The 72089-nt window shown below is 30.3% G+C and overlaps 2 protein-coding genes across 3 annotated transcripts; both read left to right on the forward strand.

Annotated features, from left to right (window-relative positions):
- Positions 1–37586: 37586 nt before the first annotated feature.
- Positions 37587–42417, forward strand: LOC110646582 (serine/threonine-protein kinase AFC1). Of its 2 annotated transcripts, XM_021800062.2 has the most exons (12): positions 37587–37956; positions 38194–38371; positions 39330–39356; positions 39598–39751; positions 39838–39886; positions 40003–40117; positions 40341–40432; positions 40684–40840; positions 40918–40982; positions 41363–41460; positions 41550–41655; positions 42130–42417. In XM_021800062.2, the coding sequence occupies exons 1-12, from the start codon at positions 37846–37848 to the stop codon at positions 42286–42288; spliced, it is 1311 nt and encodes a 436-aa protein (XP_021655754.2). In that variant the 5' UTR covers positions 37587–37845; the 3' UTR covers positions 42289–42417. The 2 variants fall into 2 exon arrangements, with proteins under 2 accessions (XP_021655754.2, XP_021655755.1); XM_021800063.2 differs by lacking the exons at positions 37587–37956; positions 38194–38371; positions 39838–39886; positions 40003–40117.
- Positions 42418–48887: 6470 nt separating this feature from the next.
- LOC110646584 (uncharacterized) lies at positions 48888–49671 on the forward strand. The gene is made up of 3 exons (XM_021800064.2): positions 48888–49097; positions 49207–49312; positions 49414–49671. Exons 1-3 carry the CDS (start codon positions 49065–49067, stop codon positions 49563–49565), a joined length of 291 nt encoding a protein of 96 aa, XP_021655756.2. The 5' UTR covers positions 48888–49064; the 3' UTR covers positions 49566–49671.
- Positions 49672–72089: the final 22418 nt, after the last annotated feature.

Here is a 72089-nt window from a genome sequence, read left to right on the forward strand (position 1 = left end):
TTAAAAATAAGTGGTATTAAATTTTTAAAATCCCATAAAAATGAAATTAAAAATGAAGTGCAATTAAAAGAGGAATGGGGGAATTGATTTCAATTATGAAACTTTGGATTATAATAAGGTTTAATATGAATTAGTGGAGCATTAATGGACATATAAAAGCATAAATGGGATAGAATTTTTCCACTAATCTTCATCTTCTCCACTCACCCTTTTCCATGGCCGAATTAAGTTCCTTGTTCTTCCATGGAAGCCGTTTCATGCAAAGCTTCATCTACCCCTTTTCATGCCATTTTCATTATAATTTCCTTCATTAAAAATGATCCTCACACTATGGGCAACATATAAGCAGCAAAAAAGAGAAAAAAATCTAAAGGTTTAGCAAGCTCCAAATAAAAGTTAGTGCTAGTTTTCATCCCTAGCTTCATTAAACTTTGTATTAAGGTTGAGGTGAGTTGATTTGCTAAGAAAAATTGAGGATTTTATGAGCATGGACAAGGCCCCAAATTCGGCAACCATGGATATTGAAGAAGTTTGAGTTATTGTTGCATGGAATTTGATGGGTAATGAAGTTAATTAGGCCAATTACATGTATTAGTAATTTAATTTCAAGTGTATGCTTAAATTGAGTAAGGTTGTGAAATGTATATGGAAGATTGAAGCAAATGTACAATTGGGCAGTTTTGATGTATGTAAGAGAGCTTTAATTTCATGTATATTAATGTTGATTATGAGTTAATGGAATGTACATCAGTGATTTTGATCAATGGATTAGGGTTTGAAGGTTTGTATAAGAGTTGGATGTTGATTTCATTGAATTGAGTGTAATGGATATTTACTTAAATAGAATAGCTACTGGATGTTTAAGTGAATTGAGTATTGTTGGACATTTTATTTCATTGAACTGAGTTGTTGCTGGACAAATTACCAAATTGAGTTATTATTGGTCATTTTACCAAATTGAGTTGTTGTTGGTCATTTGACCAAATTGAATTGTGAATGGTAAACATTAGAAGTGCCAATCTTCAATGCAGATTTAGGTTGTTTAAGGGTAGTATACATTTTAAGCCATAAGTGGAAAATTGTGACCCCAATTGATATGAGGCCAATTGGAAGAAAAACTAGACATAAAATAGGCCAACTTTTATGGAGAAATGTTGCCAAAATTCTATCCGAAAAGTGACATTAAAATTGACCTAATCCAGAATTGCAAACTTGGTAACCCTAAAATCTGACCATATGAACAGTAGTCAGTCTTTTGGCCATAAATTACTCAAAACAGGTCCAAATGACCTAAAATTTATACCGTTGGAAAGGTTAGACATAGGGATACATCTTTTTTGAAGATCACAGAATCCAGAAATGACATATACTAAGTCAATTTGCTTGCACAATTTCAGTCACAAAATCTGCCAGAATTAGATTGACCTAAAGTTGACCTAACTTTGCATTAAAAATGTAATCTGTCCAGCTTTAGTAAATTGACCATATCTTGGTCTATACAACTTAGAATGACTTGAAATCAGTGGAAAAAATTCAATAAGACATAGACCTACAAATTTACTCTTTTGACCAGAACCTAAAAACCAAGGGAAACAAGACATTTAGCTAGATCAATCTAGCATACAAAGCCTGGAAATTTACCATTACCATACAATAAAGCCTTAGAAAAATTGGCAATAAATGCTAACTTGTGAAAATTGTCAAATGTACTATATTGGTAACATATTGGAATTATTATGAGATGTGATACTGAAACACTATAAATTATGTGTTTCAGTTGAAAAGGATACTGAGAAGCATAAGGAACATTGAGTCAAGGCCTAAAGGCGACTCAAATTAAGTTTATGCACAGCATTTTAAATTCATTGTTTTTACTAAAAAGCTAATTGAATAAGAGTTATGAATAATTTTTTATTATTTTGGCCTTCAAAATTTTTTTTGAAAATTTGTGTGTTGCCTATGTTGTAAATAGAAATTTTGAGATAAAATGTGATTTGTGGTTTGTATGAAATATTTAAATATTGTGATTTGAAATTGTTTTTGATTCACACTTGGCATGGCAATATCACTATGTTCCTCCTCCATTTATGGGGTGAGTTTGACTATATTCCTTCCTCTCTGGCTTGCCAGTCTGAGGTGAGTTTGGATGAGTACTCATATAGCTAGCTAGCCACCTCCCTTATTAATTTCGATTAGTGGGGTGAGTTTGCATTATCGTGGTGTACAACACGGCATTGATCAAAAATTTTGTGTCATGACCTAAGTTGTGTTATTGATTGGCAACACTGTGTTTATTAAATTGTTTAATCAAATTTGTGTTAGATGAGCTTTGAAAATTGTAAAAAGAAATTGTGAAATATTTGAATTGTGGTTTGTCAATGGATGTTTATATTAAGCATTTTAAATTTTATTGTGCACCATTGAGTAATTTATACACAGCGATAGCTTCTTTTATTGTCGCAGATAGGGGCAAGGAGAAAGTAACAGAGTGAACTGCTATTGATAGGGTTGTAGTGCCTTTTGATGTAAATAGTTTAGTGTCATATGCATTAATGTAAAATTGAGCAGTTGTACAGTAAATTGTAATAATATTATCTTGTGGATTTTTATGTCTATAAATTAAAATTGAACGTACATTAAATATTTTGAATGCAATGTGTATGAATTATTTTGAAATCTTAAGATGACAATTTTGATTTGAATTGTAGATTTTGAATTGAATTATTATTGAGGATGTTGGTTTGAAAAATTTGGAGGTTGGGTTGTGATTGAAACTTATTTGGAAGTGTTTTTTTACAGTTTTAAATTTTTTATTTTTCTCAATTACAGCTGGCACTCTGTCGAAATTTTTACAAAATTTGCGGAAAATAGAAATTGTCAAACATTTTACTTAGTTTTTAAACTTCAGTTAAAAGTTTTTAATTCCTACCAAAAATGCTCGCCACCTTTAAAAAGGAATAGAATTGTTTCAAAATCCCTTGTAGTATATTTAATGGGTTATCGGTAGGCGAAGTTCGGTAATTCATTAAATATACTACGGGATCATGTTATGCCTTACAGAGGGGTAAAGTGTGACACATGAGTTTTGTTTTCAAACTTGTATGTTCCCTAAAAGCATAAGTAGCACAAATAAAATATGGATGAGAGGACAAAAAGATCACTTATAAATGTCAAGTAAAAAGGTTAACAAGAGCATGGCTCAAGTTTAGAAAAAGATCCCGGTAACTCGAATTACCTATTTAGTGCTAGCACATGTTTACAAGAATGAAGAAATAAGAAATGTGTGCTAAGCTGTTATGTTCACAAGTTAAATGTTGGACATTGAGATTGTTGTCCTTGCTTGCAAGGCCGTTATTTTTCCTTAACAAGGCTATAATAGAACTATTAGTTAACATTATTTTGTTCTAATACTTATGAATAAACTTATGTCACTAGAATAATTCTTTCATCTTTGCCATTTCATTCATATGCCTTTGAGTGGCATGGAATGAAAATTGTCACAACCTGATTTCATAGGCCAGACCAGCACTAGAACTTAGGCAATTTTAAAGCCCCCGAAGCCCGTAGTAAGCCTCAATATTCCAAAACTTATAACTAAACCCAATTTCTAGGCCCAACATAGAGAACAAAATAAAGTAAAATATTTTAAATTAATTTGGGCCAACTCAATCCAATAACCATCAGAAATCTACAAATAGGGGAGCTTAGCTCAACCCTTATAACCAATATGTATAAACCATTTAATATTTTCCTTAATTAATTCAATATCTTTGTAAAATAGTGTCATAGTGGAGTTCTAAGAATAAAATAAATAACTAAATAAACTAATAAATAAATAAAATTTTTTAATTAACAATATTGTACCCTGCAGGAAAAAGTGTAGGTTAGACTCTAAAGAAAATTACTCCTCCTGCAACCTAGGGAAAAATTTTTGAATAGGAGTAAGCGTTCAATCAGTGAGTTTAGGTGTTGATTATAGATGCAATTTCTACAACTACCTAAAACTAATGCAATTCTATCATGAAATGCACATTCAATATATATAATAAATAATTCACCCAATTTTCATGTGAAAAGATAATTTGAAGCTACTCACACACACAGTGCATCATATCAATACATAAATATGGGAGCCGATCCCCTACATAGCTCTCTCAATCCAAATCTCACCAGTAAGATACTTTTTGAGCCAGACTTTCGCTTAAAATCCAAGTATGGGAGCTAGCAAGATACCTCTCAAAGCCGTGCCTCACCCTGATCTTACCATATCTATAAGGACGGGTTCCAGCGAGACTAGCTCAAGCCACGACTACCTGTCCAATCCATATTCATCATATATCATATATATATAACACACACAGCTCTAAATTATCCTTAGTTTAGCAATTATAGACAATTAACAATAATTAAATGTGCAGCGATAAGAATGCTTCTAATTTATTTAATTATATATATATATATATAATGCATGAGCACGCCAAGAATATAAATACTATTAAAATTACAAAAATAATCAATATCTAACTCGCAGATTGATTGACTCGACTATAACTAGTCCAGTTAGAAGGAGAAGACGTCCAGCCCGATCACTTATACAGACACACTGACCCCTATCAATTGATTGATAGAATTAACCAATTAATTTAATCTACAGAAGCACGAATAAATTATAAAATCTTGCTAAAATTTTAGCAGAATCTCTCCTATAACTGGACCTAACTCCTTAGAAGAAAACTCAATAAAATGCAACACACAGGGTTTCAGGCCCACAATATCAATGACAATGCCCATTCGAGACCTTCAAGAAACCTAATTTAGGTCTAAATGTCTAAACTCAAGCTTGGGTCTCTAACTTAGCTATAGTCCAAATAATTATTTTCTGTACTTCAAAAAAATTATAAAAATATTCCTAGAGGTCTTTTATTTCTTCCTTGAATTAATTAAATTCATTTCACTTAATTTTACTAAGTCAATAATATTTTACAAATTAATCAACTAGCTTAACTAAAGTAAAAACCATACAACTTAAGTTTGGGATTACATATGCAAATTCTGCTACCTGAAAAGCTTCCGGAATATCTAGAAATGCTGGAAATGACTATAAATATGAACACCTTTCGGCATAGCCTGCCGAGGGTTTGAACCTAGCCAAAAACTCAGCCCAAGTGCTAGTGAGCTATCAACGATCTGATTATATAATTGTATTTAATTCACAGGAATAGAAAAGGCTTGAAAATCTCAATGAGTGATCTAGACCATCCAATTATTGCTTTTTTCAAATGGTGTCCAATTAGAGCGAGGTTGGTCCCATCTCAAAGTTTTCAACATGTTGAGCTTAACGGTGGTCTCTGATCGCCAATCCAACGGTCGGATCTTTCAAAAACTCATTAGAAAGTGGCAAAAAACCCATTTTCTTTCTCTTTGCTAGTGTTGAAAATGGCTACAAAATCCTACATGGTTGATCCCATTTGAAAGTACTCTTCACAAGGAGTCCATTGTAACTGGAATCACTCCGATCGAACGTCGAGATCATCGAAAATCAAGCTTCAAAGTTTCAGCCATGATTTTCTCTCTCCTTGCAAAAGTTGTCATCGCTGCCATCCAATGCCATCGCTGGGAGGCTCGCCGTCATCATCTGAGAAAGTTGAGGGTCTTGCTGAAAAAATAATAAAAAATAAAAATAGAGAAAGAGATGAGTGAGAATCAAGGGGAGAGAGAGCATTGGTTGGGGTGGGGTGGGGTCGGGTGGGGTGGGGCGCGCTTGTTGTAACTTTTCATTTTCTTTTTTTTTTTAAATTCAAATATGCAAAGTACCATCACATTAAATCAAACTTGTATTTTCTTTTTTATAATAATAATAATAATAATAATAATAATCAATTAAAGAAATATCCAATCCTACTTGTGCTATATTAATTTCTTAAATACTAATATTATAGAAATAAAATGATCAATAAAAATTTTGTTAAAATGCATATATTCTAAAATTTAAAATATAATATCTTTATTTAATATATTTAGTGCAATCCAATAATTAAACTAAGTTTTAATTTAATATAACAAGAAAGAAAAATTTAATTCAGATTTTTAAATTATAATAATATCAATAAATAATATTGGAATAATATTGAAAATTATATATTTTTTATTTAAAAAAAAAAACCTTAGATTGTTATAAAAATAATCCTTTATTGTTTCATAACAGATGTGCGATGATGTCGTTTACAAATGTAGTTTTTTTTCAATCTGCATGGTCATCTACTAGCACATTGCGCCTGGATGAAAGACATTGAGATTTAAAATAGATACGCCTCTCCTTTATTCTTGTGCATTTAGGAGCAAGTTGCTTTAAGAGGTCTTGGTTAAAAGTATACTTTTTGTTGGTGGTATTGTACCATACCATTAACATCATTTGCTTACTACTTTATGCCATTCAGTCCATATGATGATGTGATTTATGCATTCAGATATTTAGGCATTCTATGGTGCTTAAGCTAGAGCTGCTGCATGTTACTACAAGTAAAAGCGTAAATAATTCAAGAATATAATTATTCAATATGCAGGAAAATGTCAACTTTTAGATTTTGAGTGGGTGCTTAAACTGGATCTAATTGAATATTTGTGGTGTTTCACAGCAAATTTGGCCTTTGATGATGATAATAATGCGGTAATTTAGTTTTCTTTTGATTATTTAGCATATGTATAGATTTTACTTGTGCTTTTGCCTCTTAATGACATCTTTCCTTTAACGAGAGGATGAAGCAGAAAGAGGGGGAAGAGAGAAAAATGAATCAAATAAAAAAATAAAATAGTGACTTATTAAGTCACATGGCATCTTATATGATAAAAGTCAATCCTCAATTTGATATTTTGCTAATTGAATAAAATTACTTTGATTTCAAAAATTTTGATTAAATTGTCAAAAATTAAAAGATTTTAATAAAATGAACAATCAATATAAACTTTTGGATTTATTTTATCAGTAGGCGTTAAAAATATTAAAATATATGAAAATATAATCTAATAAATGTTAAAATTTTGATTTTCATTAATTTTAATTAATTAAGTTTATTTATTTATATTAATAGGTGTCATATTTAATTATTTATATATTTTTAAATAGATTGAAATCACTTATGAAAGATTTCATTGACTTGACCTTTTTATCGAATAACCTCTAAACTAAATTTAATAACATTGATTTAACCATTACCGACCAGTTTAGTGCATCAAGGATTGAGGTTTGGAATTAAAATTGGCCCATCAATTTCGATTCCTATGTTTAGTGGCCTATTTAAAAATGAAATTAGAAAATGAAATTAGAAATCAACTTATAATTTCATGATAAATAGACACAAATATATATATATATATATATATATATATATATATATATATATATATATATATATATATATATATATATATATTAGACAAATAAACGCAGATGGACATAAACTCAAGCAAATATAAATATAAATAAATAGACATAAATATAGATATAGACAAATAAAGATATAAATAGATACAAATAAATACAAATATAAATATAGATAAATAAAGATAGGGATCGAGAAACACAAATACGAAGATAATATATTGTTTCATCTTATGAACTTTGAAAATTATATTTATAATAGGCTGGTGCTATTTGCACACATTACATATTACATATAGATTTATTAGTAAATTAATAAATAAATTATTATTTTAGAAAGGAGAGAAACAATAATTTAAAATTAATGAAAAAAAATTAAAATTATTTTGGTAAATGCTATTTAGGCCTTTAAAGTTATGCTAAATAGTCACATAAGTTTTTAAAGTGTTTTGGATCGAATTAAGTTCTTCAACTTTTAAAAAAGATTAAATAAGCCTTGCAAATTTTTAAAAATATATAAAATAAACTCTTTATTTTTTAAAAATAGATTAAAAAAATTAGAATTATAATTTGTCGATAATATAAACCCAACCAAGATCGTGCATAAAGATCTTTTTATGCACATAGTCCTTGATGTTGTCACAGGAATATCCACGGGCATGAATCTACAAAACAAGAGAGCACCGGATAGGTTAGTTGACCACTGCTCCGATGTCTAAGTCAATATTGGAAACTAGAGAATGAGAGAGAGGAGTTGAGAGAATAAGGTTAGGTTTTGCATACCTGTCAATATATATATATATATATAAGCATCAGTTAGACTCCAATTGGGATTAGGAATGTTACATCATGATAAGGGTTGATCTTTGAATATCTCGGACTATTCTGTTGATGGAGTCCTTATTGGTTTAGGAGTCATCTTCATATTAGAACTCTAACTCATCAAGTGAGTATCTCGGAGTCATGTCTAGAGAGAGGAAGATCTCATGTTTCTTGGCTATATGTTCAAACGCCCTATTTTAGCTATTGGGCAATGGATGGATTGCCCACTGGGTGAACATATTTGAGGCGAAAACAATTTAGGTGAGTGCCATTCGGGCGAATAGCATCATTAGTCTCTCTACTTGTCTGAATCATTAGGTTCGAGTTGTTCTGACTTTTGAAATTAGTGGCTGTGATTGTGCCACCTCATCTTGAAAGGTGAGTAGTCGTTTTAGCAGATTAAGTGTTGCCTTTAGAACTCCAGTGGTTCTTGTCTTTTGGTCTTTCCTAAACATTTTTTCAATGTTCGATGTTATTAAATGACCACCTATATATATTGGAGGAGGAATTCCTTCCCCATTTCATTTTTCCTTTAGTTTTTGTTTTGAGAGCTCTTGTCTGATTTCCTCTTTGGCACTTGGGTTTTGCTAGAAGTTACTACTATTTCTACACTGATGACACAACATTTTAAAGTTAATTTGCTTTTTCTTATTACTTTATGGAATCTTACCAGGACTCTTAAGAGATGCCCAATAATAGTATGTGCATACCTCTTCGTGCGATGGGCTGGACTTTGACCTGAGGTGGCTGTGAGTACATCAAGGCAAACAACTAATAAAGCTGAGAGCAGTCATCCTAAGGAGGATGAACGAGAGCAAAATCTTGAAACAGGGGGCGTGTAGGGGGTTAGACGTCCAACTGGGATGAGCGGTACAAGTCGAGCAACCTCAGCTAAGTTGAATGATGATAATGGCCTTATTGCATTAATTAAGTTGAAATTAAAGAATACTACTATTTATTCAATTGTATAGAGGTATGATGTACCAAATAGGTATATGTTCCATCACGTGAGAGAGGATTTTAGGGTGCACGATCCTATTACTCACCTTAACTTTTTAGTGATATATGAGGAGACATTTAAAGTTAGCCTACGCCTTCCTCTGGACTATTTTTATGTCGAAGTGTTAGAATTCTTCAACATCTGTATTGCCCAATTGGCACCCAATAGTTAGCGAATGCTTGTAGATTTTAGAGGCCTATGTCATCAAAATAACATCAAGTGTGGGGCAAAGATCTTTGCTAGTTGTTTCTAGCTGCTAAATCGCCCAGGTCATGACTTCAAATATCTAGGACTATTCTGTTGATGGAGTCCTTATTGGTTTAGGAGTCATCTTCATATTAGAACTCTAGCTCATCAAGCGAGTATCTCGGAGTCATGTCTAGAGAGAGGAAGATCTCATGTTTTTTGGATATATGTTCAAACGCCCTATTTTAGCTATTGGGCAATGGATGGATTGCCCACTGGGTGAACATATTTAAGGCGAAAACCATTTAGGTGAGTGCCATTCGGGCAAATAGCATCATTAGTCCCTCTACTTGTTTGAATCATTAGGTTCGAGTTGTTTTAACTTTTGAAATGAGTGGCTGTGATTGTGCCACCTCACCTTGAAAGGTGAGTAGTCATTTTAGCAGATTAAGTGTTGCCTTTAGAACTCCAATGGTTCTTGTCTTTTGGTCTTTCCTAAACATTTTCTCAATGTTCGATGTTATTAAATGACCACTTATATATATTGGAGGAGGAATTCCTTCCCCATTTCATTTTTCCTTTAGTTTTTGTTTTGAGAGCTCTTGTCTGATTTCCTCTTTGGCACTTGGGTTTTGCTAGAAGTTGCTACTATTTCTACACTGATGACACAACATTTTAAAGGTAATTTGCTTTTTCTTATTACTTTATGGAATCTTACTAGGACTCTTAAGAGATGCCCAACAATAGTATGCGCATACCTCTTCGTGCGATGGGCTGGACTTTGACTTGAGGTGGCTGTGAGTACATCAAGGCAAACAACTAATAAAGCTGAGAGCAGTCATCCTAAGGAGGATGAATGAGAGCAAAATCTTGAAACAGGGGGCGTGTAGGGGATTGGACGTCCAACTAGGATGAGCGGTTCAAGTCGAGCAACCTCAGCTAAGTTGAATGATGATAATGGCCTTATTGCATTGATTAAGTTGAAATTGAAGAATACTGCTATTTATTCAATCGTATAGAGGTATGATGTACCAAATAGGTATATGTTCCATCACGTGAGAGAGGATTTTAAGGTGCACGATCCTATTACTCACCTTAACTTTTTAGTGATATATGAGGAGACATTTAAAGTTAGCCTACGCCTTTCTCTGGACTATTTTTATGTCGAAGTGTTAGAATTCTTCAACATCTATATTGCCCAATTGGCACCCAATAGTTAGCGAATGCTTGTAGATTTTAGAGGCCTATGTCATCAAAATAACATCAAGTGTGGGGCGAGGATCTTTGCCAGTTGTTTCTAGCTGCTAAATCACCCAGGTCATGACTTCAAATATTTCTAAGCTAAGAAAGATTGTCATCTCTTTAAGGGTCTTCCTTCTTCCATGAAGAGGTGGAAGAATAAGTTCTTTCTTTTTAGGCAGGGCATGGGAGTTAGCTGAAGGAATTTCCTCCTGTCCTGGTCACTAATGTGAATTCAAGGAAAGGGGAGATCAACTTATCTAAACTTGCGCAAATTGTTGTTATTGAGCTCAAAAGCTTAGCTGAGAGGGGTCGATTTCCCATAGCCCTTTTAATTGCTCGAGAGGTAGATATCTATCAAGGCATAGTGGAGAAGGGAATACCTTTGGTGTGACCAGTGGCAGAGGATGCACCTACTAGGGGAATGCCTTAAGAGTCTAGGCAAAAGGGTATATCCTTTAAACTTTGTCTTATGCCACTTGTTAACTTACTAATTCTACTTTCTTTATGCAAGTATGGCTAGATTGAGCGAGGAAAAATAAAAAGCTTTTGTTGTTTGCGTGTCATGTAAGAGGAAGGCGAGAAGAGCCTTTTTGATATCTAAGCCCTAATCCCAGAAGGCGAGGGCTAAGGGTGAGTCACCTGATACACCCGATGTGCCTTAAGCCATAGATTCGGGGTCTCACCTTCCTATTGGTGATCTCTTGGATTGCCTGATTTTGCCTCCACCTCATTTTTTTTTTTTAATTCCTCATCGCTCTCAAGGCATTAATGCTAACTTAGTAAAATTTTAAATCATCAAAGATAATTATGCTTTCACGGGTGTTTTTTCCATGAAGTTACTGCTTCTAAATGATCACCTTCATTTTGATGATGATTTGATCCTTAAGATGGTGAGCTATAACCTAAAGGCATTATCAGCCACATAGATAGTTCGGGAGAAGTTTAAGCTTTTGAAGGGAATTTATAGGGAGATGCAATCTCAACATAACTTCATTAAGATGGTGATGGAAGATTAAATCATCAAAATCAAAAGCTAAAAGGACTTCTAGAGGTTATTGAGGGGCAAATGGGTGCACTAGAAGCTAAGTTCAAGTCTATCTGAGCTACTCACACTTAGGAAGTTGACCAACTAGGGACCAGGCGAAGGCTGCCATGGATAAACTAGTAGACACATACTTAAACTTATAGACAGTAGTCATTACTGGTCTCTCCGAAAGGCAAATGGACAAGGACTTCGGTTGGGTGAAGGAATTACTTCCTAGGAGTGTTGATTTTATAGCCATGGGTAATGATAATGAAGGAGCCGATCAAAATGATAACAATGTTGGGGATGCCCAGTAACTTTCAAATGTATGGGTGATTGCCCCTCTTTTTTATTGTTTTGTGTATTTTTGTGATAAGAAATAAAAATGAACATTTTGCATTTATGATGTGTCCCTCTTGCTTTTTTTACTTTACCATTTCTTTACTTACTATTTTTGACCAGCCGAATAAGTTTTATTCATAATTAATAAGAAATTTTTCTAAGTCACAGTTGTTCGGCCTTTTAATAATCATACTTCATAATTTGATCGGTTCATAAATATCCTAAAAGGATTAAAAAAAATTAAATGATTGAATTTCCTTTGAAAAAATAAATTATGGTTACCTTTTTTGGTTTCCTTTAAGTGCTTTGATATTCACTTGTTTACGTGTTTCTAGAAAACATTATTGTCTGGTGGTCTGAGCCGTAGCTGATCTAAACATTAATTTATAGATAGATACCCCTTGATTTATTTAGCCTAACGATCTATCATTATGGATGGGCTAAGCACCCTTAAATTATTTAGCATAATAGACTATCACCGTGGATGAACTAAGCACTCTTAAATTATTTAGCCTGATGGACTATCTCGTGGTTGGGCTAAGCACCCTTGGAATTTGAAAATTTAAGAAAGAATTCATTTATTGATAATACTTACTAAGATTGCAGATATTTCAACATCAGTATTTTCCCACTTGTCTCAGCTAGCTTGTAAGTTCCTAGGCGTATAACTTTTAAAATTACATAAGGTCCTATCCAATTGCATTCTAACTTTCCTACTTTAGCTAGTCCTCCTGTGTTGTCATCTCATTTGAGAGCTAGGTCTCCAACTATGAATGCTTGGTTTTTGACCTTCTTGTTATGCATTTTAATCATTTTTTTGCTTATACTGAGTCATCCAAATGAAGGCTATTTCTCTGAGTTCTTCTGCAGTATCAAGATTAAATCTTTGATCTTCTTCTTGTGATGCTTCCTTGGGGTGTTCTATTTGGGTTGATAGAACGTTGACTTCTGTCGGTATTACAGCTTTTGAGCCATATGCCAGTGAGGATGGTGTTTCTCCTGTTACCGATCTTGGTGTAATTCGATAAGCCCATAAGACATTCGGTAGATGGATGGGCCATGCTCCCTTTGCTTCACCTAATTGTCTCTTGAGTCTATGAAGAATTGTTTGATTCGTACCTTCGGTCATTGCGTTCGTCTAAGGAAGGTAAGTTGAGGTAAAGCAAAGGTTAATCCCCCACTCAGTGCATAGTTTTTTAAATTTCTCATTGGTGAACTGTGTGCCATTGTCTATTATGATGACTTTGGGAAATCCAAACCTGCAAAAGGTATTTTCTCTGACAAAAGTGACTGCTCAATCTACTATTACATGCTGTGATGCTTTTGCTTCTACCCATTTGGTAAAGTGATCGATGGCAACGATGATGTATTTGGGAAATGGTATGAGTATATCTATGCCCCATTCATAAAACGCCCAAGGGCTATCGATGGCTAAAAGTTTCTCTACTTGCTATTGAGGAATATTGCTATGTGTTTGGCACTTTTGACATTTCTGAACCAACTCCTTAGTGTCCTGAATTGTAGTGGGCACCTAAATGCTTTATTGGCGATCGTTTGCGATCGTTCTTGCTCCTTCGTAGGTGCCACATAATTCTTTATGGATTTCATGCAAAACTGATAAACCGTCTTCTCTACTGTTACATTTTAGCCATGGTTGGAGATAAGACCGTCTGTATAGCCATCGATCAAGTATGCTGTATCTTACTGATCTTTGTACTATCTTTTTGGCTTCAAGTTAATCTTTTAGAAGTGTGCCTTGGTCGAGGTAGCAGAAGATTAGCATTATCCATTTTTCTCTTACTTTAATTGGAAAAGCTTCTTCCTCTCTGTCCATTGTTGGTATTGTTATTTCTTCTAGGGGGATCGGTTGTGAGAAGTGTTGCTCGCCTGCTATCGCTGCTTTAGCTAGACCATCAACTTCTTGATTTTCCTCTCTCGGTATTTAGAGGATATTTACTTCTTCTCCTTCTATTCGGATTTGTGCTAGTATTACTAAGATATGTAATTCATATTTTCCCAAGTTTTTGTCTTGTACTTGGAAGTTTTCCCGCAATTGATTAATGACAAGCTATGAGTCGCAATAAAGATTAATTTTTTGGGTTTTTACCTCTTTGATAATTTGGAGGGCTATGAGGATGGGTTCGTATTTGGCCATGTTATTTGTTGCTCGGAATGCTAATTTTGCTGCATACTTCAACTTTCCTTTGTGCGGTCCTTCTAATATTACTACTATTCCTACGCTAAAGGAGCCTGATGCTCCGTCTGACCATATATTCCATTATTCTCTGATTATATCTTCTACTTCAGAAACTGGAGTTAGCTTGACTATAAAATCTGCGAGTGCATATGCCTTCACTGTTGTTCTTCGCATGTATCTGATATCATTTGCTCCTAAGCTGACTGACCATGCCGCTAATCATTTAGATGTCTCTGGTGCGTGTAAGATCTTCCCTAGTGGGTAATTTGTTCAAACTTCCATGGTGTGTGCTTTGAAGTATGGCTTCAATTTAGTTACAGCTGTTAAGACTGCATAGCGAGCTTTTCCAAGATTGGATAGTTGAGCTTTGACCCTTTTAATACTTGACTGGTGTAGTATATTGGTCTTTGCACACTTTCTTCTTCTCTTACAAGGATTAAATTGATTGTCTCTTTAATAACTACAAGATAAGATAAAGAACCTCGCCTGATTTTGGAGAATCAAGTAATAGAGGTGAAGATAAAAACTGTTTAATTTTTTCAAAAGTTACTTAGCATTTGTCAACCCATTTAAAGTTTTTTCTTATTCTTAAGGCTTGGAAGAATGGTAGACACTTCTTAGCCGAGCAGCTTATGAATCTTTTAAGTGCCGTGATTCATCTGTTTTATCATTATACCTCTTTGATGTTACTTGGAGATTACATGTCGAGGATCGCTCAATTTCTTTTGGATTTGCCTCAATCCCTCGTTTAGAAATCATGAAGCCAAGGAACTTCTCTGCTTTTACTTTGAACGTGCACTTGTCCAGATTTGGCTTTATTCCTACTTTGTCTGGCACATCAAATACTTTAGCTATGTCTTTGGCATGATCTTCCACTCTTTTAGATTTTATAATCATATCATCGATGCATACCTCCACTGTTCTTCCTTCTTGTTCCATGAACATCTTGTCTATGAGCCTCTGATACGTTGCTCCAGCATTTTTTAGTCTAAATGGCATTGCTCTACAGCAGTAAACTCCTAAATTTGTCAAGAGAGCCATTTTCTCCTTATCTTATGGATCTGTCCTTATTTGGTGGTATTATAATATTGTGTCGACTAGTGATACTACAGCATGCCTTGCTTTTGTATCCACTAATTTGTCTATGCTCGATAGTGAGTAATAATCCTTTGGAAATGCTTTATTGAGGTCTATGTAGTCAATGCACATTTGCCATTTTTCGTTCGCTTTTTTCACTAAGACGACGTTGGCTATCCAGGTCGGGTACTTAACCTCTCGGATTAAACCTGCATTTAATAATTTTTTAACTTCTGTTTCAATTACCTGTTGACGTTCTGGTGCGAAATGCCTTTTCTTTTGTTGGATCAGTTTGGCTTCTGGATCGACATTCAGCCTATGGGTTATTATTAAGGGATCTACTCCCTTAATGTCCTCCACTTTCCAAGTAAATGTTGCTATTTTGTTTCATAGCATTCAAATGACTGCTTGTCACACCCTACTCCTCTGTAAGGCATAATATGATCCCATAGTACACCTAACGAATTACCGTGCTTCGCCTACCGGTAACCCATTAAATATACTACAAGAGATTTTAAAACAATTTCTGTTCATTTTTAAGCTGGTGGGTAAATTTTTCACAAATATTAAAAACTTTTAATTGACACTAAATCACAAATCAATTTTTTTTATATTTAAAACTATCACAATTTTTACAAAAATTCCTACAGAGTACTGGCTATATTTTGACAAAACAGTTCTTCAAAACCTGAAAAGAAATACACTTCCAATATTTTTGCTCAACCATAACTCCAATACAAATCATTTCCATCTCACAATCTCATACAAAAAGCTCAACTCAAAATCAACCGCAATTCGAAGCATCACATTTCAAAAAAAAAAGAATAATTTCTCATTCACAATTTACAAAAAGAATTAATTATTTACATTAATTACAAAAACTCAGAAATAAATTTGAATATTACAATAAATTACATTTTAATTACATACCCAAAATAATATTACAAAAGTTCTTGTACAACTACTCAAACAATTTACATGCATATAATTACATGCATACATCAAAATCTAATATACAAGGGTATACCTCTAATATACCCGAAGTTAATCCCAATGAGTCTTCAAGGCGCAGCTACCGGAAATCTCGCTCAGCTGCTCTATCTTTACTTTCACCTGCGACAGCATACAAAGCTATCGTTAAGTGGTGAACTCAGTGGTGCACAACCATAATTTAAAACATAATACAATATACATTGACAAAATTATAGCAATAAATTTAAAAATCTTGAAATTCAATCAAAATTCCAAAAATCCAAAATATTCGTTGCCAATAAAATAAATTATTTGTTAAAATGACTATGCTCAAGAATTTCAATTTGTCAAATCATAACTGAACATTTAAAGTAATTTCAGTAATTTATGAAAACAAATCTTAATTCCAATAAAATCAATTATGCATAAATCCCATTTGAAATCACATTTCTTACTATTCAAAACCTATATTTTATCTCACTAACTATGCAAGACTAATCCGTAAGGGCCATTTTCGAGGTGATTCTCACTCCCTATGATCGAGGAGATTGAATTGGGATTCTAACTCCCTATGGTCGGGGAGGTCGAATCATAGTGCACGGTACACAACACAATAATGAAACTTCCGAAAGGGCCAATGAAAAACTTAGATCTAACCTCTAATAAGAGGAGAATTTAAGCATGTGCACATACCATGGTATTCAAAACAAAACAAAGCTAACTCCATTGTCTCCTCAACAAATCAGAGAGACGAGTAATAACCCAGTCAAGCATCTATAGTGAGATATAAAACAATATCATAAATCTCTTTGTCCTTTTTGTAAGCATAAATCACAACACAATTCAACTCAATGTCAATTCCAATATCCAATAATTTTTTATGTTCATCACAATTCAAAACAAATTTTATTCATTTCCCATATCAAGTATATTTCAATCAAAAATTTTCTAAAGCTAACTTTATTCAATTTATGACAAATAAAATCATAACTAATTTCATTTTCTAAAACTAAACTCATTCATAACATAACGCATTTAAATAATTGTTGAAATAAATTCAATATTTGATAAACATAATACAATAAGAAATAAAATCATTTAGTCAAAAGATAAATGAAGAAACATAATCAATAAAAACACTAGTTGTGCACAAACCTCTTTGTTGACTAATTTACTCCTCCTTTTGATTTTTACTTGAAGATTCCTTTCCAGTCTCTTTTTCAACTGAAACACACAGTTTACGGTGTTTCAGTACCATATCTCATAATAAATCCATTAATTTATTTCATGCTTACTTAGTTGTAGCCATAACTTTGCTTAAATTGGTATCCTTTGAATTTTGTATTTTGGGGTTACTATTCATTGCACTATTCAAGTCGAAATATTGACTTTTTCCTACTAAATAGGTTTATTAATTCTAATTACACTCATATACTACATTTTGAGTCATGTTTTGGTTGACATTGATTGTCAAATTCAATTCAAAGTCTATTAGGGTAAAATCTCAAAATTTCAGTTTTGGGTTACTTGTTTGTACTATTCCATTGGTCTGTCTACAGTGGAATTTTGGCCAAATTTCCTTTATCAAAGTTGTTCCTTAATGTCTCTTCTTAAATTCCCTTTTTGAATCACTCTATTTGGAGTTTTGTAGCTCAAGTTATGGTCATTTTCCTAAGACTGGCCGGATTTGTATCTACCCAAAATTCTGGGCAGGTTTTTAGTTATGGTAGTTTTGGGCAACCAAATTTGGGTGGCAAAATGACTTAGTTATGGGCAGAATTTGCATTTGTATTCTTCATAAAAGTTGTAGTACTATGTCATAGCTTTCTAATAGTTTAAAAATCAGGTCATTTAGACCTGCCTAGATCAAGTTATGGCCAAATGAATAAACATTCATTTGCTCATTTTTTTACAGTGACAGTGTGCCAATTCCGGATTTAACCTAATTGTTCACTATCTTAATGTCATTTTCTAAGCATGATTTCTCAATGAAAATTGTGCCATTATGTGTCTATTTTCATCTTCAATTGGCCTCATACCAATTGGAGTGACAAAATTATAGTTTTGGTCCCTCAAAGGGACCTAGGTCAGGCTGTCCATGAATGGACTCCTACCAATCCAAATTTGGTTGCAATTCTAACCATTCAAATACATTCTAATTTGTCTCAATTGACCATTTTGAGTCTCATTTAGTTCAAAGTACATCAATTTACTAATTTCTCAATTTTCCTCCCTAAAACCCTAAGGGTCAAGAACCCTAATTTCTCTAAGTAGCATAATACATACAATTAAAGTACTCTAACTTCATCTACTAATTCATTTAGGCTTGCCTATATGTATAATACCATCCATTACTATCAAATTCACCAACCCTAATCTCCACTATGTAGGCCAAAATTCTTGGGGTTTCTTTAATTGCATCATTCTTCCAACTTATTGTATAATTTCACCTTTACAAACCTTAATCACATGAATAAAAAAAATTAAGTTAGAGAGAGTGACTCACCTTACTTGTGCTTCTTCAAATTGCCTATTTTCTTCAAGACTTTTTAAATCTCCTTACTTCTATCTTCAATTCAAGACCAATTATCAAGTTTCCAAGTGATGAACTACGGATTTAATGGAAGAAATTGCGAGAAACAAAGCTTGAGAAGCTGAATAAAAATGGAGGAGAGAAAGAGGGCAGCCGGCCAAGGTTGAAGAAAGAAGTGGACTTTTCTTTTTAATTCAATTTTTGACTTTTTATGTGTTAATTATCCTCAAAATAAATAAATTAGAAATTAAAATGATTGTTGTGTCATGCATACATCACTTAAGTGATGTCATAATGCATTTTCTAATTGAATTTCTTTTCTTTTTCTATTTCCTTTATTTTTCCTTGTTTCTTTATTTTAATTCTCTATTCTAAAATTTTTATTTCTTTGATTTTATTGGACAGTTAGGTCAGGAGTCACCTCTAGGGGTGAATTGACTAATTTGCCCCTTACCGGTCTGATCCAATTTCTAAATAATTCAGTATTTCTTTCGGAGCTCTGACCTAATTATTTGACCTACTTATTAGCTCTTTTCTGTGATTTTCTCTTTTCCACTAGGTTTGCGATAGTCCTTAGGACCGTGGCATCACAATTTCTCGTTCAAAATTAGGGTTAGGACTGACCTCGCAATCACTTCCCAGGAAGGTCACCCATTGTTGTGACCCTCGGCTCATTTAACTTTTTATGCTTATTTTCTTTATTTATATTTTTCCTTCTTATAATTGTTATTTATTTTTATCTATGACTTTTATGGATGTCACAGATATAGCTCCAGACGTCTTGACTGTCCGAGCAGACATCAGGCACCGGAACAGTAGATTGTACAGGAGTGTCCAATATGAGGGCGTTATAATTCTCCCCTCTTTAAAAAAAATTTCGTCCTCGAAATTGTGCCCACTATTTGTCCTCAAATAGTTATAAGTGTTGTTTTCTAATGTTTTTCTCACATTTCTAAGTAACTTCATAGTCTATAAATAATGGTCCATAGCACTTTAATCAATACTATTTACTCATCGATTGCTCACCTCATGTGCCAAGTTTCTTATGAGCTTCTATCATAAGTTGGATTCAAATTCATTTCAATTTTAGAGGTAAGCAAATCTGTGTGCTAATGAATCCACTTTTTCTAGGACCTCGTATGATCCTATGGGTGAGAACTTAGTTCTACTCTTTTCTCATCAAATCTCTTAGTCATTTGATGCAACCTCCAGTTTAGTTTGGAATATTTTAGTCTTTTCTTGCTGCTATTTTAGCAATTATTTTTCTTTGTAGTCTTCTTTTTTTTTTTTTTTTAGACCTCGTTGGTCATATATGAACTGCTTATCTCTTTATTAGCCATAGGTCCATAACTATTATTTTACCATCTCCATTTATGACTCAGGCCTATGTGTCACTTTGCACTATCTTATTTGCTTTTATTTAACTTATTTCTTTCTTGATAGAATAGTTCGGGATATCGTTACGCGTCTTAAGTAGGTTGTTTGCCCTGGTGACAATTCCTCAACTAGTGTTTTTCTCATTTATTACCGTCCTATTTGTTTCTTTTTTTTTTTTTTTGTCATTCCACAACTTAACTTTAATTATTTTATTCCTCAATCTTATCTTCTTCCTTAACATGATTGTCGAGTCATGGTTTAGCACCTCTTATCATTCCTAATGAATCTGCTATATCTCAATATTACTTTAATTTGGTCCTAAACAATATTTTAACTAATATTCATAACGTTTCTTTATTACATTTGCACCAACTATTCTAATTTTTACTTCTATAACTTTTTTTTTATCTATCAATATTCTATAACTTATTTTGCACTGATGTGTAATCATTACTTCATTTTATACGGAACTATAACCTTTCAATATTCTAACTTTAGAGTTTTAAATCCCAGGTTAGGATTTTCAAATTTCCTTCCAATAATAAGATTCTGTCCCGGCAGAACTTTACCAAAATAGATGCCATTTGCAATAATCCTCATCTTAGTGCACTATCGGGTAGTACGTAGCTCTACACAATAATCTCAAATTAGTACCAGCTTACAGTATAAACATCAAGAACATTGTATAGTTACTACGATACATTCCAATAAACCAAACTTTCCTATATCTTATTCTTCTCGAATCTACTAATATCTTAGACTTATTCTGATTACAATATCCATTGACAATTACTAACAGTAACATCTTTGCCCTTATCTAGATCAATTATATTACTGCAACTTACTTTTAGGTCCTCTTGCCTTACATTAAATAGGCTCACCAATGAGCTTTATAAATTTTGTGTGCTAACAAATACTTTCGCTGACAAAATCTTCCAAAACTGATTTTAATTACACTTTTATCGTAGTCCTTATCTTAAAAAAACTAATCACTAATGCATCAAAATTTATTCCCATGCAAAGGAATAACAACAAAACATATAATTCTAACACTAACATACAAACAAGTAATACTGGGATCAAATACTAACTAATTATTTCTTTGAAAAATTAAGAACTTACTAGCCACCATATCCGAAGTTTCTACTCTTTCCCCTTGGTGCCTGCAGTACATCCTGACTGGTTCACTACTCTGTTCATGTTGATTCACTGTTCTTGGATTACGAGGAGTACCAACTCTATTTCTATCTCGACCTCTACTAACTGTCTATGAACTTCGGAGAGCAGATCGAGGTTCTCTATTACAATCTCTAGCAAAGTGTCCAAGCTTTCCACAATTGTAGCAGGCTCCAGTGGCTTTACGACAAATACCCCCGTGTAACTTGCCACATACCTCACAGACACGGATAAGGTAGGAACTTCTAATTCTTTGCTGACTGGTTCTAGATTGCTTCTGCCTTGAAGATCCGTCTCTGTCATATCCATGAGTTCGGGGTTCCTCAAATTCTTTTCTCTTCCCCAAATGACTATTCGAGCTCTGACCCATAGGTTTCTTCCTCTTCTCTATTTCACACTGCCCTTGTGGGGGTTGGGTCTATACTTGGGCTTGAGCTGACAGACTATCAGCTATTTGTTGAAAGAAAGTGGCCATTTGTGCGATAATTTGTACCGGTGGAACTGGTACAATCGGGCTTTCAACACTTTGAGGAGCTGAGGCCTCCCCTTGTGTCTCAGCTGTAACTGGTTGTTCTACTATTTTATCTCCCTCTTCCATTTCTATTCACAAAATCTTCTTTTCCCGGGACAACCTACACAAGGAGATTTCTCCTCGTCAGTTCATATTTATAATGTAAATGTATTAAATGTATCAAACATTTGAGCAGTTGTACTTACCAAAAAATTATTTCAAATTCACAATTCAAAATTTACTTTAAAATCATTGCTCTGATACCACTAAACATGTCACACCCTACTCCTCCATAAGACATAATATGATCCCATAGTACACCTAACGAATTACCGTACTTCGCCTACCGGTAACCCATTAAATATACTACAAGGGATTTTAAAACAATTTATGTTCATTTTTAAGCTGGTGGGTAAATTTTTCACAAATATTAAAAACTTTTAATTGACACTAAATCACAAATCAATTTTTTTGATATTTAAAACTACCACAATTTTTACAAAAATTTCGAAAGAGTACCGGCTGTATTTTGAAAAAACAGTTCTTCAAAACCTGAAAAGAAACACACTTCTAATATTTTTGCTCAACCACAACTCCAATACAGATCATTTCTATCTCACAATCTCATACAATAAGCTCAACTCAAAATCAATCGCAATTTGAAGCATCTCATTTCAAAAACAAGAATAATTTCTCATTCACAGTTTACAAAAAGAATTGATTATTTACATTAATTACAAAACTCAGAAATAAATTTGAATATTACAATAATTTGCATTTTAATTACATATCCAAAATAATATTATAAAAGTTCTTGTACAACTGCTCAAACAATTTACATACATATAATTACATGCATACATCAAAATCTAATGTACAAGGGTATACCTCTAATATACCCAAAGTTAATCCCAATGAGTCTTTAAGGCGCAGCTACCAAAAACCTCACTCAGCTGCTCTATCTTTACTTTCACTTACGACAGCATACAAAGCTATCACTGAGTGGTGAACTCAGTGGTACACAACTATAATTTAAAACATAATACAATATACATTGAAAAAATTATAGCAAATAATTTGGAAATCTTGAAATTCAATCAAAATTCCAAAAATCCAAAATATTCATTGCCAATAAAATAAATCATTTGTTAAAATGACTATGCTGAAGAATTTCAATTTATAAAATTATAACTGAACATTTAAAGTAATTCCAGTAATTTACAAAAACAAATCTTAATTCCAATAAAATCAATTGTGCATAAATCCCATTTGAAATCACATTTCTTACTATTCAAAACCTATTCTTTATCTCACTAACTATGCATGACTAATCTGTAAGGGCCATCTTCGGGGTGATTCTCACTCCCTACGGTCGGGGAGATCGAATTGGCATTCTAACTCCCTATGGTTGGGGAGGTCGAATCATAGTGCACAATACACAACACAATAATGAAACTTCCGAAAGGGCCAATGAAAAACTTAGATCTAACCTCTAATAATAGGAGAATCTAAGCCTATGCACATACCATGGTATTCAAAACAAAACAAAGCTAATTCCATTGTCTCCTTAACAAATGAGAGATACGGGTAATAACCTAGTCAAGCATCTATAGTGAGATATAAAATAATATCATAAATCTCTTTGTCTTTTTTGTGAGCATAAATCACAACACAATTCAATTCAATGTAAATTCCAATATCCAATAATTTTTTTATGTTCATCACAATTCAAAACAAATTTTATTCATTTCCCATATCAAGTATATTTCAATCAAAATTTTTCTAAAGCTAACTTTTTCTATTCATGATAAATAAAATCATAACTAATTTCATTTTCCAAAACTAAACTCATTCATACCATAACGCATTTCAATAATTGTTGAAATAAATTCAATATTTGATAAACATAATACAATAAGAAATAAAATCATTTAGTCAAAAGATAAATGAAGAAACATAATCAATAAAAACACTAGTTGTGCACAAACCTCTTTGTTGACTAATTTACTCCACCTTTTGGTTTTTCCTTGAAAATCCCTTTCCAGTCTCTTTTTTAACTGAAACACACAGTTTACAGTGTTTTAGTATCATATCTCATAATAAATCCATTAATTTATTTCATGCCTACTTAGTTGTAGCCTTAACTTTGCTTAAATTGGTATCCTTTGAATTTTGTGTTTCGGGGTTACTAGTCATTGCACTATTCAAGTCAAAATATTGACTTTTTTCTACTAAATAGGTTTATTAATTCTAATTACACTCATATACTACATTTTGAGTCATGTTTTGGTTGGCATTGATTGCCAAATTCAATTCAAAGTCTATTAGGGTTAAATCTCAAAATTTCAGTTTTGGGTTACTTGTTTATACTGTTCCATTTGTCTGTCTACAGTTGAATTTTTGGCCAACTTTCCTTCATCAAAGTTGTTCCTTAATGTCTCTTTTTAAATTCCCTTTTCAAATCACTCCATTTGGAGTTTTGTAGCTCAAGTTATGGCCATTTTCCTAAGGCTGGCCGGATTTATATCTACCCAGAATTCTGGGCAGATTTTTGGTTCTAGCAGTTTTGGGCAACCAATTTTGGGTGGCAAAATGACTTGGTTATGCATAGAAGTTGGGTTGGTGTTCTTCATGAAAGTTGTATTACTATGTCATAGCTTTCTCATGGTTCAAAAATCAGGTCATTTGGACCTGCCTAGACCAAGTTATGGCCAAATAAACAAATACTGTTCATTTGGTCATTTTTGTACAGTTGCAGTGTGCCAATTTCGGATTTGACCTAATTGTTCACTATCTTAATATCATTTTCTAGGCATGGTTTCTCAATGAAAATTGTGCCATTATGTGTCTATTTTCATCTCCAATTGCCCTCACACCAATTGGAGAGGCAAAATTATAGTTTTGGTCCCTGAAAGGGACCTAGGTCAGGCTATTCAGGATTAGACTCCTACCTATCCAAATTTGGTTGCAATTCTAACCATTCAAACACATCCTAATTTGTCTCAATTGACCATTTTGAGTCTCATTTAGCTCAAAGTACATCAATTTACCAATTTTTCAATTTTTCTCCCCAAAACCCTAAGGGTTAAAAACCCTAATTTCTCTAAGCAGCATAATACATACAATTAAAATACTCTAACCTCATCTACTAATTCATTTAGGCTTGCCTATATGTATAATACCATCCATTACTATCAAATTCATCAACCCTAATCTCCACTATGTAGGCTAAAATTCTTGGGGTTTCTTTAGTTGCATCATTCTTCCAACTTATTGTATAATTTCACCTTTACAAACCTTAATCACATGAATAAAAAAAATTAAGTTAGAGAGAGAGACTCACCTTACTTGTGCTTCTTCAAATTGCCTATTTTCTTCAAGACTTTTTAAATCTCCTTACTTCTATCTTCAATTCAAGACCAATTATCAAGTTTCTAAGTGATGAACTATGGATTTAATGGAAGAAATTGCAAGAAACAAAGCTTGAAAAGTTGAATAAAAATGGAGGAGAGAAAGAGGGTAGCCGGCCAAGGTTGAAGAAAGAAGTGGACTTTTCTTTTTAATTTAATTTTTGACTTTTTATGTGTTAATTATCCTCAAAATAAATAAATTAGAAATTAAAATGATTTTTGTGTCATGCATACATCACTTAAGTGATGTCATAATGCATTTTCTAATTGAATTTCTTTTCTTTTTCTATTTCCTTTTATTTTTTCTTGTTTCTTTAATTTAATTCTCTATTCTAGAATTTTCATTTCTCTGATTTTATTAGACAGTTAGGTCAGGAGTCATCTCTAAGGGTGAATTGACCAATTTGCCCTTCGCCGATCTGATCCGGTTTGTAAATAATTCAGTATTTCTTTCGGAGTCCTGACCTAACTATTTGACCTACTTATCAGCTCTTTTCCGTGATCTTCTCTTTTCCACTAGGTTCATGATAATCCTTACGACTGCAACGTCACAATTTCTCGTTCAAAATTAGGGTTAGGACTAACCTCGCAGTCACTTCCCGGGAAAGTCACCTATCGCTGTGACCCTCAGCTCATTTAACTTTTTATGCTTGTTTTCTTTATTTATATTTTTCCTTCTTATAATTGTTGTTTATTTTTATCTACGGCTTTTTTGGATGTTATAGATATAGCTCTAGACGTCTTGACTGTCAGGGTAGACATTAGGCGCCGGAACAGTAGACTGTACATGAATGTCCAATATGAGGGCGTTACACTGTTTCTCTGTTTGTTCCACTGAGTGCTGTCTCGATGTGTATTGTTTCTTTCCTTCTTCTAATTTTTCTTTTCTGTTGATTTTTTATAGCATTCTTGTGTTGATTTTTGGCTTCCTCGAACTATGGCTATTCCTCCAAGAGCTGGTAGCTTCATACATAGCCATTGCATGCTAATAACTATGTCATTGTCATTCAAGATCGGTTAACCGACGATGAAGTTATACGATAAAGGAATGTCAATCATTGCAAACTCTGTGTAGATTTCCCTCTTGTATTCTTTGTCACCCAGAACCACAGCTAGATTTATAGTTCTGAGTACCGAGACTATTTTGTCGCCCAGGCCGACCAGGGGATGCAAGACATTGGTTAGGTTTTTTGCTCTTTGTTCGAGTTTCTCCATGACTTCTCTCATCAGGATATTTACTAAGATGTCCATATCGATTAGCACTCATTAGACTATATACCTGTTTATCTGCACAGATATAACTAATGGGTCAATATGTGATTGGTTTACCTTGTTGTCTCTCTGACCTATGGTGATTTCTTCTTTGCTTAATTTATTTTTGTCGATGGAGAGGATTGCTCAGCCTTTAGCATTACTTGGTTCAATTTGTCTTTTGTTCCCTGTCTTGCCTGTGTTTGGCCTGCCAGTAATCACATTGATCACTCCGATCGGACTTTTATTCTTTTTGGGTACGATTTCCTTGCTTCTAAGGGTGGTTATTCTTCTTTCATCCTGACCATTTTTGGTAAATTTCTTGAGTCGACCATCTTTGATTAGTCACTCTATTTCATCTTTGATTTGCCTACATTCATAAGTGGTGTGGCCATCTTTATGAAACCTGAAAAATTCTCCCTTATCTCTCTTACCTGCAATATCAGGGTTAAGATTCTTCAACCACTTGAACTATTCACTATTTTTTTTGAATCCACATGAGTACTCGAGATTTGGGCTTGTTCAAAGGTGTACAATTATGGAATCTTGTTCTGTTATGTTCTTCGTTTCTATCCGAATGGTAAATCTGATCTGAGCTATAATTTTTCTTGTTCTGTTTCTTCTCATTGTTCTGTTTGAACTTCCTTTCTTCCTTGAGAACTTGTCATTCATCATCCAACCTAATGTACTTCTAGGCCCTTTGCATTAGTTGGTAATAATCTACTACAGGATTTTTTATGAGTGAATCTAAAAATTTAATATTATGAGTCCCCTTTTTTAAATCTTCACAGGTTATTTCATGGTTTAAGTTCTCTATTTGTATTGCTTTAGTGTTGAACCGAGCAATATAATCCCTAAGAGACTCACCATCATATTATTTAATTTTATGAAGATCAGAGGATAACTTTTTAAGAGGGGTGGAAGAAATAAACTTTTTCTTAAATTTGGTGGCAAGCTGGTGGAAGTTCTAAATCGATCTAGGTTTAAGGCATTAGTATCATTTTTGTGCTAGCCCTATCAATATTGTTGGGAATACCCAGCACAGATGGTAGTCATTCACGTTTTGGAGCATCATTATTTTTCAGAAGTTTACCACATGACTCCTCAGGTCTTTTGTCCCCTCATACTTATCTAGAACAAGCAATTTGAATTTTATCAGGAACTGTTTAGCTAGGATTGGCCCAGATAATGAAAATTTATCTCCCATGTCAAAATTCTCTTTTTCAACCTATTTTTGGTATTTTTACACTACTTTCACTAAACCCCAATTTATCTGCAATCGTGATAATTCATCGGAGTGTTTCTCTTATTCGCTTGCCGTGGCTCGTTCATTTTCTCTTCTTGAATTATTGTTTGTTAATCATTTGATTTCCCATCTAGTTTCCTTAGCTTTGGTTGGATCTGCTTCTATGACCCTTCCTACTTCCAGGGTAGATGTCCCTGGTAGGGCACTGGTTCTTAGGATCAACCTTTGAGGAAAGCGATTTGGGCCTCCATCTCCTGGATGCACAGGCACAATTGATCTAGTGCCATTCCTCGGAATGGGTTTTATTGACCTAGGATGATGATGTTATGTGGTGGGATTTGTGCCTCTGATGGGTTTGCAGATGTGGTCACGTTTGGGATCATGGATGCTGTAGGTGGGTCTCCTCCCAGTGTAGGAGTAATGGATATGATACCTTTGTTTATAGTCCTTAGAACTATAGCCATGAAGAAAAAAAGAATACAATTGAGAAAATAATTAAGGCCCAAGATCAAAACTAGATGGTAGCAAGAAAATATGTTTTAAAGGGGAAAGAATGATCTTAGATGAATTTTCAGTCAATATCCCGAGGTTTCCACATACGACACCACTGATGCTACCGGAGGAGTTTTAGTTTTGGTTCTGAAGCCACATAAACCTGTAATTGGAGAAAAGATGAGGTGGATGGCCTACTGTCAGGCCACTCCGATGCTCAAGTCAGAGATCTGATTGAGAAGGTTAAGAAAATATTAGAGAACTATTTTATAAGAATTACAGAATAAATATGCGCATCTGTTTTCTAGCCATTTAGTTGGTATTTATAGGCTTTTTAAAGAAATAGTCCTTACTATATTTATGGATATTATCTTGCCTGAAATTTTGAGATTGTCTCCATGAAATCCGCTTTTGCTTGATTGCTGGCATGATTATTACTCAGTCCGTGAGATTCGAGCTTTGCTTTTCATAGTTGCTTGCTCGATACGATCTTCGTTCGCATTATTGGGCAAACGAAGGTTTGTTCAGTCTTTTATTTATTTAGCTTGTTTGTTCTAGTTGAACATCTCAATATGATTCGTCTTCTTAACTGCCATGCTGGAAGTGATTCTGACTATTCAGCTATCACACTGGTTATAAATTTGACCATTTGACTATGATTTTGAGCGAGTAGTATCATAGAGTGTATAGTCTCCAATGAATTCCTCATAGAGAGCATTCATGACTCCAAGAATTGATGCTTGATAAAACATGAGGCGTTTGTAATTCCCTAGACTCTAGAACCACTCCCTTATTGATCCAATGAATCTATAGGAGATTCCTTCAGAACACTTGATAATTCGGTGTCTGGTTTAGACAATTGAATATCAAGCTAAGCATGGAATTTTGTCATCCTATCTCTCTATTTAGCTAGAGGGATATCATCAGAAGTGAACCAAGCACTAAAAGTTAGTCTGGGAAGGACCTTGTTTAGATTTTCTCCATCATAAGTATCAGTTGGCTATTCAGCTAGAAGGATATCATCAAAAGTGAACCAAGGACTAGAAGTTAGTCTGGAAAGGACCTTGTCTAGATTTTCTCCATCATAAGTATCAATTGGCTATTCAACATGAGGTCCTGTGATTCCATCATTAGAGCCTGTTAAAGTTGCCATAAGCAAGTTTGTGATATCTACCAAATTGTTTTCAGAATTATCATCAGATCAAGAGTCTATCTCATTAATCAAGGGATCAGCTAAAATTGCCATCTATTAGAAAAGAGGGTCAATACGTGTTTGTTGTTTGTCTTTTTTAGGTTTACTTTCATCTTCCTCCATTGATTCAGAGGATGAGATACTTTTTGAAGGTTAAGTAGTAGATGAAGAAGGCTGGGCTTTTGGTTTAGGTTTTTTTGGAAGGGATTATAGAACAGTGTTGAGGACAAGGGTTTGATTAATAGAATGGCTTATAAGTGGAATGTGGATAGAATGAGGAAAATGGATTATAATCAGAGGGGGGAAGAAATGTGTTACGATCATGGTCAGATAGTGTTTGTTTCTTTCGGGCTTAATCAACTTCAATCTAAGTAATTTGAGCTTTTAACTTTTGATTTTTGACTCATTTTGATCAAATTCATGAGCAAACATTTTCTACTGAAGTAAGGCTTTAAGGTTTTTATCAAGTTGATTAACTCTATATTGAAGATCAACATAAAGCTTTAAGGTCTTTATCAAGTTAATTGGGTTTGATAGACTATTAAGTCTAGTCTATCTTCGAGTCAATCTTTTTAAGGAAAGTGTTTTGAGTCTTGGCATTCAGAGTTTGTCAATTTAAGACTTCTTTAGCATTAGTTAATGGATTAGGCTGACTATCAAGGCTAACAACAAATGCCTGAATAAATGGTCTGGAGGTAAGCTGCTAAACTGGATTAATCCAGTTCCTGAGTGGCAAAAAGTCTAACTCATACACATCTTCTTGTGAGAACATCATACAGGGCTGTACAAGAGGAAGTACTAGAGGTGATGAAGAATGAACCTTTTCCTCTTTTTCCCTTTCTTTTCTCAAGATTTCTAAGGCCAATTCATAAATTGGCAAAGGATTCTTTCTTTAAACATCCTTGCAAATGCCAATCCATGGTCCTGAATCAGGAGAGGAGTCCCTTCTAGCTCTTAAAGCTTTGCAAGGAGAATTTTGCTTCTTTTTTCCCCCTCTTGCGGTTGCAACAATCATCATCATCATCCTCCCAATGATCTAGATGACAATCACACCCTTCATTGCACATCCCTAATCCTAGCGCATCCCAGATAAAATGTTTAAGGATCTTATCTGTATAGACTAATTGTCCATCTGTCTAAAAGGAGTGAACGGGAATGTAACACCCCTATATTCGGTAGTGCATTCTACTGTTCCAATGACCGGTGTCTGTCCGGACAGCTAAGATGCCTGGAATTATACTTAAATGTTAGTGAAGAGAAATAAGATAATGAAATACAATAGAGAAAAATACAAGAAAACAAAGGAAAAATAAGAGCAGTGAAATATAATTTGGTTAAACGAGCCAAAAACCCTAGCAATGGGTGATCGCACCGGGAAGTTTCGGTGGATACCGTTAACTAGCTCTGGACCGCAGGGAACCCCGAGAAATATTTTTGAGACTTAAATAAACATCTATTGAGGTATAATTAACTTAGAAAATATCAAAGAAAAATTAATTAATAAGTACAAAGAAAAGTGAAAAATCAAGAAACCGATGAAAATCGGTGTTACCTAAAAATTAAGAATGTAACCCAAATAGGGGTATTTTGGTCATTTAACACCTAGAATTGCCTTTTAACCTCAATGTCCATTAAAAATAAGTGATAGCACACTTTGAAAATGTCATAAAAATTAAAATTTAATATAAATGATGGAAGTTAAGGCATAAAAATGTAAATTGAGGAAATTTGAATAAACAAATATTAAAACTCATGAAATTGCTCCACTAAGGCAGATTTGGGACCACTATATAAACTAAATGGGACAACATAAGTCATCTTCAACCTCCAGAAATTGCACCAGCCGAAGCTCTCCCATGAAAGCTCCCATGGCCGAAGTAAACACACCTCCATGCAACCCTCTTCAAGCCATTTTTTTCACTTGATTCCTTCATTAATTTTGCTCCCCACACTACAAGGAAGAGATTGATGTTATTTTGAAGAAAAATAGTTGAGGTTTGATTAAGCTCCATACAAGGTTAGTGCTAGTTTCTTAAATTTTCTTAAGTAAAAGTTGTGCTAAGATTGAAACAAGTCATATGGTTAAGAAATTTTGAGGAAATGCTTGAGTTTTGGTTCACCATGAATTCGACAGCCATGGTGATGAAAGAGGTTTGATTTATTCTCACATTAAATTAGTGAGAATTGATGTTGAATGAAGTGATTAGAAAGATTAACAAGTTAATTGTATGTGTATATTAATGTTAGTGTTGAATTTAGGGGGAATTAATTACCTTAGTAAACTGTCATGGTTGGCAGCTTGTAAACTTGTGATTTTATGTGTAAATTGATGAAAATTATTGATGAATTATGATGGTTATGAATTGGGGGCAGTATGTGTGTAATTGCCATGGAAGTGTATGTGAAATTTAGGTGAGTATATATATTGAATTTGGGTTGACTTACATATTGAATTTTAATGGAGTATTGTGTACCTTGAACTTTTGAGTATTCTACCCAATTTACTTTGTTGAAATTGTATTGATAATATATAGAAGTGCCATGAATGAATATTGAAGTATTGGGAGGAGGAGGATTGCCAAATTGGGAGTGTAAATTCTTTTATGCAGGTTGTGATTGTTGGCAGTGTATAAATTAGGTTATAAGTGCAAAATTTTGACTCCAATTGGTATGAGGCCAATTGGAGGTGAAACTAAATATAAAATAGGCCAACTTTCATGTAGAAATGCTACCCAAATTCTGCCTAGAAGTGACCTACAAGAATGATCTAATCCGGAATTGAAACTTTGAGAACCCAGAAATTGACTATTTGAACAGTAGCCATTCATTTAGCCATAACTCACTTAAAACATGTCCAAATGACCTGAAATTTATATCAATAGAAAGCTAAGATATAGAGCTACAACTCTTATAAAGACACCAAAGACCAGAAATGGCCAAAACCAAGTCGAATTACTTTCCTAAGTTAGAGTACCAAAACTGCCAGAACTAAATTTGACCTAAATTTGACCAAACTTTGCACCAAAGATGCAATCTGTCCAGCTTTGGTAAATTGATCATATCTTGGTCTATACAACTCAGAATGACCTAAAATCAGTGCCAAAATGTCACTAAGACATAAGCCTACAGTATTATTCTTTTGACCAAGACCCAGAAACAAAGGAAAATAAGTTAATTAGCTTGGTCAAAGTAGTGCATCAAAACTGAAAAATTGTAATAAAATGCAATAAGTTTTAAAATGAAATTAGTAACATATACCAACACTAAAGGACTATAAAATGTGACATATTGGTAACATTAAAATTAATTCACCTAGTATGTATTAAAGGTCAACATAATAGGTTGACTAATGAAATGGATTGAAGGGAATAGTATCAATAAAATTTGGATATTGGATTTTATTGTTAGAAATAATTTAACTGAGTACTGAAATACTTTAAATTGTGTGTTTCAGTTAAAAATAATATTGAAAAGCATAAGGAACATTGAGTCAAGGCCTAGAGGTGACTCAAATCAGGTATGTGTAGAATACTTTTTATATTCACTGCTTTTACTAGAAAATTTATTTGGAGAAATGAGTTATGAATAATTTTTTATTGTTTTGACTTTGGGAATTTTATTTAAAAATTATTGTGTTGCCTACTTTGTAAATGGAAATTTTGAGATAAAATGTGATTTGTGGTTTGTATGAAATATTTAAATATTGTGATTTAAAATTGTTTTTGATTCACACTTGGCATGGCAATATCACTCTGTTCCTCCTCTATTTATGGGAAGAGTATGACTATATTCCTCCCTCTTTGACTTGCCAGTCTGAGGTGATTATGGATGAGTACTCATTATCTAGCTAGCCACCTCCCTCATTGATTTCAATTAGTGGGGTGAGTATGCCTTGTCGTGGTGTACAACACAGCATGTTCGGAAAAATTTGTATTATGACCTAAGTTGTGTTATTGATTGGCAACACTGTGTTATTAAATTGTTTGATCAAATTTGTGTTATATGAGCTTTAAAAATTATGACTTGAAATTATGAATTATTTGAATTGTAAATTGTTAATAAATATTCTATATACCGCATTTTAAATTGTTATTGTGCACCACTGAGTAAATTTTACTCAGCGATAGCTTTTTTATTGCTGTCGCAGGTAGATAGACAGATAGAGCAGCAGAGTAGGCTGCTTGTGACTTCGCTTTGGGATTTTGCTGGATATATTGAGTATACCACTTCCTTGTAAATATTATTGTAATGTATGTAAACTGTATGTATATATTGTACTTGGTCTTGAGCGATTGTAAAATAAAGTTGTAAATTATTTTGGCCTGTAAAAATATTGTATTACAATTCTCTTATTTCAGCTTTTGAAATACTCATTTATTTTGCACTTTATTTTTGGAGTTGCTGAAAATGATATTGAATTGAGTTTGAACTATGTTGAGGACACTGATTTGAGTTGAGCCATATTGGAGTTTGGGATTGAACAAATATATTGGAAGTGTTTTTTACAGGTTTTTGAAGAACTATTTTGCTCCAAATACAGACGGTACTCTGCTAAAATTTTTACAGAAATTATTAATACTTCAGGTTTATTATTTGATTTCACTTCAGTTAAAAAAAATTTTAACACCTGTCAAAAGTGCTCACCACTGTAAAAAGAAATAAGAAAAGGTTTAAAATCTCTTGCAGTGTATTTAATGGGTTATCAGTAGATGAAGTTTGGTAATTCATTAGGTATATTACGGGATCATGTTATACCTTACAGAGGGATAAGGTGTAACAAGGAATCCTTTCTCTTTTTCCTTGAACTGGAGAGATTATCATAGTTTGAAAGATTGCAAGAGTGTGTGAAGTGCTTCCAAGCTCCTTGAAATTTGTCATGATAGTGCCATCTATTTGCCTATGAAATGTAGGCTGTCACTTGGATAGATCGAGAATTATTATGCAACTTTTCATAGTTGGTGACCCATTCTCATGGAATGATCTTTACCAAGTCTTCTTTAGAAAGTTGTTGAGGAATTTGAATAATAGTGGGCATAGTCTCTATGTCTGCAAGAATGAATAGAGCATCAGAAGATACACCTAGCTGAGATAAATCTATGGCATGATCTTGAAGCCTATAGATTATCTAGTGGTGTAAAGTGGCTGCCATAGAAGAGATAATTTATTCTACTCCAACAAGCTGAATTTAAACTTTTAATGCTCTGGAGAGATTAGGATCTTGAAGAGATATTTTATAATTAGGAAAGAAATTAAGAACTATACTTCCAGCGTGGAGAGTGGTTATACATGTCCCAATCATAGCATGTTCATAATTGAGAAATTTGATGTCTAAAAAAGATAGTCTGGCTACTACTAGGAGACCTCATCTTCCATGGAGGGTGAGAACAAGACAAACAACTCCATAATGGAGATGAGAATATCCATGTCTTCTACATAATGGGATATTTCAATAATCACATATTATTCTACAGTTATGAATTTTAGAGCATACTAATCCAAACGTGAAGTCTAAACATACTCCTTATTAACAAATCTTCTGAAAGATATAAGAGTTATGATGCTTCTAGTAAAAGATCCAGAGCGTTTGTAAATATTATATGGACTCAGCAGAAGAAGAAAAGATTCTTCAACTTATGCTCCATCAGGTATGTGTTAAATTTCAATAGGATTATCTATTTTAAAGGCTAAGGTCTGTCTAAAGGAAGGTGATAAAGAAAGAAAACAGGTCAGATTAACTAGGCTAGAGGAAAAAGATGAAGAGGATAAAGATGGCTTAACAATTATGTTTGAAGATGATAATGGTGTTGTGCAGCTCATAGTTAATTGGTTCTCCCTACTCATTTATAACCATATATTAAATTCATATTTTCCTCCTTAAAGATAACAGTACTGGCTCTGATACCATCGCTGGCCGGGAGCTCCTTAACCTAGATAAAACATAACAATACTCATGCGGTGCCGAGATAAGAATGCCACCATGGCTTAACAAATCTCAAGGATGTGCCCTTTTATATTGTCATATAGAGTTAGATTAAGGATATCGTAGCAAAGGATTATTAAACTAACATTTTCTGATGCATAGTATCTTTATTGTAGAGGCAAGTGCAAAGCATACTTATATAACCTAGACTATAAACTTTTAGGGGAGAGGGAGGGTTTAGAAAGCCATGATAATAGAAAGAAAAACTAGACTTTTATTACGTTCTGCATCTTGGTGATACAACCATATATATAATAAAATAATATTATTTAAATTATGTCTATATAGAACAATATAGAATATTATTTATTTAATTCGTTTAAATAATTAAATTAATTTATTTGAATCCTTATTATAAACAATAGTAAACAAGTTTTAAAAAAATCTAATATACTTAATTAATAATTATTAACTTATAATAAAATAATAAATACATTATTACTATTACTATAATAAAATCATTTATATATTATTCTACTTATTAAAATACCTAATAATAACTATTTCTTAATCAACAACTAGGTACTTAATAAATAATCTTTACTTAATATAACTCATTCAATTATTTATTTTATAACTCAGGCTAGTTTATTTAAGATAATGCAAAAATTAAAGTAGATACAATTAGATACATATATAACTTAATCAAATCATTGAACCAAAATTATTTTAATATAATAATGTTATATTTAATTGATTCTTTAAATTATCATAATATATTTAAACAACAATTAAAATTTGTAAAACATATATTTTAAAAAAATCAGATTGTTATAAATACTTTAGCAATTTATTATATACATGCTGACAAATATGTATTTTAATGTTTTGCATTATATATATATATATATATATATATAATGATTCTAAAAGGCTTGGGGGCTAGGGCTACCTCTAGTCCCCCTTCCTCCGCCCGTAACCATAGAGTATGGAGATCATCATCAATTACTGTTAATCTTCATTTTGTTGGGTCTGTGACATTGAAGCTGTAATTATTGAGCTGAGAATAAAGGAGAAGGAGAAGAAGAAGTGGAGAAGAAATTAAAGGTGAATTGGAGAAGTCGAGAAGGTAAATAGTCTCTAAGGGTTTGAGAAAAGAACAATGAGCTGGAAGTGAAGGTGTAAGGCTTTTATACAGGGAACCTAAAAGCTAAAATGACATAATATAGGTTTAAATCAGTTCAATTTAGTTATTTCAATTTTTTTGTTATATTAATTGAATTAAACTAAAAAATCAATTTTTTTAAATTAACAATCAAAATCGAAAAATCAAATTAAATCAATTTGATCTAATTTTTTTAGTTTTAATCATTATGTGCTCACCCTTAATGAGCATTGGTTTATAATTTAAACGTCAAAATTAGACTTTTGCCAATTATTTTTATATGATGGAAGAATATTATTGAAAAAATTATTTTTAATATATTAATTAAAATTTAATTTTTAAAATATATTTTAATTATAAAAATTTAAAATATGTTAAAATTTAATATATATCTAATTGTGGTATTGAAGGAATCAGTATGTAGGAAGAGTTGCAGTTAGGGGTGATCATTATCCAATTCAAATAGAATAAATTGAATCGAATCATATTAATTCAATAATTCAACTTGATTTTTAAAGTAATTCGGTTTGATTCGATTTTATATTATAAAAATTTTAGTTATTTCAGTTCGATTTGATTTTAAAGAGAAAAAATCAATTAAACTGAACCAAACTGAATAATTTTATTAATTTTTGATTTGATTTATTTTTATGGGGAATTTATGAATTATATGTAATTTTACATATATATAAATTATTTAATTTCATTGATTAATAGTTATTAGATTCAAATCAAGATTAAAATCAGATCAAATAATTTAAAATTCAAGTCTAAATTAAAAAATAAATAAAAATTAAAATCGATTAATTTGAATCGAATCAAATCAAAATAGAACAATTCAATTCAATTCGATTTTTTATCCATTTTAATTCGATTTAATTTTTAAAATTTATAATTTAATTTTAATAATTTAACTCAGTTCAGTTTAATTTGAACCGAACGAGCTGCAGCTAGTGGTCCCAGACGCAATCAGGAAACCAAAGAGGCAAACGTGGGCCCCGCTCCCGAACAACAGTTAGAAGCTTGACCTTGAATTTGAGTTAACCCTGGTTAGATTCAACGCCGCCCCCCGCCCTCTCTCTCTCTCTCTCTCTCTCTCTCTCTCTCTCTCTTGCAAAATCCTATTAGGGTTTCAAAATCTTTTCTATACATCCAAAATCTCAAAATTTTTTCTTAATTTCTTTCTCAAATTTGCAAATTATTATTATTATTATTATTATTATTATTATTATTATTATTATTATTTTAATTCATTCGAATCAGGACCGGTTCAAATGGATCGGCGGGTTTGTTGATGCTTCTGCATCTGCGTGTTGAAGGGAATTGAGAGAAATGGAGACGCAGAGGGTAACAGAATTGCCTCTTAGGAACATGGATAAACGTCCCAGGAAGAGGCCTCGTTTAACATGGGACGTGCCTCCTCCTGCTCCTCCTCCTCCCAAGGTTTCAATCTCTCTCTCACTCTCTCTTTCTTGCAATATTCATATATACCTATGTATTTGCGTAGATTGTCTTTGTGCGCCTCTATTTGTTTGAATTTTAATTGAATTGAGCTTGGTTCTTGACGGAATCTCTGGGTCTTGGCTTGGATCCGCCATCAGCTATAGAAATTATAATTTTCCAATTTTGCAGAATACAATATCTTTTAGCGTTTATTTCTTATTGTTGTGTGTAATGCAGGTCCTTTCTGCTATGTACTGTGGGCAGGATTTTGGGAATGGAGTGATTCCCAATTATGCATATACAAATTTGTTTTACAGGGACGTTCCAGTTCCTCACAATTGCTCCCCTCCTTGGAGACCTGATGATAAAGATGGGCATTATGTCTTTGCTATTGGCGAGAATTTGACACCTAGCTGTAAGTATACCATAAATGATGTAAAATTCAGGTCTTTTGTTGTAGGATTCTAACAGATTGAAACTGAAACTATATTGTTGCTGGCTGAAGATGCTTATATCTTTTCTTTCTCAATAAATATATGACATCATTGGTTTCTTCACACTTCATTTGTTAGCAATTAGAGGAAGGAAAAGAGGAGAAAACAATGAAAAATTAGATTCTTATTTTTCCTTAAAAACTTCAAAAAATTTCCCATCAATTTAGATTGAAAGGGGAAAAATGAGAAAGTAAAAAAGTTATGAAGGCTGAAGTTATGAATATACCTTGACACCATATAATTAGCAAAGTTTATACGATAAGGGTATAACAATAGAACTAGACTTTTCAAACCTCTTTTTTATCCTATCCACTTCCTCACATAAGATAACCAAACAATATAATGAAAAATAAATTCTTTTCTTCTCTTCTATTCAATTTCTTTTCATTTCCACTTCACAATTACGGAAAGATATAAGGTTTCTTTAGCATTTAGTAATTTTGATTTTAGGAGCATTAAATATCTTAATGCCTGAGTGAAGGTTGGAAGTGTTGGCCTCTAAAAAATGGAGTTCTCTCTGTGAACTAATAGAAAAATTGTGGTTAAGGGAATTTGAAAATCATTACTTCTATGCTTCCTGCATGCTCAACTAGTTAATTTTCAGAAATTATAATGTGTTATGGCTTTTCAGTTTTCAGCACAAAGTAAGTTTGATCTGTGAACCTTTTATTTTATGGTAAAAGCTTGTCATATTTGTTTTCCCTTATCTAAACTGCTAAGATTTTATTTATAAGTTAGAAGTGTAAAATCAATTACCTGTAAGTGTATCCATTTGTTATCATTCATTGTGTCAACATCAACTCTTATGTTTGTATGAGATCTATTATAGATGGTCATAATTTGTTTGCTGATTCCTTCTCTTTTTCTTCAACCTTGCAGACAGGATTCTTAGCAAAATGGGTGAAGGTTGGTATTTTCTTTTTTTTTTTTGGTTATTTTATTTTACTGGATTCTGTGATATTCAAGTTTCATGTTTTACTAAATAGAATTCAATTTCCCTTAAGTTTGGAGAATAATGTTTTTCATGATTTTCATCTGAAATATTGCAACACATTGAGGTTGGAGGCCATCACATTTGCATATTGGAATTCTTACTGTGACTAATATTTTGGATCATTCTCGCCATAATCCCTTGATATTTCTGCAGGGACATTTGGGCAAGTCTTGGAATGTTTTGATAATGAAAAGAAAGAAGTTGTGGCGATAAAAATTGTTCGCTCCATACACAAGTATCGTGAAGCTGCCATGATTGAAATTGACGTCCTACAGAGGCTTGCCAGACATGACATTGGTGGCACTCGGTGAGGATGTTGCCTTGTCTTTCCTGTACCTTTATTTATTGTAGAAGTTTGAAGTATTTTGGTATAAGCAGTTTCATTCTTTGCAGTTGTGTGCAAATACGGAATTGGTTTGACTATCGTAATCATATTTGTATTGTAAGTATTTGTTGGTATTTCTGATTTGATTAATTTGAAGGGGCAGTACATGTTCCTGCATGCCTTCATTTCTGTGAGTTAAAGAACTTGCGGATCAATTTAAATGGTTTCAACAGGTATTTGAGAAGCTTGGACCAAGCTTATATGATTTTCTTCGCAAAAACAGCTACCGTTCATTTCCCATTGATCTTGTTCGGGAGCTTGGCAGACAACTTTTGGAGTCTGTTGCATGTGTGTGGACTATTCTTGTACCATTTTTATCTATTTTTTATCAACTTGATGCCCAGATGCTTTTAAAGGAAGCAAGATATGGGCATAAATAGTTACTTTGTCATTTTTCTTAAATATTTTTGAATGCTCAAAATAAATATGATTGGGACTACTGTGGAGTTGTTGATGACAGTTTAACATTTTTTTTTCTCATGGATTGCTCATTAGTTCATTATATTTGCAGTTATGCATGATCTACGACTAATTCACACTGATTTGAAGCCGGAGAATATTCTACTAGTTTCCTCTGAGTATATCAAAGTGCCAGATTGTAAGGTAACCTTTTCTGTAGCTGGCCTCTTTTTCAGTTATTTATTTTTATTTTTGATGGGAATGCTTTCATGATGTATTTGTACATGTGCGTGCATGAATCTCAGTGTATGAGTGGGTTGAAAGATGGAAGCCATATTTGATTTCCCCTTTTGCTTTCTTTCTCTTTCTTATTCTTGTTATTTTGCTTGATGATAAAATTCAACTGATAGTATTTTTTCCTTCTTTTCACAACTTCTTACTTTCTCATGAATTAGTTTCTTTCACGGTCCACAAAAGATGGCTCCTATTTCAAGAATCTGCCCAAGTCAAGTGCTATTAAGCTCATTGATTTTGGAAGTACTACATTTGAGCATCAGGATCACAGCTATGTGGTGTCAACACGCCATTATCGTGCACCAGAGGTTATCTTAGGTAATCATCATGGGAGCATAAATATTGATGTTTCTACTTTTGTATGTCTATTTCAAATAACCGAATGTTTTCTGCAGGTCTGAGATGGAACTATCCTTGTGATTTATGGAGTGTGGGTTGCATACTTGTTGAACTATGTTCTGTAAGTAACTTCAGTTTATATTCCTTGCCCTTTGCAATAATTGGGATATGATTACCTGTTAATAGGTTATGCTGAATATTGAACATAGTTCTTGGAGAGAAAGGGTGTAGGGTTCTTATATTGCAATTTTTAAATTTTTCATGCATTTGAATGTATATTGTAATATTGGTTCCCTTTGGTTAATACAGTTCTAAAAACTAATTCTTGTTTACTAAATTAATTGAAGACAGATGTGTCAATTATTGATCATGTTGCTAGATAGGTTACTTTGGGAACTATTTTTTCTATGAAAAGTAGAAGCATGATTTAACATTTCATAATTTACCTTAATAGTACTTGTTTGTGTTTACCTTCTATTATTCTGATATTTCTTTGATTAGGGTGAGGCTCTTTTTCAAACACACGAGAACTTGGAGCATCTTGCTATGATGGAAAGGGTTTTAGGGCCCCTGCCACAACATATGGCGGTCAGAGCTGAGTAAGAAAGATCGACCGATTCCTTTTTTATGGTTGTTTGTTCTGTTTCTTCTTGTGGAAGCACTTATATTATGCTTTATATTGTTTCAGCCGTCATGCTGAGAAATATTTCAGGAGAGGCACGCGATTAGATTGGCCTGACGGTGCAACTTCAAGAGAAAGCATGAGAGCAGTTTGGAAGTTGCCCCGTTTGCCGGTAGTTTTTTCTGAACATGCCTCATTTATTTTACCTGTAGATACATGCTACCAACATACGTTTTCATGCCAAAAGGATCTAGCATCAAATATGGACATTTTTGGTTGTTCGTAGTTGGGTAGTTTAAAGTTCTGAGCTTATCGGGAGTCTTCCTAATTTTATCCATCTCAAAATCAGCCTACTTTGGACACACAGGATACCATAAAATGCTACATGTTACATTCATCTTCTATGTTCTTTTGAAAGAACCACCTTTTTGAACATTCATTCAATTCCATAATTTTATTGGTCTTATGCAATTTTCGTTGTGAAATTTTGGTTTGTGAACCTGCTGTCATGGCAATAACATGGTTGGATACATTGTGTTTTACAAAATTTCCCCTTTTCTGATTCTTTGTTTGCCTCTTGTTTCCTTCTCTCTATTTTTCTCTCTCTCCTTGCGCAAGTGAAGTTTCATTTCTTCTTTTTTGGCAGAACCTGATTATGCAGCACGTCGATCATTCTGCTGGTGATCTGATTGATCTCTTGCAAGGGCTCTTACGGTATGATCCAGCGGAACGGCTCAAAGCCAGAGAAGCTTTAGGGCACCCATTTTTCAAAAGAGAACCAAGGAGGTGTGGTTATACTTTATAATGTGGATGCCTCACAAGCAATCATATAAACAAGGAGATTCCATGAAGTGGTTGATTTGGTGACATAATTTTTGTCTTGTTTAACATACAATTGTTACCATATAGTAAAAAGAGTGTTCTCTTCCTACCATGCCCACTTGTCTCTCTGTCTTCTATTATGATCCTGATTGATCTGTATTCACTCATAATTTCTGCTTTATTTTGTGATGTTAATGAAAATTAAAACAAAGAAAAAAGGGGGCCAAAATATGTGTACCACAATCTCAGATGTGCACTGCAAGGTGGGCAAATTTTTACTAGCTGTCTCTCAACTTTAACAAATGTTTTACTGCCGTCCTTTTTTTTGTTCATTTTGTTCCACAAAATTTTTTAACTTTCAAATTGTTACACTAAAGTCTCTAAGTTGGTAAGACGTTAATGTAAATGTAGTGGTGCAATGTGTTAAACAGTAAAATAAAAAAGAGAGATCACATGGGAATAAGCCAATCAGAGCCGTTGTAGGGAGACAAAGTCGAGTATGGACGAAGGAAAATAGAAAAATTGAAGCAGAGGAGTTGTAATGGTAACTTCTCTTATTTTATTTTAAATAGTGTGGTAATGCATTGTAAATGTCTTGCTAGAAAATTAATTAGATTTTAGCATAAGGGATTTAGTTGTAAATTTTTAAAATTTCGAGATTTTGTGGTAACAAAATAAATATAGGAATGAAATTGAAATATACTCAAAATTGAACTACAATGGGTAAAAGTTGGGATTGGGAGAGATTGCATGTGTTGTGCATCCCTGCATGGAGAGAATAAATTTCGAAAGTTATCCCTTAACTTTAAGGGTTGTGACAGAGTTATCTTTAAATTTAAAATTATAATATAAAATTTTTAAATTTTACACAATAAATTCCTTCTAACTTTTAATGGTCAGTTTATGCAATTTAAAGTAGTGGTGATATGATTAATTTTCTCTTTTATATAATAATGGTAAAATCAGTTATGATTTTTCTTTGCATATTAACCATAAAGAATCTCAATCATATGAGATAATAAAATACTAGATATATAATAACTTTTTAGAGAAATTTTACCTAAAAAAATAACAATTGTTTACTTAATCTTCATTTTGAATTATCTAAATCAACATTTTACATATAAATATATTATTAAAAATAAAAAAAAATTTATTATACAAAATTTTAAAATTTTAAATTATATTTTTTAGTTTAGAAACAGCTCTCTTATGACTCTTAAAATTCGTTAAAATTTATCCTCTGAGAAATTGTATGCTTGGTCAAGGTGATTAACGCTTGTGTGTATATATATATTAAAAAAAATCTAATTCTATTGCTTTTGTATCAAAATAGATTTTTTTTTTAAAAAAAAAACTAATTCTCCATCCATACAATGCCCAAGTTGTTTTATAATAATAATAATAATAACTATTATTATTATTATTATTATTATTATATATGGACGTATGCAAATACCAGGAAATGTGTCGCTATCATTTCTAGCTGTAGTTGCCTACGCACGTACAATGTCTTGTCTGCACCTCTTTTTTTCTATTTAAAAATATACATATATATACCCACAGTTAATTAGTAACTGCACTTCCCTTTAAGCTTCGGTGCTTTGAATATTGATGAAGTTGATAATATAAATTAATTGTAGTGCTAATTAATTATTAATCAAAACTAAAAGTCACAGATGCCATAATGTCACCCACAACCATCCAATACTGTCTGTCGTTTACTTGGGGGTTAAAATGGAAAAAAAATAAAATAAAATAAGGTAAATTACACTTCGTTATGATTTAACCCTTTTACTATTAAGGATTTAAGGATTTTTTTTTATTGTAAGTTAAGATTTATGGTTTACTGTATTAGACATTTACACTTTAAATAAAAAAAAATGACACGACTTTAGTATTTTGCTACCTAAACATTAACGGTGTGAAATTATAAGTCTTGAATTATAATAAAAAAAATCGTATGCTCTCAATGATTTACTTTTCCCTTTGAAAAAATCATCCGAACTCCTAAAATTATTTTCTCTATGTTTTGTTGATTGAATTTTTCAAATTTTATATTGGTCTTGTTTTAGCTTGCTGCAGGTTACTCAAGTTCATAGAATGGAGAAATTATATACTATCACAATGATTTTATGTAGATATATTTATGTTGAATGGCAAATCAATAGTTTATATATAAATAAAAGTAGTTATTAAATTTGAAGAAATAATTGTCTATCTTTGAAATAGAGAGAATAAGGATGAGTCAAAATAACTACTTGCATATAAGGGTCTATTTGGTTTGACTTCTGAATATAATAAATAACTGATAGTGAATAATTGATAGCTGATAACTATTATTAATAGCTAGTAGCTAATTATGGTTGATATATTTTGAGTGTTTAGTAAAATTATATTTAACTGCTACTATTACATGTAAAATTACTAATAAGAATATATACAATATTATTTATTTTACTAATTTATTATAAGACATATTAAAATATAATTTTTTAAGTATATATAAAAATAACATTATAATTATTATATTTATAAAATTTTTATATTTATTTATTATAATTTTAAATAATCTATTGATATAAAAAAATTATTTTAATAAACACAAATTTTACAATTAGTAAATTTTTTAAAAGGATAATATAATCAAAATAAATAATAAAATTGAGTCAACTATTAGAAACAGCTCTAAAATTAAAGTTAATACAAACTACAATTGATGAGCATCCTATTAGTTGTCTATTAGTTATAAGTTGTATTTATTCATCTGTTTAGGTGTCCATCAACTATCAGTTGTACTTAAAAGGTGAACCAACACCTACTAAATCACTCATTGGTTTACCATTCCACATAAACAATCTATGTGGAATCATGGCGGTGTCGTAAAAGTACTTGAATGGAAGGAGGGAATAGCCAAGGATTGGCATGCTAATGCTACTCCATCAGCTTTCAACTGAATTAGTGTTTATTATGGGGTGAATTACACCGATTATCCTTGAACTTGGGTAGTTATTTCATTTTAGTTACTCAACTTTAATTTATTAAAATAAAATATCTCGAGTTTTATTTCAAAAAAAGCACCTTTAACCTACAGTGGCAAGTTTTTAGGTTTATAGATTGGTCAGTTATGTTTATTTATGAATATGACATAATTATAAACTAAAGATGCATAAAATGAGATCAGAAGATATGTAAATGTGATATAATGATCTAGGGTATTGCATATTGCATCTATTCCATTTCCACCATTTGAGAAGCTAACGGATATATAGCACTTGAACTCTTGAAGTATACATTGGTTATACGATCTATTTGTTAAGTATGAAGATTGCAGTAACTATAAAAGAAAATTATTCCCATTATGTGCGACTAAAAAACGAAGGAAAATTGGTCCACCCATAATTGGGCTCATGAGTAAACCCTTTAGCACCAACTCCTTAAGCTTAATTGCCTTCTTGTATTTGTTGTATAGCAGCCCACTTAAGAGAATTTGATTTCTCTTTAAATTATGAGATATGTAAGAGATGGAAATAAATTCTCACTCCTACATGTTGAAGAAGAATTTGGCAGAAAGCAAAAAAACATGGTTTTGTTTTCTTCACTGATTTTACTTGCAAAATATATAAGAAACTAGAGAACAATGTGTACTCTCTTTGACAGTGTTCTTCGGTTGCAACAAGAAGGAATTGTTCTTTTTGGGGTGGTTTAAATTCTTGAAGCAAATTTGGTGCAATCAAAGTTTTTTTTATTTTTTTATTGTGTTCCTTTCTCAAATAATTTCTATTGAGAAACACTGCATTCGTGGTAATATCTAGATTGTTAAGTTATATATTTGATTTCGTGGATAATATGTAATTAGATATGAACCAGTGATACAAAACTAGTTATAAGTATCTATGCATGATCTCATATGATCAGGGCTATATTGATTTTTTTTTTCTAACATAAGATATTATGCTAGGTTAGACCTAGCCAATGGTTGATTTGAACCAAGAATTGATTTGATTGAAATTGATTTCAAAATTGATTAACAGTTTTATAAACTTAAATTAGCTCGGAATCGTAGTGAGATCAATTATAATTTTTCTTTTTATTAAATTTGAACTGAAATTAGTAAAACATTTTTAATTATAAATTTTTAATTTTTTTTAATATTTTAATCATTAAATTGTCTCAATTAAAATCAAATAAAAATTAGAATCAAAATTAGCTAAAAGAGAGAGAGCAGAATCATGGCAAACCAACCTTGCTCAATTTAGTTTAAGTGTTTCAAGACAAACCAAAATTGATTATGTCATAGAAAATTATATAATAAAGTCATGGTTTCATAGAAGTAGTCAGTATAGAATGACAAACTAATTAAAAATAAATAAATATAAAAAAAATTTAAATAACATTTTTTCAAGTTTCACAATTAGATAATTATTATTTTATAAGCCACTTATTTATATTTTATTAATATATTATTTCATATAAATTATCCTATTTTTAAATAATTAATTATTCTGTCTAGTCACCTCCCTGATTCCCTTCGTCCTCACTCTGTCCTTCTTTCCCTTTAAAAGGAAATAAAAAAAAAGTTAATTTTTATTAATAACTTTTTTATTATTGTTTTATTATAATATAATTATGGTAATTTTTTAGTAATTTATTTTTTACTTATAATTTTATAGTAGTCTTTTAATAGCTCTTTATTTTTTATTTTTATTTTATCAATAATAATTTATTTGGTAATTTTTTGTAATTTTTTATTATAATATATTAATGGTAATTTTTAGATAATAATTTTTATTAGTAATTTTTAATAATATTTTTATATTAGTTTTTCATTTTAATTTGTTTATGATTAACTTATTTTTAGTAACCTTTATTAATATTTATTTATGATAATTTTTTATTTGTAATTTTTATTAGTGATTTGTTTTTAGTAATATTTTTATATTAATTTTTTAGCATTAATTTTATTGTTAATTTATTTTTTTTCTGATTTTATTATAATATATTTTTGATAGTTTTTATTTTAATTTTATTTTAAACATTATTTTTATGCTGATTTTTAGTAGTAATGTGCTTTTTATTAGCAATTTATTAGTTTATTAAATTCTTTTAATTTTTAAAAATAGCAATAGATTAAAATTCCGTTGTTATATTAACAAAGAATGTAACTCATCCTACTTTAGTTACAAACTGAAATTCCTTTGTTAATTAGTAATAAAAAAAATTCAATTATTAATTAGTTACTAAGTAACTACAAAATTAAAATTTTATTAGTAGTCTGATTAATAATGAGCAAAATATATAGATAATGGACATTGTCTAATTTCATCTTAAAAGCTAACTTAAGGTATTCTGATTTATCAAATCTTATATTTAGCACAAATATTTTATTTCAAACTAACATGGAATAATACATCACTCACATCAAATCATGATTATTTAGAGCGTAAAGTTTACAGGTAAGTAGATCTGTGAGTGACTTAATATTGAAGTAGGGTAAGTTTTGATACAATATGAAAAAAAATGATCCGGGTCTAACTACACTTTAAGGATGTGTTTGGTAAAACGTTAAAAATTAAAAGTTAAATATTATTCTTATATGTTTTAACTTTAAGTGAGTGTTTAGTATAAGGTTAACAAAGTGTAATTATTATCTTATAACTTTCGATCCATTAGTGTTGTTTGGATTCTTAATGAGACTAAATTAATTTTTCATCTAATTAATATTTATATATTTTTGAGATGCTAAAAATTAAACTTAAAGAGCTTAAATTAATAATTATCCTTACCTTAAAGAGAATAATTATTGACTTAGGCTCTAATATTAATATTTCACCCTTTCAAAAAGATATAAATATTAATAAGGTAAAAAAATTAATATAATCTTTTTAAATATTTAAATAGGTTAACAGTTATATAAATAATAATAATTTCTTATTAACTTTATATTAAATACTTTTAAATTTTATATTTAACATAAATTTTGTATTTTAAATCAATATAAAACAATACAATATTGCAACAAAATTTCTTTACTATTATTAGTAAAATAAATTAATAACGAAATTTTTAAGATAAAAAAGGAAAAAAATCTTGTCTTTTAGTGCTGAATGGGCAGGCAACACACCCCACATACGGGTAACTGTTGCAATCAACAGTCAAATATAGAAGAAACACTGTACGCTGAGAGGCAACTATTTTAATGTGTTATGGTGAGGGTACTTGGGGGCCTTTTTCCAATTGCTAAATTTGGGAAAGCTGGGCTCTTGGCGGAGCCCACGTTTCACGTGGAGACTAGCATAATGGCCACGTAAGTGACAAATTAAGACTGCTGCATAAAATCTCTCCTAATCCCCTCTCCACCAATCATCTTCCTCTCCCCACGTGGGCGTTTGGGCCCCACTCTTGCTCCTAATTATGTCATATGATCCCTCCTTTCTTTTCTACTTCATCTTCTCTGCCTTTTGTGCAATATGATATAATATTTTTCTTATCATATATTTGAATTTAAAATAAAAATATATAAAATTTTTATATAAAATAAATAAATTATTTCCTATGTTTTATGTATATATATTTTAACCTAGTTTGGCTTTTTATCATCTAATTGTTCTCTTTTTTTTCTTTCTGTTTCTCTTTCTCTCTCTCCGTTCTTCCTTTCTTCTGATTCCATCTAGCAGCTTCTTCTTTCATATAAAGGGTATATTATTAGAAGTAGTTTAGCTGTTGTTGATCGGTTTTGATACTGTATAAGGCAGGACTATGGGCGACTCTTCTGCCTCGTATATTCACATGGTTCGTATATGCCTATATCTGATAATTAAATTTGATGTTTTCTTATGTTCATCTGATGATAGATATTTTATGATGGTGATGATGTATATGCATAAAAATGATGTGGCAGGTGCACCATCTGATAGAAGAGTGCATAGTATTCAATATGGGCAAAGAAGAGTGCATGGAAGCTCTTTCCAAGCACGCCAACATCAAACCTGTCATCACTTCAACAGGTTATTCTCTCTTTTAGATGATGATGATGATGATGATGATGATGATTCTTTTTAAGATGATGATCATGTGATGATGTTGATCGCATGTGTACGTGTTACAGTGTGGAACGAGCTGGAGAAAGAAAACAAGGAGTTCTTCGAGGCCTACACGAAGAAGAGAAGAGGGGAGAAAGTGAGAGAAATGGAGACAAGGCACGAGATCCAAGGCGTGATTGCTGATTCTTCCAATTCCAATACAAGCGCAGATCATTAATAAGCACTGTCTCTGTTTGCCCTTCCCTTGATTTCTCCCAGTCGCCTATTTAGTTATATTTTACTCAAAAATAAAATAAAATAAAATAATTCACCTTCCTATTAAATTCACTTTATATATTTTTTATATGCATATAAAAAATATGTTTGTGTACGGATATATATATTCAATATAAAATGTTACATCTTTTATATTTTCACACATTCCATTAACATATTCAAACCTGAGATCTCTTAAATTAAATGAATAAATTTTTCTTTCGTGCGTAAACTAACCCCTGAAAGGTTTTAACCATGTAAATAAACGAGAAGAGTAAGAAGATAGATCGAAGATAGATCTCTCAGATTTAGTATATATATAACTGTCATTAGGTTATATATGTCCACTAAAATATTATGTATATTTTTATACGATAAATTTCAATTGAGATTTAAAGAAAAAAATGTTCAATTTAATCTTTATATTTATTGGGAAAAGTTTAATTTTATATATTTTTAATTTAAATTTAATTCAATTTAAAAATTAAAATTTATAAGTTAAATTTCATGATTTTTAAGTAAATTTGATGATTTTTTTTTATTTTCTTTTTATTTCTAAATTAAGCTTAAATAAAAATATTAGTTAATTTCGAAAAAAAAATTAAAATAAATTAATCTAAATTATTTAAATAAATATAGAAGTGAAATTGAGTTTTAGACTGAAATTTAAACTTAAAACTTTAAGATTAAAAAAAAAAAATCATCTTTTGAATCACTCAATCAATTTTGACATTCGTAATAATTAAGAAAATAATAATGAAAGGTTTAGTTTCAATAATTGTCATCATTTAACTTATACCACAGTAAATTTTAATATTGATCTATTGCAGTATACCAGGTATTGTCTTTGAGGCGTTTCTTTTTAAAACATTCATCTTTAAATAATTTACAAATATTTTTTTTTTTTTGGAATTTCATAGCACATATTTTAATATTATTTAATTTTATATATCTTTTCATCTCCTTGATCATAATTTATTTTGTCCTTAAAAATTCCTTTTTTTTTACCTTTTATATAATTTTACCAATAATAATAAAATTATATATATATTTCAGTACTGTACTAATACGCTATACCATTCTAACAAAAAATATGTTTATATTTGAGAATTCATAATCTTACATATTATTTAATTATCATTGAGTTAAAATTGATTAATATATATAAAAACTCGGTTTAAAAATTAAAATTAAAGGAACTAGTATTACTTCTAGAAAATAAAAGGATCAAGAAGAATTAAAAAATAAAGAAAATAATTACCATTCAAAAAGCAACTAACAGTATTCATAGGAGTTCTCAATAGCGAAAATATTGCCCCATTAGGCGTTAGCCCAAGTCGACCTACTATAATTTCTCCAATTAGAAATAGTTATTTCGTAATTTGCCTGCTTTACTATTTATTCCTAGGACTTGATTAGGTGTATTAAAATTTGTGTACAAAAATATGTAAATAGGATAATTTGATAAATTTTAAATACTTTTTAGAAATATAATGTCTATTTAGCCTTTAATAAAATTTTCAGATTTGAATTTCAAATTTTACAACTTCTTTCTCTTCTATTTTTAGCTATCTAATCAAATATCACAAATTCTTTAACCTATCATCTTTCACCAATTAGAAACCAATTAGAAACCATCCCACCATTCCTTTAACCTATAAGAGCCACCATTACTCTAACCAATAATGACCCATCTTAACCTAACTTTATAACTTTTTTCAAGCAAGAGACTCCGTAACCCATTTCAAGCATCTTCTTCATATATCTATTTTCGTGTTTTGCTTTTTCCTAAATCAAATTTATATTTTCCATCTCATATGCCCTTCAAGTTAGACAACAATGGGAGGAGATCCGATTTTCATAAGAGCGAAAAAAAAAAAAAAAGGAAAAGTTGTCTCTAAAACTGAACCGAATAACTAAAAAATTTAAAAATAAAAAATGAATCAAACTAAATTTCTATAAAAATAGAACCAAATTTCCAAATTAAATCGGTTCGGTCTATTATTTTGATCTGAACTGAACAATGCTCACCCTTATCTAATTGATTAATTAATTATGATGTAATTGATTATAGTTACTTAATTTATGATCTAATTTATTATGATCTACTGAATTAATTGATAAAATACCTGATAATATTTGATTATAATATAATTAATTATGACTACTTGATTTATGATCGAATTGATTATGATCTACTTGATTAATTGATAAAATACTCGATTGTAGTTGATTATGATCTAATTGATCAAAGTTAGTTGATTTATCATCTAATTGATTAAGATCTAGTAGATTAATTGAAAAAAAAAATTCAATTGTACTTGATTGTGATGTAATTGATGATAGTTACTTGATTTATCATCTGATTGATTTATGAAATACTTGATTAATTAATAAAATACACTATTGTACTTGATTATGATCTAATTGATCATAGATACTTGATTTATGATCTAATAATTGAAAAAATAATTAATTGTAGCTGATTATGATCCAATTAATCATAATTAGATGATTTATAATCTAATTGATTAAGATCTACTAGATTAATTTGAAAAATACCCAATTGTACTTGATTATAATGTAATTGATCATGATTACTTGATTCATAATTTAATTGATTATGATCTACTTGATTAATTAAAAAAAATACTTGATTGTAATTGATTATGATCCAATTAATCACAATTAGTTGATTTATAATCTAATTGATTAAGATCTACTAGATTAATTGAAAAAAAAAAAAAGACACCCAGTTATACCTAATTGTGTTGTAATTGATCATAGTTACTTGATTTATGATCTAATTGATTATGATCTATATGATTAATTGATAAAATACTCAATTGTAGTTGATTATGATCTAATTGATCAAAGTTAATTGATTTATCATCTAATTGATTAAGATCTAGTAGATTAATTGAAAAAAAAAATATCCGATTGTACTTGATGTAATTGATGATAATTACTTGATTTATCATCTAATTGATTATGATTTGCTTGATTGATAGATAAAATCCCTTATTGTGCTTGATTATGATCTAATTGATCATAATTACTTGATTTATGATCTACTTAATTAATTGAAAAAATACTTGATTGTAGTTGATTATGATCCAATTAATCATAATTAGTTTATTTATATTCTAATTAATTAAGATCTACTAGATTAATTTAAAAAATACTCGATTGTATTTGATTATAATGTAATTAATCATGATTACTGGATTTATAACTCAACTCAACTCAACTAAGCCTTTATTCCAAAAATTTGGGATTAGCTATATGAATTCATTTTTTCCACTCTAAACGATTTTGGGTTAAATCCTCAGAAATTTGTAATACTTTTAGGTCATGTTGTACTACTTTTCTCCAAGTCAATTTAGGTCTACCCTTTTTTTTCTTTCTATCATCTAACTTAATGTGCTCTACTTGTCTAACTAGAGCCTTCGTATGTCTACGCTTCACATGACCAGATTACTTGATTTATGATCTAATTAATTATAATCTTAATTGAAAAAAAAAATACTTGATTGTAATTGATTATGATCCAATTAATCATAGATAATTGATTTATAATCTAATTGATTAAGATCTACTAGATTAATTGAAAAAAAAATACCCAAGTATACCTGATTGTGTTATAATCGATCATAGTTACTTGATTCATGATCTAATTGATTATGATCTACTTGATTAATTGATAAAATACTTTATTGTAGTTGATTATGATCTAATTGATCAAAGTTAATTGATTTATCATCTAATGATCTAGTAGATTAATTGGGGAAAAAAACACCCAATTGTACTTGATGTAATTGACGATAGTTACTTTATTTATCATCTAATTGATTATGATCTAATTGATTAATTGATAAAATATACTATTATACTTGATTATGATCTAATTAATCATAATTACTTGATTTATGATCTACTTGATCAATTGAAAAAATAACTGATTGTAGTTGATTATGATCCAATTAATCATAATTAGTTGATTTATAATCTAATTGATTAAGATCTGCTAGATTAATTTAAAAAAATATCCGATTATACTTGAATATAATGTAATTGATCATGATTACTTGATTTATGATCTAATTGATTATAATTTACTTGATTAATTGAAAAAAAATGCTAGATTTAATTGATTATGATCTAATTAATCATAATTAGTTGATTTATAATCTAATTGATTAAGATCTACTAGATTAATTGAAAAAAAAAACCTAATTATACCTGATTGTGTTATAATTAATCATAGTTACTTGATTTATGATTTAATTGATTATAATTTATTTAATTAATTGATAAAATACTCTATTGTACTTAATTATGAGCTAATTGATTATATTTACTTGATTTATGATCTATTTAATAATGATCTACTTGATTAATTGATAAAATACCTGATTATACTTGATTATGATGTAATTAATTATAGTTACTTGATTTATGATTTACTTAATTAATTGATAAAATACACAATTATAGTTGATTATAATCTAATTGATCATAGTTAGTTGATTTATAATCTTATTGATTAGGATCTACTAGATTAATTGAAAAAAAAAAACCTGATTGTAATTAATTGTGATTTAATTAATCATAATTACTAGATTTATGATCTAATTAATTATAATATACTTAATTAATTGATAAAATATCCTATTGTACTTGATTATAATTTAATTAATCATAGTTACTTGATTATGATCTAATTGATTGTGATCTACTTCATTAATTTATAAATTACCATATTGTACTTGATTATGATGTAATTGATCATGGTTAATTGACTTATAATCTAATTGATTAATTTATAAAATTCCCCATTATATTTGATTATGATGTAATTGATCATAATTACTTGATTTATGATCTAATTGATTATGATTTACTTGATTAATTAATAAAATACTCTATTGTACTTGATTATGATTTAATTGACCATAGTTACTTGATTTATAACCTAATTGATTATGATCTACTTGATTAATTGATAAAATACCTAATAGTACTTGATTATGATCTAATTAATCATAATTACTTGATTTATTATCTAATTGATTATGATCTACTTGAATAATTGATAAAATACCATTGCTTATTATCTAATTGATCATGATTACTTGATTTATTATCTAATTGATTATGATCTACTTGATTAATAGATAAATTATCTAATAGTATTTTATTAATATATAATTGATCATAATTACTTGATTAGTTGATCTAATTAATTATTATATAATTGATTATAGTTACTTGATTAATTGATCTAATTGATTATAGTCACTTAATTTATGATCTAATTGGTTCACCGATTATTCCACCAGTTCGAACAGGTCAACTCCAGTTTGCTAAATAAAGGGTTTGAAGCTTGAACCAAATTGGTCAAACCGAATGAAACATTGGCCCCATCATAGCTTAAATCGAACCGAGCAATCGGTCTAATCCAATTCTAACAACACTATAAAATCAATTGTGATTGGTTGAATTTTTGGTCGACTATGATTGATTGAAAGATTGATATAAACTATTGATTGGTTAAAATTTTGGTGGAATGTGATTGGTTAAAAAAAGATGAGGTTTATAATTGGTTTAAGGATTGAACTGATTGGTTAAAAAAGAGGAGGGTTATGATTGGTTGAAAGATTGATCAAAACTGATTAGTCAAAAAAGAGAAAGGTTATAATTGGTTATATTTTGGAGGAAAATGATTTTGAAAGGAAAATAAATCAATTTGGAGCCAAAATGATTTAAGGGTAAAGTAGAAATTTCGCGTCATTTGTACATTTCTTGTAAACTTTTTTATGTACACTAAGGATTTTCCTTATTACTATTCTCCTATTGGAAATAGTTATTTAGTAATTTGCATACTTTACTATTTATTACTATTAATCTAAATTTTATAATCTTTTAAATGATGGGAATGATAATAGAAAACATGTTCTTACATGAGAACGTACTTTTTGGCCATTATATCAAAGCTTTTATTGAGATTTGTGTTCTATTAATTATATTTTTTTTTTATTTTTTTCATAAAATAATCAATAAATTACAATATACACAATTTATATATATATCCTCCTGCGTTTTTTATAAAGATTACTGAACTTATTGAAAAATCATTGTACACTAAGCTAAAAAAGATCTACTTTTTCTTTGTCATTTTTTTTTTCTCTTTGTTAAGCAAAATTTATATATTTTATATATTTTCTTTTTAATTTATTGACAATTAAAATCGGTGACAAATTAAAAGTTTGTATTTTTTTTAATTATTTTATATATTTTTATTTTTTTGTTAATCAGTTAAAAGAGCTTAATCCCACTTCAAGTTCAATAAAATTTAAATATGATCATATATTTTTTATTTATTAATCAATTAAAATTAATAAAAAAAAAGTTTGGTATGCATGTTTTTCTAATATTACTTTCGAATGCCATTGAGGTGTTTAGTACTATTCGTCAACATGAGCTAAATTTCAATAATTTCCTTGAAATAAAAAATAAAGCCATCTCATTATATAACTTAATATCTGCATAAAACAATATGTCTTCAACTAATCGAAAATATAAATAACTTGTCTTGCTCAAGAGGTGTTTTTACTTTCTCATCAAGTACAAAAAAGAGTAATAATAATTAAAAAAATTGTTCTAGCTATATTTAAGTTTTGTTGAAAAGAAGAGGAAGAACCAAAAGTATGCTTTGTGGAGATATACGTAAAAAACCAAACGCCATGAACATTGTATTTTTAATATTGTATTTTGTTAAATATTTTTCTGAAAAAAAAAAGTATGATTAAAGCTGCACAAATCTCAACTAAAGCTTTGATCTAACCGCTAAAAAACATGCTTTCCTATGGGAACGTGCTTTCTATAACCATTTCCTTAAACGGTTACTAGTAACTTAATAAACTACACAAATTAATGGTCTAATCATAAAAAGGCCAAATATTTACATGAATTATCAATTTTAAGTCTTTTTTTTTTCAATTTTAGCATAATTTCAAATTTTAGTATTTATTTTGGCTAGACAACAAATTTAAGAAATTTAGACGTTGATATGACGAATGACATGGCCAAAATATTATTATTTTAGATGTTATTGCTGATGTAGCATGAACTAAAACATTGTTGCTGATGTGGGGGCGAACATAACAAAAATATTATTTTATAGGGAAAGTACAATGTAGTACCTTATACTTTTGCACTTTTTCAATTCGAGAATTAAAGAAAGTTTCGTGATAAATTGAGAATTGAACTATCACACTGTTATCATATGGGGATTAAGTGGCTAACGTTGTTAACCATATTGACTTGGTGCTAATGTCAGCACAATGTCTAATATGGCATGCTAACATCAACGCCACAAACAAATCCCTGAATTGCAAAAGGCTGAAAGTACAAATATTTAAATTGCAAATAAAATAAAGTTTCAACCTTGAATGTTAAAAGCACGAAAATTTTCAAAGTACAAAAAAAAAATTAAGGAGAGGGAGAGAGAAGAAATTAAAAAAAAGTTAGGAAAGACAAGGTGGCATGGGGAAGAGAGAGAGAGATAGGGAGAAAGTCTCTCTCTGTGTCTCTCCCTCTCATAATTTTTGATCTCTCAATTAGTCAAAGTGACAGAGAAAGGAGGAAAGTTGGATAAATTAAAAGATAGAGAGAGAGAGAGAGAGTAGAAAGAGAGGCAAATAGGAAGAGAGAGAGAGAGAGAGAGAGAGAGAGAGAGAGAGAGAGAGAGAGAGAGAGAGAGAGACTCCCCCTTGCCTCTTTCTCTATATCTCTTTCTCCCTCTTTATCTCACAGTGTCTCTCTCACTCCATACATCTCCCATAGATACACATTGTTTCAAACCGAAACTAATCATTAAAATCTAATTAATCGAATTATCATATTTTAGAAATCAAACCGAACTAAAATGAATGAAAAATCAAATTGAACCGCTCTATTTCAATTCGTTTTAGTTTGAACAAATTGGGTTTTGCGTTTTGATGAATTTTTAATTTAGATTTGATTTGCAAGTTATTTAGTTTGATTTTGATATTAATTTGAATCTAACAACCATTAATCAATAAAATTAAAATATATATATATAGAGAGAGAGACTCTCCCTTGCCTCTTTCTCTATATCTCTTTCTCCCTCTTTATCTCACAGTGTCTCTCTCACTCCATACATCTCCCATAGACACACACTGTTTCAAACCGAAACTAATCATTAAAATCTAATTAATCGAATTATCATATTTTAGAAATCAAACCGAACTAAAATGAATGAAAAATCAAATTGAACCGCTCTATTTCAATTCGTTTTAGTTTGAACAAATTGGTTTTTGCGTTTTGATGAATTTTTAATTTAGATTTGATTTGCAAGTTATTTAGTTTGATTTTGATCTTAATTTGAATCTAACAACCATTAATCAATAAAATTAAACGATATATATATATATATATGTATATATATATATATACATATATATGTATATAGATATATATCTATATACATATATATGTATATATATATATATATATATATACATATATAATTCATAAATTTCCTATAAAAATAAATCAATTTAAAAATCAATAACATAATTTGGTTCTGTTTGGTTCAATTGATTTTTTTCTTCAAAATCAAATCGAATTGAATCGAAATAATTAAAATTCTTAAAATGCAAAATTGAACCGAACTGAATTATCTTAAAAATCGAACTGAATTACCGAATTAAGGCAGTTTGATTCGATTTATTCGGTTCAAACTGAATAGTGCTCACCTCTAAATCTCTCTCTCTCTCTCTCTCTCTCTCTCTCTCTCTCTCTCTCTCTCTATATATATATATATATATATATGTATATATATATATATATGTATATATATATGTATATGTATATATATATGTATATACATATACATATATATATACATATATATATATATATATATATATATATATATATACATATAATTCATAAATTTCCTATAAAAATAAATCAATTTAAAAATCAATAACATAATTTGGTTCTGTTTGGTTCAATTGATTTTTTTCTTCAAAATCAAATCGAATTGAATCGAAATAATCAAAATTCTTAAAATGCAAAATTGAACCGAACTGAATTATCTTAAAAATCGAACTGAATTACCGAATTAAGGTAGTTTGATTCGATTTATTCGGTTCAAACTGAATAGTGCTCACCTCTAAATCTCTCTCTTATTCCACCCTCTTTTCAATTTTTTTGGTCCCTCTCTTCAAAATTTTTTTTCCATATACTTATGAAATTTTTATGCATTTAGCATGTAGGGATAGAAATTTGTTTTATTTACAATTTAATGACCTATAGTTTCAACCTTTTTCAAATTAGGGATTTGCTTATATGGCGTTGGCATGTGCCTTGATGATGTGGCACTAACGTTGGCATGCCACATTAGACGTGGCACTGATGTCGAAATGCCATGCTAGACGTGGTGCTGACATCGGCATGTTACATTAGCACCACGTTAAGGTAGTTGACGACGTTAGTCACTTTTTCCTTAATTTGCTAATGGTGTAATAGTTCGATCCTCAATCTGCCACGGATCTTTTTTCAATCATTGAATTGAAAAAATGCGAAAGTACAGGATACTAAATTGTACTTTCCCTATTTTATATGTTATTATCGAAGTAGAGAAAACTTTGATAATAAAAAAAGCTAAATGTTTTTTATTTTTGTCAATTATAATTAATTTTATTTGGTTCATTTTAATTATAGTTAGCTGACTAATTTTGACATAACTTAGTAAAAAAAGTTAATATTTTATTACTTAATACAATTATAAAAAAAAGAATTAATATTTATGTAACTTAGTACAATGGAAAAACAAATTTTCATCTCTTTTCTCATATTTCCTTAAAACATATTTAAGAAACGTATTTGTGAAAATAGATAAAATTTTATTATATTTTCAAAAATAACAAATTCAAGTAAAAATATCAATTTATAATAGTAATCATTACTTTAGAGCGCGCACACACACACACACATAAATATATATATTAATAATCAACATGTGGGTGAATGCATATATGTATTAATGGATGACAATGGTTGGAAGGAGAGACAGAAAGAGAGGTGGGTGGAGGGTGGAAGAGAGTGGTCCTCTCTTTAAAAAATAATAAATTATTTTTCTATTATACTAAATATTATTAATATTTTTTAGAGAAAGCACATCTCTCCGCCTCCTCCACCTTTCTCTCACTCTGTCCCTCCTCCCATCTAGCCTAATAATATATAGTCACATCTACACATATATTGATTATTAATTATATATATATCATAAAATTGTGATTATTGTTATTATTGATATTTTTAAATGAAATTTTAATTTTAAAAAGTATAATAAAATTTTATCTATTTACATAAATAAGTTCCTTAAATAAATTTTAAGGAAATATGAGGGGAGAGAAAGAGGAAAGATTATTATTTATTATTATACTATGTTATATAAATATTAATTGTTTAAAATTGTATTAGTAATAAAACATGAACTTTTTTAACAAAGTTATATAAAAAATAGTTAGCTAGTTATAATTAAAAGAAGCCAAATAAAATTGGCTATAGTTGACAAAAATTAAAAAAAAAGTTTTTTTTTATTATCAAAGTTTACGCCATGTCAGCAATAATATATAAAATAATAATATTTTATTACGTCAACATCTAAAATAATAATATTTTGGCTATGTCATTCGCTACATCAGCGCTTAAAATCCCCAAATTTGATGCTAGCAAAAATAAATACTAAAGTTTAAAATTATGCTGAAATTGCAAAAAAAAAAAAAAAAAAAGACTAAAATTGACAATTCACATAATAGCTTTTGACTGTTAGACCCATATTAATAATCAACATAAAAAGTTAAAAAAAATTAAGAGTGCATATTATATTCTTTCAAAAAATTGAAAATAAAATAAAACAAAATAAATTGACTTTTTTTTTTTCATTTTCCCTCAAAAGTCATTTTTTATTTTCTTTTATTTTAAAGGAAAATTAAAAAAAAAAGTAGAGACAAATAAATCAAATAAAAATTGTATTTCTAATATATCCTTTTAAGATTGATCACTAATCTAGTTTTGATTGATTTGTTAGTAGTATGCCCTAAAGTATAGCTTGAAATTTGTATATTGTAATATTAATTCTCAATTAATAGCAAATTTTTCTTTCTTTTAATTTAAATGGTTTATATTTAATTGAAAAGTCTAAAAGTAACTTGTTGGATGTTCCATTATTATGATATTAAGAATATGAATGACAGAATGAATTGGCACAAGTACTATAAATTTTGGTTCACAGTTAAAGATACCTCAATGGGCATGATTTAGCCAGCTAGATTGTCGCCCCTGTTCGTTTTCATAAATTAGTATGAGATACTAGTGAAAGTAGAATGGTAAGCCTGATGCCATCAGACATTATGATATTAGGACATATATTCCAAGCAACTAGGGTTTAACATTAACCATGAACCTAACTAGAATCAGGATTTTGTAATGAAGAGACCTTAGTGCATGGTATGTATGATCAAGGTTCAAAGGTAATTAATAAATTTAATTCATCACTGATTGGGTAGTCATAGTAGATTATGCTAGGTGTCAACCATTATTTATGAGAGCCAATAGTGGAAATGGAATTTCACTATAGGTATGAAAAGAGTTTTAATAATATTAAAGAGTTAATATTATTCTTATTGCCAATTAGTAATGGATATAAGAAGTCACACACATAAGTACAAATGACCGAAATATAATTAATTTGATTAATTAATTAAATAGTTTAATTGATTAATTAAATTAATGAATTTAGTTTAAATTAGATTGCAAAAGCCATAGCATGACTTAAAACTAAATTCAAGCAATTGGGCTTATTAGAAGAATATAAGCAAATATATAAAGAGTTTAAACATAAGTTTAACTAATTAAAAGAATTTAATTAACTAGCAATTTATATGTGATATAAATTATAAGATAGGAGAATTAATTTAGCTAATATGACTTATAAAGCCATGAGAGAAAAGCAGCTCAGTGGCTTTGTAGAAATTAATTAGTAATTTATATATGGCATAAATTATAAGATATGAGAATTAATTTGGCTAGTATGACTTATGAAGCCACGAGTAAAAAGTAGCTTAGTGGCTTGATAGAGATCTGGCTTAAGTTGACAAGTGACACCATGAGATGCTGACAACTCATCTAATTGATTAGATAAGAAGGTGACACTTGTAAAGCTCTTCTTATTGATGGGAGACAACTAATCTCCACTAACCATGTTTAGAGGTTAGAAATCTCTAAAGTTGGACAATTCTATTCATTTTAGGGATATGAGAATCCCTACAATATAAAAAGCCAATACTATCTTCATTTGGTGGAATCTTTTAAAAGATAACTTTTCTCTTCTTCCTTTTTCTCTCAAGCCAAAGTTCTTCTCGACCCATTTTCTTCCTCCAATTGATTCAAGAGATATTGGAAGTGTTTTACTCTTCAATCAAAGTTAGAGAAATTTGTTCTCTAATTACCCACAAGGAAAACCAATTACTCATTCTCTCTCTTGTGTATTGCTTGGCTGAAGTAAGGGAGATCACAAGGAGGATTTGGTTCACGAGTTGGACTGCCTCTGATCGTGTGTTTGTGTGGACAAATAAGAGGATCGACTTTTGGAGATCTAAGCTACTTGGATTAGTGGTGTTTACTGATTCAATGCCTATTTGGATAAAATCCCTAAATCCTTAGTTTTGGTTTCATTTTTCTTGTTTCCTAATGACAAAATTAGACTAGATGATCAATTGAAGTCATAAGTGTTACGACTATATTGTAATTAATGCATGAAGATACTTAAAATGATTTGTATGCGATGCATGTAGCCTGGGTAGTTTAAAAACTAAAATTGTCTAATTTTGCTTGCTCTGTGCTTTCATCTTCCATGATTTTGGATTGAAATCAATAATTCAAGTCCTAAAGAGAGAGTGAATTAGAATTGAACTGAATCAGTGCGATTCTAAATTAGATTTGATCCAATTTTAATCTAGTTAAAAGGCAATTTCAATTCCAATTTGCTACAATTTCAGTTCGAAAACAATTTGATCTTTGTGACACTCTAAAACTGCTGTCATTTTAATATATATATATGTTTGAACTTGATCAAAATCGGAAGTTCAATTCAGTCTAATATAAAAATTAATAAAAACAAATAGTTAAAGTTTGAGATTTAATTAAGTGTATTAATTAACATAGTATTCATCTTAAATACTATTTAATAAATATTAAATTTATATTATTTAATTAATAATCTCTTATACAATGATATTAGTATATTATTGGGGCTTTAATTATTGTATTGTGTTAATACTAAATTAATATTAGTATATTAAAATAATAAATAGTAATCTTATATATATATATATAAACAATGATTATTGCAATGATTTTTATCTATATTTTAATAATATCTGGAGAAAAAAATTAACTTTTATTTCAAAACTTGCATAATGTTTAACAATCTCATAATTTACATATTGATATTATTATAATTATTAAATTTTAAAACTTATTATTTTATTTTAACAATATTATTTATAATATTTTTCAATAATTATTATTAATAAAATAAAAAAGGCTGAATAACGAAAATAAAAATCAAATTTTATGCACTTTTTTTTTATTTTAGCCAAGTTTTAATTTATCAATTTAATTTTTAAATTTTGATTTTTTATTTCAATTTTAATATTGCAATCATTTGTATTTAAAATTGCTTAAGTTGAGCTAGGTTTTTTAATTCATAACAATATTTTTTAATAAAAGAACTTATTAATGAAATATAATGTTTTTATTCCAATCAGAAGATTATTTTAGTAATTTTTTATATTTTTATTTATCAAATAATTTAATTATTAAAATTAAAATAAATACAAAAAATTGAGATCAATTTAAAAATTAAAATATATTCGCATCTAAAACATATGATATTATAATTAACTTGTATTCTTTTTATTTATTTATAAAATAATGATTCATTTGGCTATTATAAAATAATTTTTAAATTTATATCTATATATCTATATAATATATAGATGTAAGAAAGGGGAAGATTGAGTTTACCTGAAACGCCTTTCATTATTCTTATTATTTACAACTATATTATTTTTTATTATTTAAATTAATTTTAGGATTTTTGCAAATTTAAAATTCTTAATCCTCTTTATATTTAAATTCTACTTATTTTTTTTATATAATTCAAAATATTTATTTATTATTATCTATTTATAATTTATATAATATATAAATGTGAGAAGGGGATAATTAGGTTTAGCCAAAATTACCCTTCATTATTTAGATTATTGATAATTATTTTAATTTTTATTATTTAAATTAATTTTAGATTTTATAATAATTTAAAATTAATAGTACATAAACTTAATGAATAATTGGGTGAATTTCATTAATAGTACATAAATTGGGTGAATTTCATTAATAGTACATAAACTTTAAACTTAATAACAGAATGATACATAAATGTTAAATTTTAACTTAAAACCTCCTAAATAATTATGTAAATAACTTAAAACCCCATAAAACTTACTATAGCCGGTTTAAAGGTAAATTGTTGACCTGGCAAATCTAGATGGCATAAAAAAAATTTCCTCTCCCTCTCCCCTCCTCTCCCTCTCTCTCTTTCTCTCTCTCATCTCTATTTTCTTTTCCTTCTCTTGTATGCATAGCAACTCTCTCTCTCTCTCTCTCTCTCTCTCTCTCTCTCTCTCTCTCTATTATCTTTCCTTCTCTTGTGTGCATAGCAACTTCTTCATCATCGCGGTCATGGCTTTTCTTAGCTTTTCTTTTTTTTGAGTATTTTAGATATTCTTCTCTTTTCAATAGTAGAAGTGTCTATGTCGTTCAAGGTGGTGGAATAAGAATAGGGTTTTAGGGGTCCTCACCATTAATGGTGGGTTTTGGTTTTAGATTATTAAAATTGATGGGATTATGGAGAATTGAGTTGAGTTTTGGTTTAGAAGCGAATTGGTTGAATTCAAATTCACTTCCTTTTATGTTGCCTAATGTAGTTGAATTCAAACCAATTCTTTGATTTCTTTAGTTTCCGCTTTGATTTCTTTAGTTTCCCTCCCCAGTTTTCTAAATTGAAAGGTTATAGAATTCTTTATGCATTTGTTTTCTCAGAGAACTTTTGTATATTTGAGATATGTGGTCCATCAATTTTGGAAATTGTTAAGAAAAATAAAATGATAAATTTAAATTCGCATCATAAATGTTTGGTGAAAGCCTTAACTGACAATGAAGAAGAAGCCAAGAGAGAGAATTGAGAGGATTTCAAATGAGAGTTTTACCCAACGATGAATAAGAAACTGGGAGAAGAGCGTTGCCCAAAGATGAAGAAGTTGAGAGGATAGTCACGCAAGGGAAAGAAAAATAGAGAAAAGAGTGAGAGAGTGGGGTTATACATGTTGGAGGAGAGAGAATAGAGGGAAAAAAATTTTTAATCCTACCTGGACAGGTCACATCACCGTTTGATCTTTGAATTGACTGTTGAAGGTTATACGAGATTTAAAGTTACTTTTATTGTAGTTTGAGAGTTTTTAAGTAAAATTTTAAAGTTTATGTACCATATTGTTATCAACCCTAAAATCCACGTCTCATGGGTGAAATTTACCCATTAATAATTAAGGGAAAAAAAAGTGTAAGAAAATTGACTTATATAGGATTATATAAGATATATATTGGAAAATCTCTTTTGTACATATAGGATTATATGTAGGAGACTTTAAGAACATGTTGGATTAGGATTATAACTTATGGTTGTATATTATTAAAAGTAAAACTTAATCAAGGAACAGTTGATGCCGTGTGCAATTTATTTATGTGTTTGAACGTGAGGGCTAAGGCTACATTCTTTGTTGGCGATGTTTATATATGCAAAATGCAAATCATCATGTCTCAAGTTATGGGCCATATCAAGGTATGAAGAGACTATTCTTGTACTTGATATAATTGAGAGCACAGGTGCTGGCTGCTGCTGATTTTACCATAAATTGGAGATTCATGTGAAGATGTAAGAACATATATTTTTGTTATTTACATGAATTCTGCAATTTATAAATGTTACTATCAAATTACGGTTGATTTGATTGAATGTGGTTTTAAAATTGAAAATGGATTATTATAAATTATATAAATAAATTTTTAATAAATTTATTAATCAAAAAGAAATTGTAAATATAGTGGTTTATAAGAACAAAATTTTAATTTTATTTATCTCATATTTTATTAAATATATATTATTAAAATGGAATATAAAACAGAATTAGGAATAAAATATAAATATTTTCATTAAATAGAAAATATAGGTGTTTTTATTAGCTATAAATCATGTGCATTTTTATGATAAAAAAAAAATACAATAGTGTACAATACAATTAAATCAAAATTCATTGAGATAATTCATTTATTATTGGTATCATTTAATTAATAATTCATTTATTAATTACTTAAATATTCATTGAATATTTTTTTACTAATAATTCTAAAAATATCTAATCTAACCTTTAATATTAATTACTTGACATTATTTTGATTGCATTAATAAAAATAAGAAGAAAAAATATTTAAAATGTAAAAAAGTAAAAAAAAAAATCATAAAAATTTCAAATTTTGTAAGAAAGAAAAATAGAAAAAAAAAATTACTTATATGGAGAGGCTATTATAAATATGTAAGATTTTCTCTTAAAAAATTAAAAATTCAGTAAAAAACTTAAAAAAAAAATTGATTGCATAAATGGGGATAGTGGGATACCTGCAAAGCAATTGAATTGATTTTGAAAGATAAATGCAAGTACAGTCACAACAAAACTTGTACTATTCAAAAGAAACAAATTTCATATGTTACTATTTCATTTTATGCAATAATTAAAATTTTAAATATTAAAAATCACAAAATAAAAAAATAATGATATACAATGAATGTAATTAATATACACAGTTATATTTCAAAATGTCATAATTAAAAATTATATTAAAATATTAAATTTTAAATTTAAAAATATATTAATTGATTCAATAGAAATGTAAAAAAATAAAGAAAAAACTCAAGAATTCATAAAAATTCTAAACAAAAATTAAACTTTTAAATATTAAAACCAAAAAATAATAAAAAATAACAGACAATGAATATAATTAACATAGTTTTATTTTCAATGTCATAATTAATAATTATATAAAAATATTAATTTTTAAATTTAAAAAATATATTAATTGGTGTAATCAAAATGTAGAAAAATAAAGAAAAATTAAAAATTTCTAAAAAAATTAAATATATAGTATTTTTTTAGCTTTAATATAGATATGTAGATATAAATATAGATAGATTGATATTTTATCACGTACCTATAAAAAATAAATAAATAACTATATATTTATATTTATATATATAAATAATAGCACATATTATTACAATAATTCTTATTTTAAATCATTGAAAAATAATGAATTAAATTTATTTCAATTTTAAACTAAAATTAAAATTGCAAACTTGTACTTGCACCACTAGTGCCCAAACAAAGCAACCTCTGGCTCTTGGTGTGCACTTGTTAAGTGTGAGGCGCAGTAATGAAATCGTATGGATGGGTGCACAGTCACGTTGGGGAAGTGTGTTAGCACGTGGGAACTGCATGGAGTTGTAGGCAGTGGCGGATCCATGAAGAAAATGATTGTCAATTGACCTTCTTCTTGTTAAAAAAATTTTATATGTATTTACTTAATATGAACTCTTTACAAATTTAATTATTAAATATTTAAATAAAATTTAAAATTAAATAAAAATATAATAATATTTTATTAAAATAAAATTACATAATTATAGGTGTTATCAATTGAGAAATAACTATTAGTCACCTATATAAAAAGAGAATAATACTTAATTTTTAATATTATTAAATATTAATATTATAAATTTTAGCAATGTATTATATATTTTTTTATATATTATACATTGGAATGTTATAGGCTAAATTTACCAATCGACCCTTAATTTTAGAATTTATTATACTTTTGTCCTTTGTTTTCATTGTATTACATGAAAGTCTATCAACTTAAAAAATATTACAAAGTCTTTCAATTTAAAAAAAGCTTTATAAAAGTTCATCAACTTAAAAAACTTTATATAAAAATTCTTTATGCCAGAATTTCATTATATCTCTAATCAATTTGACACGTAGTAATGTCACATTGTAAAATGAAAAGGTCAAGGTTTGACATTGTTTTAGAAAAAGACTTTCTTAACTATATTAGTCATAAAGTATTAAAATCTGATTTAAAAATAAATTTAACATGTTTTATCATAAGAATACTAGAATAATAAAATATTTTTTTTTTAAATTACTTTTGTTAATAGTATATGTAACACCCCAAAATTTTAAATTTTTATTATTTTATGAGTATTATTGATATTTTAATTTTATTTAAATTTTAAGAAATTATTTGAGATTTTTTTTCAGATTTTAAAAATCGGGTTCGATTTTCCGAAAATATAAACTTTGATGATTTTTAAAAATTTATTTAAAGACCACGTGGCAAAACTAAAAATATATTTGGAGCCTATAAATTTTTTTGAGTTTTCTGAAATTTTTTTGAAAATTTTGGATCTCATTTTCGGTCCCGAGGCAGAGTAAAAATTCAAAATTTTGTATCCTAAATCGAACCTGCCGAATCGAACCGGACAGGATCGGACCAGCCGAATCGGATCGGTCTTCTTCTTTTTCTTCCTCCTCCCCGCGCGCGTCCCGACCTCCCTCCCCTTCTCTCCCATTTTCTCTCTCCTCCCTCCTCCCCTTGCCGCGCCGCTGCCTCCCTTGCCACCCCAGCTCGCCGGCGCCCACCCCCAACCGTCCCAGCCCACCGCGTGCCGCCTGGAACGCCGGAAAACGGCGCTAGAAGTGGAGCGACGCGAGCGCATGACCGTTCGTCATCCCGGCCAAAATCCGGCCGATCCGACCACCAATCGGACCGGGTCTTGTGTCTAAACTCATCTACTCATCGAGAATTTTTCATAGACACTAAGAACACCAAAATCCATTGAGCGGTTTGTCCAATTTTTGCCCGAGAAGTTTTAGCCCATTTTGAATTTCGGGCTAGATTTCTCGCAAACCGTAAACTCTACGAGAAAACCGAGAGTACCAGAGTGCTCCACTCGTCGAGAGCTTCGCGACGACATAAATTTCAAATTTTTTCGACATCGTTTTTCGGTGGGTCCCACGGAACTTCGCAGTGTTTTTTCGAGCATTAAATGAGCTTAGAAAATTCTGAAAAATTTATGTACTAACCCCCATGTTGTGGGCTTCGTGTAGGTATCCTCAATTCGCGAAAATTCAATAGTTGTCCAGGTCTGTGAATTTCCGGCCAGACAGACTCACTACCGGAAAAGTCTCCGAACTGGATCGAGGTTTTGGCTACCCCCCCATTGTCAGACGTCCCGAGCGCGTACCCTGAGTCGGGATCCGCAAAGGTAAACCCGAACCTTGCTTTTTCGTAATTTTCTAGTGCTTAAATAGGATTAAAAATCCATAAAATATTTGTGGTAGCTCAGAAAATTATGATTCTTCTTGCAATAGCCTAGTAATATTGCTAAGGACAGCGGGACAAAGTTTTAGAATTTTTAGAGCTTGTTTGGGTAGATTTTGCAAAAATGATCAATTATAAGGACTAAATTGAAATTTTACATATTGTGATGGATGACTGATTTGATGGGCCTAGGAGGGGCTGTGTGATGTGATTGAATTGTGGATATATGAGTTGCGAATATAGAAGTGTGTTTTGAGCCCTTTTGCAGGTTGGGTAGGTCCTAGGTATAGGGGAGACTCTGCCGGATTTTCGGCACAACTTAGGACGTATTTAGTCTTTTCTTGATTTGTATTGAGTCATTTGTATTAAATAATTGTAATGTAATTGTCAGGTGAGCCGGGACAGCCTTCTTCCTCCGCCCAGCCGCCACAGTGACCGTTGTCTAGTCTGTGAGTAAAATATTAATTTTAATTGTAATTTCACTATTATTATATGTTCAAGCATGTCCATGCATCACTTATATGTATGTATCTATGTAGATAAACTCTAGGCACGTTTTATGTTGCATTCATAACTGTTAAAGTGCCATGGATATTGTTGTGGTAATTTAGAGCAGTGTGCGTGCGTTGGCGTTCGTGTGATGTGGTGTGGACTATGGATAGGACGGGTAGACACGGCTTGAGATCTTCGCTGAGACCCGGTCCTTCGGGGTAGTCACGGCTTGAGTTCTTCGCTGGGACCCCGATTTGGTTTATTAAGCGAAAGTCCGGCTTGAGTTCTTCGCTGGCACCAGGTTGGATTTAAGAGAGCTGTATAGGGGATCAGCTCCCATATATTATGATTGATATTACTGGGTGTGTGAGTGCTTCAAATTACCTTTTTGCTGTTATGATGTGAATTTATTGCTGATGTTGCATTTCACTTCACAGGGTGCATTAGTTTTAGATAGTTATAGAGATTATGGTTAAAATTGATATTTTACTCTCTGAGTCGAACGCTCACTCCTGTTCAATATTTTTCCAGGCCATAGGAGGATATTTTTGAAGTTAACCTGCTTTTCTCCATCGCAGGTCGTTTTCTCATATTTGTGTAATTCTATAAACTTCTAGAAATTTCCGAATGTGTTAGAAATATTAATTGATTCGGGTCTGTAATATAAATTGTTATGTGGACCTGTAAAATTACTATATGCATGTTTGATGGACTGGATGAGGGAGCTGAGCTCCCATTTATCTTTATGTTGATATGAGTATGTGTAGGGTGAGCTGAGCTCCCCAATTGATGATATATTTTGTTTACAGGTCGGGTTAGTAAAAAACTCCCCGTTGAAAGGTCCACTTTATGGCCGGACTCCGTCCGGTTGATTTCTTGATATTGGGCCCAAATGGGCCTTAGAGTTGGGTTAGTGAATAGTTAGGCTTACTACGGGCCTCGGGGGCTTTAGGCTGGCCCAGGTCCTAGTGCCGGTCCGGCCCATAGGTTGGGTCGTGACAGTATATAAAATGGTATCTTTTTTTAAAAAGCATGTTTTGCCCTCTAAAACACAATGACAAATAGGTTTGAAGATTTTTTTTTAGGTGCATAAAGTATGGGGCAAGTATATTGGACGGGTTTTATGATTTTAAAGCTTGAATTTTTTTGGGTGGAATGATTTATTATGTTAAATGTACCTCATCTATGTGTTAGTATAAAATTGTAGAGTTTCAATTTTTATGCGTATTTCGAGTAGTATGATGTTCTTACCCCTAACGAGTAAGAAATATAATTTTTGAATTTTTGAGTAGAAGTAATAGGCATATGCTAGAGGTTGTACCAGAGAGACTAGTATAAATTTCATATGTGACACTTTAATTTTTTAAATTTCTTTTTATTTTATAGAATGACACTGCTACATATCAAATTAGTTAGAGATATGATAATATTTTGGCATTAATGACTTTTATATAATATATTTTTTTAATTGAGCGATTTTTATGTGGCATTTTTTAAATTGAAAGACTTTATAATAATAAAATAAAGGCGAAGAACGAAAGTATAATAAATTCTAAAGTTGAGGGACTGTTAGGAAAAATTAACAGAATATTATAACATATTGTTGAACACATAAAAATGTTTTCTCCCATGAAATATAATTCTTATAATATAAAATATTTAAAAGGAAACTATATATTCATTTTTTTAATTATACTATAACATAAATATTTAAAAGTAAACTTGAAAAATATTTCTTATATACTTTTGTACATTGATAATTAACAATTTTTCCTCATTAATGATAAGCTACCATAATAAGTGACATATAATTATAATTATCTAAAAATTAACGAATTAACAGATTATATAAATCATTTAACTCGTGAATTTCTTTTGGATTGACATTGCAAACTCTAATAAATAAAGTTTGTCCATTGTTTGACTTATTTGACTCGTGAATTTCCTTTGAGATTAACTCGGCTGCAGCTGCTAACTCCACCGAATAAGTTTTGTCGATTAATACAATGAGAAATAATTGAAATAATTTTTAAAAATTTTTCAATTTAATTTTGCTATTTTATTGTCATTATGCCGAAATAATGAAATCCACCAAAACTTGATAAAAAAAAAAAAAGAAATCTACAATATTAAATAATAATTAAAAAAAAAACACGTTGTTAATTGTTGTTTTGTTTTGTCTGAAAGTAGGGACCAATTTGAAAGTCCGTCAATGGTCATTGTCTCAAGCCTTTTGAATTTTGATGGGTTAGTGATTAAGAGAGGCGATGGTTGTGGGTGGAGGGAAGAGGACAGTGCTATAGCGTCCCCATATGTCTTTGTCGGGATTGGTAAGTCTTGCGTGAACAACAATGCTCTTGTGACATCTACCTCAGCTAGGGCGGCTGGGGAAATTACA

The sequence above is a fragment of the Hevea brasiliensis genome, chromosome 5 (genome assembly GCF_030052815.1).
Source record: "Hevea brasiliensis isolate MT/VB/25A 57/8 chromosome 5, ASM3005281v1, whole genome shotgun sequence".
NCBI classification, from domain to species: domain Eukaryota; kingdom Viridiplantae; phylum Streptophyta; class Magnoliopsida; order Malpighiales; family Euphorbiaceae; genus Hevea; species Hevea brasiliensis.

Coding starts and splice junctions, on each gene's coding strand:
- LOC110646584 (XM_021800064.2), top strand. CDS start 49,065: ATGGGCGACTCTTCTGCCTCGTATATTCACATG. Junction 49,098..49,206: donor CTGCCTCGTATATTCACATG/GTTCGTATATGC, acceptor ATGATGTGGCAG/GTGCACCATCTGATAGAAGA. Junction 49,313..49,413: donor ACCTGTCATCACTTCAACAG/GTTATTCTCTCT, acceptor TACGTGTTACAG/TGTGGAACGAGCTGGAGAAA.
- LOC110646582 (XM_021800062.2), top strand. CDS start 37,846: ATGGAGACGCAGAGGGTAACAGAATTGCCTCTTAGGAACATGGATAAA. Junction 40,983..41,362: donor TACTTGTTGAACTATGTTCT/GTAAGTAACTTC, acceptor TTCTTTGATTAG/GGTGAGGCTCTTTTTCAAAC. Junction 41,656..42,129: donor GGAAGTTGCCCCGTTTGCCG/GTAGTTTTTTCT, acceptor CTTTTTTGGCAG/AACCTGATTATGCAGCACGT.